Raw genomic sequence first — 63,390 nt, forward strand, 5'->3', positions numbered from 1 at the left:
AAGAAGAAGACCATCCACCTTCACCTCCTCGTCACTCTACTCCTCATCCTTCCGGTCGCTCTGCACATCCTTCCAAAAGCCCAAGAAGGACCATACTTCATGATACTAGAGAGCTTCCACACCTTGAATTCTCTTGAGTTTAAACAAAAGTATGGTAAACCATTATACTCTCATTTTGATCCTTATCGCTTTGCCACTTGCACTGACTATGAGTTTCATAAGCAAGTTCTTTCAAATCGCGCTCTCTATTCTTCTTATGTTGTTGATCTTGATGCTCTGTCTAAAAAGGGAATTGATTTTAAAAATAATTTTTATGATCTGAAATGGACCAATATCTTCAATATTAGAAAGCATGTCTATCCGAATCTTGTGCGTGAGTTTTATGCAAATTTGCTTTTTCATGAAGGGGAACTTCACTCTTTTGTTAAAAATACTCAGTTTATTTTGAAAGTTGTCACCATTGGTGAAGCCCTTGGGTATCAAGACACAGGGGTAACTGTTTATATGTCGGGTAAATGGGATAACCAAGTCGGCATCTCTCACCAAGAAGTCCTGGCCCAAATCTGTGCATAAGAAAAAGCCAAACATTGACTTAAGCATAAGACTCTGTGTGGTAGGGTGTTACAGTCTGAGTCTCATTAAAAAAAGACAAATATGGTGAGCTTTGTAAGAAAAAGCCAATAAGAGGTAAAAGGCAGTGAGTTAAATTGTGAGAAAAAGTCATAAGATGTCTCAGAGATTTTTTGTACATCTTTCTGTTTCATTTCATGATCTTGTGGGGATTCCCTTACAAATTGGGTTAGCACTGTACAATTGAAAGCTAGATTGAGGTCTAGTCAAATTTAGATTGGGTTAGAATCTGAATTTGTCCCAAATTGGATTTGGTAGATCCTAGGGAAGAATTGGTGATTGTAATATTTTTAAAGATAGTGAAATTTCATCACTGTTGCAATGGAGACTGGATGTAGGTTACATTGCACTATGTAGCTGAACCAGGATACATCTGGGTGTCACTTCTGTTTCTGTCACTTAGGAGACAAAATAAAAAAATTCTCTCAACCCGTTACGAGACAAAAGTAAAATATCTCCTATATTTCTTTGAAAAGGCAAAAGTTTTAATCAGCAAAAAAAGAAGCTAAGATTCAACCCCTTTCTCTTAGCCACTGATAACCATCAACCCGTAATAATATTACGGAAATATAAATCTTTAAAAACTTTGTCGTTCCTAATATTATAGATTATGACACAAAAAATTTATAGCATTAAACTACTTTTACAAAACGATCGTATAAAACAAAGTCCTTGTCGGCTAAGAAGACCAGGGTCTCTATAAATAAAATATTAAATAATAATTTTTTTTATTATTATTTTCATATGAAAGAGTTTAATTTTTTACTAATAATTAATTTTAATATTCGTTATAAAAAATTTTAAAAGATTTAACATGTATACTTTTATATTTGATTAGGTGTTAAATTTGTTGCACAAATAGAAATAATTAATTTTTATGCTTGCTATTTAAAAATAATATTTTTTTCTCTGTATATCAAAAAAAGATTTATACTGATAGTTATAAAATTAACTCAAATTTATTTTTTAAAAATATTTGAATCTTAATTCTAACTTTTAATCACAGTATTAGTATTTTCTCTAAATTATATGTAATAAATATTTGGAGGAGAAGAAGTGAAAATATAGATTAGATAGATAAGTAGTAAGAATTTAAAACTAAATAAAAAAATATACAATATAATAATATTTTTTATTTAAATTATATTATGTTGTTAATTTTATTTTTTATAAAACAGAAAGGTAGAGAAAAATAGATAATGAGAGAAAGGAGAGAGAAAGATAAAGAAGAAGAATGAGAGAGGAAGTTGTTAATTTTGGAAGATAAATAATTATAATGAAAAAATATTTGATAATACATTTTGATTTGTCAAATTACTAATATAAATCATAAATTATATATAGAGAGGGAATGATAAAGAGAAATAGAAAAAAATACAGAAGTATGTAAGAGAATGTAACAAGAAAGTTTACTAATTTTGAAAAAAAATATTTGCTCTAAATTTTAATAAGAGAGTGTCATGTAACACCCTTTTAATTATTAAATTAGTTAGTAATATATAAATATAATATATAATATAACTATATTTCAATTTTAATATTTCAAATTTAGTTTGAATTTAATTTGAATGCAATTAGAGAATACCATGACATATTGTATATTTTGATTGTCAAATTTATAATTAGTCATTGATAATGATATATAAGAGAGATGGAGTGACTAAAGGAATGAGAGAGATAGAGAAAAGGAGAGAGAGAGGAGGGAAGAATTCTTTAATTTTGGAAGGAAAGATTTGATTTCAATTAAAATGAGGGAGTGACATGTGACATATTTTGATTGTCAAATTTGTAATTAATTATTGATAATGATGTAACACTGATGAGAGAACTTTTGCGTGGTCTAGAAATTTGCGGATAAATCCTCGTTGAAAGTATAGTTTCTAAACCTTCAAAAGTCCTTTCATACAAACGTTTTGGTTGTCACAAGTAACAAACCCCTTTTAAAATTGATAACCGAGTATTTAAACCTCGGGTCGTCTTCTCAAGGAACTGCGGGGAAGTATGTTCTTATTATTGGTTATAAAGGTTGTAATCGGGGTTTAGAAGGTGAGAGGCAAGTAATTTAAATGACGAGTGAATTAAATGGCAATTAAAAATAAATAATAACTGTAAAACAACTTTTGGCAAGGTAAGAGAAGTTGGAGGTCCAACGTAGTTATCTCTCTCAACTATAATGAAGGTTGAATCTAGACTCCACTTGGTCAACCTTTACTAGGGCAAAGAAAAGTCAATGGACTAATTAATCTGGCCTTTGAATCCTATTTATTTCCTAAGAAAAGGTTGGGATTATTTAAGTTCAGCTCAATTAGCAAGATAACGATTATCAATTATGTTGAGTTTAATAACTGTTGAGTTACTGAATCCTTAACCAGAACCAAAAGGGGAAAAAGTAAAATTGATAGAATAATAAAAATATCCTTGGATGGGAAGCAATGGTAACTTAAATCAAAGAGAACAATCATAAACTGAAAATTCCTCAATTATCATTAATTCAAAGAACAATCTGTGACATAGAATAATTCATAAATCAAATTATAATAATCAATTCAAATGTTAGAATAAATAAAACTAAAAATAAAAGAACATTAAACCTGGGATCCAGAGTTACTCTTAAAACAAGAAGAAATCCTAAATCCTAAAAGAGAGAGAGAGAAGATCTCCCTCTCAACTAAATCTAAATCATTGAAAAGTAAAATATGCGAGCTCCCTTTTGAATGGATGCATTCCCACACTTTATAACCTCTGGTCTATGCTGTCTGTACTTGGATTTGGGCCAAAAAGGGTTTCAGAATTCGCTGGGGGCACATTCTGTAAATTCTGATACGTGGCCCCTGTCACGCGTCCGCGTGGGTCACGCGGTCGCGTCATTTGGAGGCTTTCCTTGCCACGCAGTCGCGTCAGTCATGCGGCCGCGTCACTGCTGATTCGTGCTTGGCACGCGGTCGCGTCATCCATGCGATCGCGTGGATACCAGTTTCCTTAAAGCTCCATTTTGCTTCCTCCTTCCATTTTAGTATGTTTCCTTTTTCATCCTTTAAGTCATTCTGCCTTAGAAAATCTGAAACTACTCAACACACTAATCACGGTATCGAATGGAAATAAAGGTAATTAAATTAATTGATTTTAAAGCTTAGGAAACATGTTTTTTCACAATATGACATAATAAGGAAGGGAAAGTAAAACCATGCAGTTAATGTGAATAAGTAGGTGAAAAGTTGAATAAATCACTCTAATTAAGCACAAAAGAACTCATGAAATATGGGTTTATCAACCTCCCCACACTTAAACACTAGCATGTCCTCATGCTAAATCCAAGGTAAATAATTAAGGCTAAAGTGATGGAATGTTATGAAATGCAACCTATGCTAAATGCATCTACCTAAATGAATGATGCATCATGCAACTCTAAATTATTCACTTATATAATAAGCTTACATGTAGTCAAGTTATTTCACATTCTCAAGGAGATATATATATATATATATATATATATATATATATATATATATATATATATATATATATATATAGCTAACCCTCAAATAATAAAGCATGTTTTTGCAAATGAGATGAGAAAAAAAAACTTGCAAGACAATCAGAGATAAATGTTAATGAGCTTTTGAATCCTCACTGGATTTTGTGTTTTCTCTCTAATCACTCAGTGTTTATTGGGTTAATTACTCTATTCTTCTTTTTATTCTTCTTTTCTATAACTTTGTTTTTCGTCTAACCGATCAACAATTATAGAACATAGTCATACCAAAACTCATGAGGTCTTTAATTAAGGTTGTAATGGGGTCAAGGCAAAGGGTAAGGATATATGTATAAGGCTAAGTGAGCTAATAAGTGAATCCTTAATTAGACTAAGATCTCACCTAACATACATACTTAGTAAAACAATGCTTCTTTACCTATTCTCCCTATTTTCTTGCTTTTGATGTCACATGCTCATGTTTCAATTCTTGTTTTTATCCATGTGCATTGCTTTTTATTTTGCATTGGGGAGTTCTTTTTGTATCCCCTTATTTACATGCTTGAAAACTAACTTTTTTTTTGAATACACATGGTAATTTTTATTAATTTGAATTTTCATGAGCCTGCTTCCCAAAATTTTGAGTTGCTTTATTCTTTTTAATTTTTCTACCTTTTGTCTTTATCAACTATGTTCTCAATAAGTTTCCCACATTTTACTCTATTTATAATTTTCTATCTTAAGCTAACCAAAGATTCACTTGGGATTTTCTTTTGTTTTTCTGCTTAAGGCTAGTAATTTGGCTAAAATAGAATAAGGGGTTTTAAAAAGCTCAAAGGGGGCTAACAAAGGTGATGTAAAAGGTAGGCTAATTTTGGGGTAAGTGAGCTAAGATCAAATGATGGCCTCAATCATTATTTTGAGATGTACCTAAATTCTATAATCAGACATATAGACTAAAACAAAGTGAAGAACATCAGAATAAGAAAGAAGGTTGGAACACACAGAAATAAAAATCATGGTTTGAATGTAACCATACAGTTAAGCTCAAAACTCACAGGCTATGTGTTCTCTAGCTGAAAAATCATTTATCACTTATGTATGTCATGCAGGTTTAGTTAAAAATTCTCATTATTCTCTTAAAAAGTAATTTAGGGTAGCCTTTGAAGTTTTAATGTTTCTCCTTGATGACATGTTGTCAGTTTAACTACATCATGTAATGCTATATATACAAGGTTTTATGGATCTAAATCTATTATGTTCAAGTTTCTAGCTTACTCTTTTTTATATTTGTCAATTTAAACTAAGCTATAACTAAGCTATCTTATGTAAAAAGGGTAAACTATACTAATTGATCCACTAATAAGTTAGAATTACAAACTAAACTAAATAACTAAAATATGAACAAAAAATGCAAAATGCAGAAAATAGAATAAAATACACAAGTAGCAATGTATAAGTACTCAGAAAATAACAATAAAAGAAAAAGAGAAAAATACAGAAAAATATCCAAAATAAAAGAAAAAGTATGTAGTAGTTCACCAAAATAAACGCCAGAGATGGCGACCTCCCCACACTTAAAATGAAGCATCGTCCCCGATGCTTAATCAAGCCGGGTGTGAAGGAGTGTCATCACTGGGAGGGATGGTAGCTGGGGTCTCTGTGGCGGTGGTGGGCTGAGAGTCTGGCTGCTGTAGATGAGGGACTGACTGGAGCGGGATCTCCGGATCTGCAGCCTCAAGCTGATGTGGGGCCTCCTGCTGTGGTGTGGCGTGCTCTGTGCCTGCCTGCTGATAAGTCTCCACCTGGGAATGAGGCTCCTCCTCGTGCTCATCCTCCTCCTCCTCTGATGGCTCTGATGGTGTGTCGGGCTCGGAGGGGATGTCGGCGCCCTGTCTGATCATCAGCTTCAGATGGGAATAGCGTCGCCTGCTGCGGCGCTCCAATCTCTCATACTGGCACCTGTTACGGCGCTCCATCTGATCAAGCTAGCGGAATAGACGGTGCACGAGGCGATAAACCGGCTCAGAGGTGGGTGGAGGTGCAGTGGTGGCAGCAGGGGTAGCTGTGACAGCTGTGGATAAAGAGGGTCCAGCAGACGGAGGGGCTGTCTCATCAGTAGCAGTGACAGGTGGTGGTCTGTAGCCCAAAGCAAGGAAGTTCCTGCTGTGAGGAATGATCTTCCTGCAATCCGCCGCTGGTGGTCTCTCATCGGCATCCTCCCATGGCACGTCAGCTCGACGGCCTAGCTATGTAATCAGATACGGAAAAGGGAGGGTGCCGCGGACGTGGACCCTGGCCATATAGTGCCGAATGAAACGTGGCAGATAAAGGTCCTTACCCTCCAGCACACACCAAAGGAGGGTGATCATGGTAGCCGGGATCTCCGTCTCGTGAGTACTCGGCATCACAAAATTACTCAAGATCTGATGCCATAGCCGAGCCTCATCATTCAAGTACACTCTCTTGATCCTTCTAGGCATAGTGGTGTTCTGACCCATCTCCCAAGGAACAGCAGGGTCGAGAGCTATCCGTGCCTTCACGGCGTCCCAGTCAAACTGCATCTGGCCCATGTCCTCCTCAGCCTGTGCAAAACCATCTGGCTGATCGGACTTGGCTGGGAGCTGGAGAATGGTTTCTATGGCCTCCTTAGTGACCAGAATTTGCTTTCCCCTCAGGTTCACTGCATCTAGGGTAGTAAGGTAGTAGTTGCAATAGAATTCCCGGACCCAAGATGCATTGACCTCTGTCAGTGGTCTCTCCAGAAAGAACCAGCCCCGTTGCTTGATTTGCTCAGTAGTGTATTGCTGGAGGGCTTCTGGAATCTTCAAGGTACGTTCCAGGTATAGATTTCTGGAGTTTGCAAAAGTCGGGTACTTCAGCTCACAGTACCGGTTTGCAAATTTTATAGGATCAGTCGAAGGGAGCAGCTGGTCAGCTTTTTCCTACTGTGTAAAGTTCTTCTCCCGCCATGAGGAATCATGCATTAGAGCAATGACGGACTGGGAGGAATCTCCTCTCTTGCGCTTGCCAGTAGCCTTGCCTTTGCCTTTCCTCTGTGAGGCAGACATCCTGAAAAACAGAAAACCAGGAATGGATAAAAAAAATAGGAAAGTAAATAGGCAATTAAACAAAGGAAACTCAAAGCGGTAAGGGAGAAATAGAATAAGGAAAATGAGCAATTGAAATGTGATTGAATTAATGTTAAATGAAAAGAAAAAAATCAATATGCCATAGTGAGAAAGTTAGAGGAAGTAAAAGTAATCAGAAAAGAGATCAAGAGGGTTAGTATGGTAAAAAGAAATTAGTAAATTAAAATTAGTGAGTTAGGAAAGTAAGTGGCATAGAAAAAATTCCATATAACAAGGATTCACAGGTAAGAATAGAAGTACTCATAATCGAATAAAGAAAACAGGGTGATGCTGATTCGAATAGAAATAAAGAAATCAGAAATTGGAATCAGTGAATCACAAATGCAGGTTATGAACCAGGAAATCAAAGAGGATAAGAAAGTCTGCCATAGCATTCATGTAATGGTTTGGGTAAAGCAGAGTAAAACAGATTTCAGAAATGCCAAACCAAAACATGAATGAAAACAATTTTAAAAAAAATTTGGGCAGCATTCCGGCTAAAATTGGATTGTCCCGGAAAATAAACAGCAATCATATTAGTTCATATGAATTAAAAAAAATCAAGCTGTATGTACATAGATATAAAATAAACATAAAAACTCAATGTAAACAGCAGCAACATACAAGAAAGCAGCATATGAAACATGATTATAGCAGCAACATATTTGCACATAGGATAAAACAGAAGTAAGAACAGTGCAAGTAAACAGACCTAGATCCACTAACCACAGCCTAAGCTACCTAACAACCTAAAAATCCACTACAACATGCAAGTCTAGCTATCCTAATCATGAACATAAACGGAATAAAAAATACAGAAAAGTGACGAACGGATAAAAAGGATTGCGTGTTGCGAAACCTGGTAAGCGGAAGGGGTGGAACAGGGAAGAAGGTGGCTGCGGCGGCGTCCGGCGGGGTGGTGGTGAACGGCGTCGCGGTGGCGGCTGAGGGGGCAGTGGCGGAGGGAGGTATTAGGGTTAGTGAGAGAGGAAGAGGATAGGGGAAGGGAGGGCGGTAGTTGTTGCTGGCTGAAGGGGGTGGGTGGCGGAGAGGGGAGTACGGCTGGATGGCCGGCGGTGGTTGGGCGGTGCTCGCGGAAGTGGCTGTGGTGGAGAGGGGAGGAGAGAGAAAGAAGGAATAAGAGAGAAGGGGAGGGGGTGGTACGGCGGTGGCGTCTGGGCGGCGGCGGCGTCGGGGTGGTGGCGTGGTGGCTGGGGGAGGAAGAACAGAGAGAGAGAAGAGGGTTGGGGGTGAAGGGGGGGCTGCGCGACTGATAGGGTTCGCGGGCTGGGGGGTTATATTTTCGAATCCACGCGGCCGTGTGGGGCACGCGGTCGCGTGGTTGGGGAGAAAATGGGGGGAACGCGATCGCGTGGGTCGCGCGATCGCATGAGAGGGGGGAAAGAGGGGTGACGCGATCGCGTGGGTCGCGCGATCACGTCGCTGGAATTCGTGCTAAACGCACGACTCCAGCGCCGTTTCAGCGCAACTCTTTGTCTCCTTTTGGGTGATATGCAATCCATGCGACGCGATCGCATCACTCACGCGGTCGTGTGGGATTGATATTGGGTAAGTGACGCGATCGCATGGGGCATGCGATCGCGTGGGCTAATTTGTGCGAAACGCACAAGAGCCGCACGATTCCAACCCAACTTTCTGTTCGTTGGATCCTTACGCCGATATATATATATCACGCGGCAGCGTGGGTGACGCGGTCGCATGGGTGGTGTTTTTCGCGATATGACGCGATCGCATGAGGTATGCGGTCGCGTCGTGCAACCTTTTTTTTTTAAACTGAAAAATGCAGGATGCAGTGATTAACATGAATGCTATGCATGATTCCAGGTTAATGTTAAAATAAAATAAAAAAAAAGGTAAATTGAAAACAATAAACAAGAAATAGATTGAGAAAGAAGCGACCATACCATGGTGGGTTGTCTCCCACCTAGCACTTTTAGTTAAAGTCCTTAAGTTGGACATTGGAAGAGTATCCTGTTATGGTGGCTTATGTTTAAATTCGTCCAAAAATTTCCACCAGTGCTTGGAATGCCAATAGCCTCCGGGGTCCCAAACTAGGCATGTAAAGCTTCTGAGCAGCTTCAAACAGATATTCAGCCTCCCGGGATGACGAATGTCAGAATATAATCCATGATCCCAAGCTGTGTTTTTAGATCCGCCTCTGTTTTGATTTGTAAGTTTCCATTCGGGCGGGTTAAAAAGTAGAATCTCACCGTGGTGACCAAACGTTTTCCGTGATCCATGCAATTGAGCATGATACCAATCCGTGTACTTCGAGGTGAAGCATGGAACCTTATTGAACCTGGTGCACTAGCTCTGAGTACGAGCCAATTCCCTCTTACTCTTAAAGCCGTAGAGAGCTCTAAGTTGGCCATCTGTTTCGAGCAAACCATATTCAAGTGAATAAGTAAAATTATAAGTTAAGGATTATACCCACTTGAAGCTTGTATTAGGTGGTAATGGCCTTGGGATAGGTGTTTTTGGTGGTTCTGCAAGTTCCGTTTCCTTGTGCTCTTCTGTGAATTCTTCCACTTCTTTGCAAAGATCTTCAATTGTATCTGTGTCCTGGTCAAAGTCATCGGTGTCTTCCTCATCACTTGAGTCGTAGATTGGAGGTTGAGAGAAATCTACCTCCGCATCATCCTCATATTCACTTGGGGAAGATTCTTCGATCTCAGAGAATTCACTTGTAGACGCAAGTTCATCACTAGGAGAACTAGACTTGTGACTATCATCATCAAGAAAATTTGCTTCTTGGATTATTCTGTCTGGTTCTTCGTAAATGACTTGCCTTGGAGATTGTACGGTATCCTCCTTAGCACCAACTGTAGCATCTTGGACGGAGTTTTCCTCAATTCTGGATTCCCAAGGAAGTTCAGCATCTCCTAGATCTTCAACCAACTCTTCTTCTTGAACAATGACAGCTTCTTCCACTTGTTCTAGTACGAATTCATTCTCTGTCTTGTCCACTGGAGTCTCTGGTATTTCTTTCATGCTACGCTCTTCATCGGGCTGTCCACATGGAGCTATGGTTGATCCTTGTATATTTGAGCGCCTAGTGGCCCATTGAATTAGTGCTTGCTCCAGTTGTTGAATGGTTGTTTGAAATTTAATTACTGTTTCTTTTAGGCGATCCTTTGCTTCGCGGTTTGCCGGACTTGGACATGATACAAAGGAAAGTGGTGATGATTGGAAACGATTGGATTGGTATTGGGGTAAGGAAGGATCATATGATGGCGAATGGTGAAGAGAAGCTTGTGAGTGTGGTGGTTCGAGGTTATGTTGAAAGGATGGTTCATATGCACGGGGTGGGGCTTGTTGGTAGTTACAAGGTTGTCCACCATGTCTTTCAGCTGGGTATGCACGGTAGAATGGTCTTTGTCCAGGATATCTCGGAGGGTGTTGCTACCAAAAGGGTTGATTAGATCCTCTTGGTTCCATCAATCCTTGATTGGTCTGACCTTGATGCACATTCCTGCTGTAACTTCTATTTCCTTTAACAATATTAGAACCAAACTCAAAGCGAGGGGGGTGAGAGTTCATAGTAGCAAATAAAGATAAAAAGGAAAAACAAAAATAAATAAACAAGCAAAAGAAAAATATTTACAATAACCAATAATAAGGCACACGTTAGCAGTTCCCCGGCAACGGCGCCATTTTTGATGAGAGAACTTTTGCGTGGTCTAGAAATTTGCAGATAAATCCTCGTTGCAAGTATAGTTTCTAAACCTTCAAAAGTCCTTTCATACAAACGTTTTGGTTGTCACAAGTAACAAACCCCTTTTAAAATTGATAACCGAGTATTTAAACCTCGGGTCGTCTTCTCAAGGAACTGCGGGGAAGTATGTTCTTATTATTGGTTATAAAGGTTGTAATCGGGGTTTAGAAGGTGAGAGGCAAGTAATTTAAATGACGAGTGAATTAAATGGCAATTAAAAATAAATAATAACTGTAAAACAACTTTTGGCAAGGTAAGAGAAGTTGGAGGTCCAACGTAGTTATCTCTCTCAACTATAATGAAGGTTGAATCTAGACTCCACTTGGTCAACCTTTACTAGGGCAAAGGAAAGTCAATGGACTAATTAATCTGGCCTTTGAATCCTATTTATTTCCTAAGAAAAGGTTGGGATTATTTAAGTTCAGCTCAATTAGCAAGATAACGATTATCAATTATGTTGAGTTTAATACCTGTTGAGTTACTGAATCCTTAACCAGAACCAAAATGGGAAAAAGTAAAATGGATAGAATAATAAAAATATCCTTGGATGGGAAGCAATGGTAACTTAAATCAAAGAGAACAATCATAAACTGAAAATTCCTCAATTATCATTAATTCAAAGAACAATCTGTGACATGGAATAATTCATAAATCAAATTATAATAATCAATTTAAATGTTGGAATAAATAAAACTAAAAATAAAAGAACATTAAACCTGGGATCCAGAGTTACTCTTAAAACAAGAAGAAATCCTAAATCCTAAAAGAGAGAGAGAGAAGATCTCCCTCTCAACTAAATCTAAATCATTGAAAAGTAAAATATGCGAGCTCCCTTTTGAATGGATGCATTCCCACACTTTATAACCTCTGGTCTATGCTGTCTGTACTTGGATTTGGGCCAAAAAGGGCTTCGGAATTCGCTGGGGGCGCATTCTGTAAATTCGGATACGTGGCCCCTGTCACGCGTCCGCGTGGGTCACGCGGTCGCGTCATTTGGAGCCTTTCCTTGCCACGCGGTCGCGTCAATCATGCGACCGCGTCATATGCGTTCTGCTTAAGGCGCGCGGTCGCGTCAGTCATGTGGCCGCGTCGCTGCTGATTCGTGCTTGGCACGCGATCGCGTCATCCATGCGATCGCGTGGATACCAGTTTCCTTAAAGCTCCGTTTTGCTTCCTCCTTCCATTTTAGTATGTTTCCTTTTTCATCCTTTAAGTCATTCTGCCTTAGAAAATCTGAAACTACTCAACACACTAATCACGGCATCGAATGGAAATAAAGGTAATTAAATTAATTGATTTTAAAGCTTAGGAAACATGTTTTTTTCACAATATGACATAATAAGGAAGGGAAAGTAAAACCATGCAATTAATGTAAATAAGTAGGTGAAGAGTTGAATAAATCACTCTAATTAAGCACAAAAGAACTCATGAAATATGGGTTTATCAAACACCCTAACTTTTAGCACCTCATGATCGTACTAAAAGTTTAGGCGTTACTTACCTCTAACCCATTTTATTTTATATTATCTTTATTTAATATTGAGCCTTCACGAATACGAAATGAAATTTTAATCAAGAAAACGAAAGGTCTTTACTTTAAAATTCTCAATCACAAAAATATATCCATAGACTTATTTCAAGATTCTCAAATACAAGTCTTACCCCTCTAAAAATTAAAGACAATAAATGGCGAGAAAAAAGTCTAAGGCTAAACCAACTACAGAAAATACAGATACATATTTTATAATAAAAATTGTGGACACACAAAGCTTGAAACTGCCATTGGTTTCAGCTCAAACACTAATCAGAATTGTAAATTAAGTGGGTTGGAAGTTGGAGCTTCTGCAGTAAAGAAACAGGATATTCTACAGAAACCATCAATCTTCAAAAATTCGTTTCTCACAAACCACTCGTCAATAAACCCTGAATTTTTTTATGAGATGCTCAAAATATCTTAAAGTTTCATAAAAAAATAGTTCCATTCAAAGTTATGACTAGGACTGCTCCCAGAAACTGATTTACTTTATTGTCAATTATGTAGAATTTTCATCTTTGAACTTTTCAAACAACCTTACATACCCTAGCCCACATCTAAATTTATAACCTTTCCAAAATCACATACCTAACCTTTCTTCAGTTATTCTGTGTTGCCTTCATAGCCAACACAGTCCCAAAACTCAAATTTAACAGTTTCCACAAATTCAAGTACTTAATTATAATCAAGCTTTCAATTTTCTGCACTATGTCAAACATAACAATTCATATACTTTGATCATCATTCAAGGACATAATAAATCTATACTCATCATCAACCAAGCATATGGTAATTCTTTAATTCTCATCACAATCAACTAGAAATCAGAATATTTTAGCATCCTCAAATATTTAGAGAACCAAACACATATTCATCAAATTCAGTTATTTTCAGAGTCACAAATCCAACACAAATTCGTCATTCAACTAGTCTAGGCAGCCATAAATTATTTGCAATTACTCATTAAACTTTTGAGCATTCATGAATTAAAAACTTATAATTTTAAAAATGAACCCCCTACCTTCGTATGAAATCAAAACAACGAAAACTCCGGAGAAGCTTTCTGACCGAGCCGCTGAAAAAGAAAATGGCAGAAATTGCCTGTATCTCCTAGAACTCCAATTGGCCAAACTCAAGAGGAAGGGGAGCTATGTCACCGTCATGTTCCACCGAACAAAAGTAACGCCAACGTGTAGAAGACAAGGATGCGAACACTTTTACCAAATTAGATTTTTAATTGGAGTTACAGATCACAAGAAATCGGAGCCGGAAGATCAAAGAGAGTCACAGTTTCCTCCCTCACCTACAGTCAGGCACAGACCCATCAATAAGCATGATGGGGCACTTGCCCCCACCATATTTTTATTTTTTTTAAATAGTTATATATAATATGTCTTTATTTTAAATTTTAAATGACCCGTTACAAATAAATTAATTTCAATTGGTCAAAATTTTAAATTTATTTTTTTATTTTTTTATTATTTTAACTATTATTTAACCTAATCAAATTCAGTTTTTGGGTCATCGCTCTTTTATTTCCTTAAACCCTCTTTTTATTTTTATATTTTCAACCTTCTTTTTTATTGTTTATCCAGTGGTCATCTTCCCTTCATCAAAAAGTAAATTTTAAATTCTTCATGTTTTTTTATATAATTCTCTATGACTCTATGTATTTTCTAATTTTATTGTTTCTCTTTTTGAAATTTTCAATTACAAATTTTAATTCAAACAATTATAGTTTAGGTATTAATCTAATATTTTATTTTCTTCATGACTTTATATATTTTATTCTCAATTTATTCATTCTTAATACTTGTTTTATATCTTTTGTTCTATTATATGTACTTATGTTGCATATAAAATTTTAAAATGAATTGATTAATTTATTAATTTAGAATATATTTTTTATTTTTAGAAATAGTAATGAAAAAATATTTAAATTACAACACATAATTAAATAGATGTATAAAATATTAAATTTAACATTATATCAAAATTAAATTATTAAAAAATATATAACAAATTTAATTATTTTAGAAAGAAAGAAAAAAATTATAAATTATGTTTCTATTATTTTACATAAACATACTCTTTATATACAAATTTAATTTTTCTAGTATTCATATATAATTCTAGTTTCAAATTATAAATACTAGTATATTAATAGTCAGTAATGTGCTAATTGATTCAGTTTTTTAGTATTAAATATGTATAAAATATTAGTTAGAATAACACATTTTTTATAATTTAATTAAAATATTTAAAGTTCAAATTTTAGAAATAAAAAAAATATTTTTATAAATTATATATAATAAATAATATTTTAAAAATAAAAGTGTTTATTAACTTTTTTTAATTTTTATATTTATATATAATTAATAATGTTCAATAAATTTTATTTTAATGTATATATTTTTACCTCACTTTTAAAATTTTTTGGATCCGTCACTATCTACTGTCTCTATTCCTTTCTTTTCTTTCCCTTATGATTCGATGATGTTCAATAAAAAGAATGAAAGATAAGTATGATGATTAAGGTTAAGTGGACGTGTCATGTTTATATAAATATATGTATACATTATTAGCCACGTTAGCTTTCTTTATTCTTTTTGTTTATAATAATAATAATAATAATAATAATAATAATAATAATAATAATAATACTTTTATATTTTTTAAAATATCTCTTTATAATAAAAATTATTTAAAAATTTTAATGAATTTTAAATTTAAAATATTATAAAATTTAATTTAATTATTTTTAAAAAATAATTTTTTTAAATAAAATAAAAAATCATTAATAATTTATTATTCAATTTTTCAAATTCTCGGGATGTTATATCTTATTCACCTTACAAAAATTTTTGTTCTTAAAAATTAATACAAGATGAAAAAGATTCACGCTAGTCTCCCTTCTTAAACATGCCAAAAAAAAAAAAACAGAAAGATTTGACATGTTCAATTTTTAAATATGAGAAAAATAAAAGTGATATTGACACCAAACTATAACAAAGATGGAAGTTTCAAATAGTTCAAGTGAACAATTAGAAATATTATAAACCCCGCTAAAATCGATAAATAATTAGTCAATAATTCGAATTTTAATTAAAAAAATTAAATATGCAAAACTAATATCAAAATAGGATAGAGCTTGCCAAAACAAGAATTTTGATATCAATTTTAAAATTTTGGCTCAAAATCGGACCGAAAGAGCCGAACCGATTGAACCGGGGCCCAAACCGAACCCAAACACTTAAAAGGAATAGTAGCTCTCTTCTCCCTCATTAGCTGCTGCGACGCCATAATAGAAGGGGAGAGGAGGAGAGCTCCCTAACCCTAATCAAATATTCCAACCACCATAACTTCTTCGTTTGAGTTCCGATCATCGTACCGTTCGCGGCCACGCGTCCAGCGCATTGAGCTCTACGTTTCTATCGGATCAATTTCACTGGTAAGCTTCATTTTCGTTTCAGAATCTCTACTCCCATTTCTTGGTGAAATTGAAATCCTATAGTGAAATCTTGCCCAATCTGGTGTTTTAGGTTCGAGATAGCTTCCGGAGCTTGTTGGGCTCGAGCTACTACATTTATGGGTGTGGTAAGGATCACTTAAACCCTAGTTAATTTTTAGTTCTTAATAAAAAATCTGTGTGTGTGTGTGTGTGTGTATTAGGGGGAATTGAGTTATATATATATGCATTGAAATTGAGAAGTGAGTATTTGGAAGCTTATTGGTGATCAAGGCTTGGTTTGTGGCGGGTTTATTTGAGCTTGGAGGGGCTGTGTTTTGCTTGTGAGGCTGCCTTGGGTGGAATAAAGTGACCGGCTAAGGTACGGTTTAGGTTTCGCGCGTTTAACATTTAAGGTGTTGTGAAAACTTAGGCTAGAAGAACCATAGGATATGTTGAATTGATTATGTGCATTAAATGATTAGCCTTGTGAAGTTGTTGGATAAATTTATGGTTGAACTTGTATTGAAATTGAATGAGTAATAAAGGGTTGATTTATGTGTTGGAGGGATAACAAATGTGAAGTGTTGATATATAATAATGAAAGGTTGTTTATATAAGTGATATATATTGATATGTGTTTGTGAATTGTTGAAGTAAAGAGTATGTATTCTTGTGATTGAGCTAGTATTGGGAGTTATGAGCAAGAGTTGTTATTGTTGAACATGTGTGCTTGAGATCATTAGTGAGGGATTGATGAAGATGTTGATATGTGTAATAAAGTGTTGATATATGTTGATATATATTGGGGGTTAAGGATTGTTGAATTGGTTAAAGGCAATTTTGGTAATGGTTGTTAATGAAATGGGATGATATGTTAATGACATGCAAGTTTTGATGGTAAGGAACACGAGATTGATGAAAATGAGGTTTGGAAGCCAATTGATAAAAAGTGAATTTTGGTACTCTTTGGAGGTCAATAACTTGCTCTCTAAAATTTGGATGGAATTGTGGTTTGTTTCAAATGAAAGATGATCTTACAAGCCTTTAAACGATACCAATTTTGTGAAAAATGGAATTTTGTAGAGAAAGTTATGGACAACGGAAGTTTGGCATGTGAATTTGTGTTACAAGGTACCAAAAACAGGGTTGCAGCAGCTTTCTGGGCATTATGGCCGTTTTGAAAAAATGCCCATCCATGCGTACGCGTGGCCAACGCGTACGCGTGGCATGGCACTTTGACGACGCATGCGCGAGAAGCCATGCGTGCGCGTGAAAAGCTAATGCGCATGATCACGCGTACGCATGACTCACGCATACGCCTGACTTGTTGTTCGTTCCACGCGTGCGCGTGGCCCCTGTTTGCTGCAAAATTGGATTTTGGCTGTTTTAAACCAAATTTTTACTTTTAAACCTCCATTTTCTTTCCTTTTAGACTTAGAGTATAGTACTAAGTCCAGTAGCTAGTTGGAGCTAGGAAAATAAGATAACTTGGGAATGAAGTAAGAGATAAAATGATGAGTTATATGAAGGAAATGAGAAAATTAAATAAGGTTTAATGCCATGGCTTGATATAAGATTATTTATTATTTATGAAAATGAAATGGCTTATGAATAATGATATCTGAGATACGAGTTTTTCTGGGTAAAAACCGTGGCTCGCCACCACGTGTTCTAGGTTGAATCTCAATACTCTGCTGACCCTACGTCGTAAGGGTGACCGGGCACGTACAAATTCCCGGGTATGGATAACCCCCATTGAGTGATTATATGATGAATGAATGTGAACTCTATGCATAGACTCTTGGGGATGCGCGACGGGGGACAGTCTAAGGTTTTCGGACTTGTCGGGTTGGCTGGATAACCGACAGATGGGCCCCATCAGCCATAAGACAGGCATGCATCATGTGCATTTGTTTGTTTTGATTGCTATACATTTTCTGAGTTTGCCTAACTGTATGTATACATCCTGCTACCTGCTATACTTGCTACTTGCACTATCTGCCTATTACTTGTGCGTGAATTTGTCTGCTTGCTTGTCTTTGCTGAATTATGGATGACGGAGGAACGGAGGAAGGGTGAAATGGTTTGATGTTAGGTTAGGTTTAAGATTGAGTGAGTTTAAGCAGGTTTAGTATACCTACCCCTATTTATGGCTTTTGTTAGAAATTAAGTTTTACAATTATATGACGGAGTTCTAGGATTGCCTCTGGCATTCCCAGGACCTTATTTATTATACGCGTGGCACCTTTACCATGCTGAGAACAACTGTGTTGCTGTTTATAGATGCAGGTCGAGAGGCTCTTCACTAGGCGTCTGGATTCCTGAAGCGGAGTAGTCCCTGAGATGTTTTGGTTTATCAGTTTATGTATATATGTACTTAGTTACTTAGCTTGCTCTCCAAGAAACTTGTTATTTTGTTCCTCATAGAGGTTACATGAGAGTTAGGACTTTATTTCTGTATTTTGGGTATTTTGGGACGCAGGTATATATATGTAAATATTCTCCAGCCAGCCTTTGCTTCGTAGACTGAGTGATGGTAGCGGAAATTGACCAGTTAAGAAATTAATAAACGAGATGCGTTGCAAGTACAATTCTCAACCTGCTAAGATCCACCTTCTCAATTTAAAAAGGGTTGCCACAAATTTTAGAAATAAAAAATACTGGGAGTATGAGTCCCAGGTCGTCTCCCAACGAGTTGCAGAAAGCGTGCTAATTTATTAATCAGGAGTTTTCCAGAAAAGTTGAGTTTTGATAATGAGTAAAAATAATTGTAAATTGAAGCAATAAAAATAAACTAAGAACAATTACTGATATTCTAAATAAAAAGCCTTGATTGGGGGAATGATTAATTGGAAGTTCTATCCTTGTTGGAATATTCTCAAGTGTAGCGTAAAGAGGTTGTTGTTTTCACTTAGTTAACCCTTACTAAATAAAGGAAAGTCAAGTGATTGAGCTAACTCTTACCCGCAAATCCTAGTCCTCTCCCTTGGAAAGGTCTAGTGTTAGTAGGTATAGGATTAGCCAACAACGTCCAATTTAACTAAGCACTTGAGCATTCCAGCTCAAGTGTCTCCTCTTAATCAATCCCCATGTCAAGTAGAAAATCTACTCCATTGACATGGAATTAATACTCATAAAAATATAAGAAGACATAATTAAATGAAATAAAATAGAGATTTAAAATTAATTAAAAATAAAAGTAACTCTATATATTAATAAATTCAAAATGCAACATACTTAATTGAATAGGGTCAATGATCAACATGAAAAGAGTAAAGGAATAAGGAAACAAACTAAAGTAGTGTCTTCAACGGAGGTAATGACTCTTCAGCATCCAAAATCCAAAGCAAAAGCATAAACTATCAATGTAAAGCTAATCTAGATTTTGATCTAAAACTAAAAGTAATCCTAATATCAATGTATCTGAATGTGTGTGGATGCGTGTTGAGTCTCTGCATGTTCCCTAGCTTTAGTCTGTGTTTCTGGGCCAAAAACTGGGTTAAAACGCAACCCGAAATCGTCTCAAGCATATTTTGCAATTTCTGTAGATCGCGCAGGTCACGCGTACACGTCATCCACGCGATCGTGTTGTTCGGCTATTTTCCTTGCCACGCGTTCGCGTCAGGCACGCGTTCGCGTCATTCGTGTAGACTCCACTCCACGCTTTTGCGTCAGGCACGGGTTCGCGTCGCTGCGATTACTTCATTTTGCACGCTCGCGTGAGCCATGCGCTCGCGTTAGTGTTTGCTGGTCATCTCCTTAGTTTCTTGTGTTCCTTCCATTTTTGCAAGCTTCCTCTCCATTCTCCAAGCCATTCCTACCCTATGAAGCCTGAAACACTTAACATACGGATCACAGCATCGAATGGTATAAAGGAGAATTAAAATGTACAAATTAAAGGTCTCTAGGAAGCAAGTTTTCAACCATAAACAATACTAGGAAGGAATTATAAAATCATGCAATCCATATGAATAAGTAGGTAAAGACTTGATAAAACCACTCAATTAAACACAATATAAATCATAAAATAATGGTTTATCAACCTCCCCACACTTAAACATTAGCATGTTCTCATGCTTAGCTTAAGGAGATAAAATAAATGAGTAGGGAAATGTAAGACTCATGCAATGCAATGCAATCTATATATATGAATGCAACTATATGATTCTTGTCTACTTAGTTAAAAGTAAATAAGTTCTTCAAGACAAACATAAATCGAATTCCACTAATTCAAATTATATAGTAAAAATAGGTAAAATTGTAAGAAGATAGCTCATGAAAGCAGGGAACATAGAAATTAAGCATTGAACCCTCACTGATGGTGTATATGCACTCTAGTCTCTCAAGTGTATAGAGTAATCACTCTATCCTTCTCTAATCATGCTTTCTAAACTTTATTCTTCAACTAACCAATCAACAATATTTAATGTACTAATGCAACATCATGAGATCCTTTCCAAGGTTGTAATGGGGCTAAGGTTAGGGTGAGGGTATATATATGGCTAAGTGAGCTAGAATATGAATCTTTGACTAACCTAAGCTTTCACCTAACATACACATACTCTATATTTAATTCTAATTCATGCCTAACTACCCATAATTTCCCACTTTTACATTACATACTCATGCATCAATTTTCTTTTAATTTTTATCACATATGCATTGACCCTTGAACTTAACTTAACTTAGAGTTGGGGTAATTTTGTCCCCTTATTTATTTATTTATGTAATGAATATTTTTTTTTTTAAAATAAAATAGAAATAACATATCAATGCACATGGATTTTTAATTTTTCTGTTTTACATGAGTAGGTACCCAAATTTCCATTATTTTATGAAGGTAAGAACATAACATATTCCTTTATTAACCCATGTTCCCACAATTTTTTCATGCTTAATTAACACACAATCTCTATCTTAAGCTAACCAAAGATTCAATTTGGGGTGTTTAATTATTTTTCTGCTTAAGGCTAGTGATGTGGCAAAATATAGAACAATTGGGATTTAAAAGGCTCAAAGTGGCTGACAAGGGTGATTTAAAGGGTAGGCTTATTTGGGATAAGTGAGCTAAACAAGTAATGGCCTCAATCATATGCATGCATATAAATACATTAAGTATTGGACATATAGGATGAAACAAAATAAAGATTACAATCATAGAGAAGTGAACACACAAGAATAAAATATTTATGGTTAAATAATGTAACCATGTAATTAGGCTCAAAATCTCACGGGTTGTGTGTTCTTAGCTTTTTAAACTATGTTCCAATTACAACTTCAAACAAATTTAACACAAAAGTTTTGATTTAAATTAGTGAAATTTTTCAAAATTAGGGTCTTAAGAGAAACTTATTATTTTTCAACCAAATAGAACATGCATGCAACTAATTATTACTATGCAATCTATCCTAAAGAAAAACTAACTAAATATTCTATTTTATTGGTATTTTAGGGAAGAGAAATTACCTCCGGAAGTAAGGTACCGACCGACCTCCCCACACTTAAAACTTTGCACCGTCCTCGGTGCCATCTGTCAGGAACAAACGGGGGCTGGTAGCACCATCTCCACCATCGGGACCGTCATGGCTCCCTGTGCTGGTAAATGAAGTGGAGTCCGGGGTGTCTGGCTCTTCGTTAGGTGGGTGGTTACCAACAAGTAGCTCCTTGAGGTATGTAAATTTGCGCTTGTTACGGTGCTCTCTTTGCTTTCCTTTCCGGTCAAGCCGGTCTAGCCTCTCAAGTATCTGATGGTGCAGTTGGTTTGTTGAAGGTGCTTGTGATGTGGAAGAAGAAGGAATATCTTCTGCTGGTTCTGTGCTCCGGTTGATAGTGGCTGCTGGAGGTCTGATATACTTCCCGTTAGGGACGTATTGATCATCTCGTGGAATCATGGCCTTGGTGTCCCCAGCTCTATAGGAGACTCCGACTGTTGAGACTAGATCTGAAACCAAGGCGGGGAAAGGTAGGTTGCTCGCAATCTATACGTGTCCCATAGCATGCCAAATGTGTCTTGGTAAATTGAGGTGCTGGTCTGTAAGGGTACACTAGAGTAAAACAGCCATGTCTGTAGTGAAGGAGGATTCGTGAGTGCTCGAAAAGACGTAATGGAACATAATTTGTGCCCATACTCGAGCCTCCAAGGTGAGTGCGGAAGCCGATATGCCCTTAGGTCGGGAACGATGGTATCCGTAGATCCATATGCTGCCAGGTTGTGCGATAACTCTGAGAACGGCATCCCAGTCAAATTGGTATGTTTGGCACTTGAATGAGGCTTCTTGAAATGCGTCCAATCCTTCTGGAGTAGAGGAAAGATCTAAAGCTTGTTGAATGGCTTCTTCGGTTATAGGGACTTGCTTCTGACGGACATAGACAGACTGCATGGTTGGCATGTGAAAATTGGAGTAGAATTCAACTACACATGAAAGATTAACCTGCCGTGGCTATCTCTGTAGGAATTCCCATTGTCTTTGCTCGATGCGGGGCTCAACAATTTCAGCAATTTTGGTTGGGAGGCTGAGAAGGTGCTCACTGTTATAGTTCCTTGCTACCAGGATGGGGAACATCTGCTCACAGTAGCGGTTAGTAAATCGCGCAGTGTCCTTTGCTGGAAAGGCTTTTTCTTTTTCATCGACCTTAATTATCCTCTTGATTCGTTTTGTTGAGGGTTTCACCGCTGTTGAAGATGGCTCTTTCACTAATGCTCTTTTTGTTCCTCTCCTTGCTGGTGGTTTGGAAGTAGCTTTCTCCTTGCCTTTCTTGGTGGCCATCCTGAAAAAGGAAAGAGAAAGTAACATGTAAAGCTAAGGGTTCGAGCAAGGGAGCAAACATTAAGGATGATAATCAATGCACGGTAAAGAAGGATGTCGTTAACACATGGTCTAGACTACATGTGAAAAGTTCATCAAAGGAAACATAGCAAGTGCATGTAATGGCAATTAAATGCAAGATGTTTATTGGCATGCTGGCAAAGGCATGAGTAGCATAGATCAAGCATTCAATGTCCAAGTTAGATTACCAAGCCTTTTAAACTAATAATCTGTTTGTATTGACAATTATATATAATTAATAAAATATAAAAGGGGTTTTGTGAAAAACAGGCATTAAAGTAGTAGAATAGAATAATTAAAAATAATGTGCAATGCCATACGGGCTTTTTAACAAACACTTAGCATGCAAGGTAAATATGTTATTGAAAGTAGTAAATTGAACATGCAAGCAACCCTTTAAGAAGTAATATAAACTGTCAAACAATTCCACAATAATTCACAAGCAAAATATAAAAGAAAATAATCACCTAATTAAATTTCTAACACCAATTAAATGAATAAAAAGAAAAGAAAAGAAAGAAAAGGAAAATATAGATAATGAAAGTGAAAAGAAAAAGAAAACGTAAATAAAAATAATAAAGGAAAAGTAAAAAGTAAAGAAAGAATGAAAATAACCTTGATAATGGATGTGAAAAAGAAGGGAGGAGAAAGTAAAAAGTGAGAAGGAGTAGAGAAGGAGTAGAGAAGGAAGAAGGGAGAAGAAAGAAATATGAAGGGAAAAAGAAAAATTAGGATTTGGGGAATAAAAGATATGATATTTGGCTGATCTGGATAATCTGTGTACCGCATGTGACGCGGACGCGTGGGTCACGCGGTCGCGTGGTGTGTGATGTTTTTCAAGTGACACGGATGCGTGGGTCACGCGGTCGCGTGACTTGATTTGTGCGAGTGGCGCGAGAGCAGCCTCGCGTTCGCGTGACTTTCTGTTTCAAACTCATTTTGCCAAAATTTAGGGTGACACGTTCGCGTGGGTGACGCGATCGCGTGAATGGACATATTTTGAGGATGACGCGGCCGCGTGGGGCACGCAATCGTGTGATGGGGCTGGTTCTTCCAGCATCATTCCAGCCTAGCTCCATCATAACTTGCTGCCATACATCTCTTTTACGTCGATTTTTAGGGGCACGCATTCGCATGGGTGACGCGGACGCGTGGGAGGCTATTTTTCAAAGTGACGCAGTCGCGTGGGCATGTTTGTGTCTAAGGCACGCCTCCAGCCATGCTTTTGCATGACTTTCTATTCAATTCTCTTTTCTTCAGAACGCACATATGACGCGGACGCGTCAGCGATGCTTACGCGTTGCGTGCGTTTTTTTTATATATGCAATATGCAAATGCAAATGCAGGCTATATGCAACTATATGCAGAGATTATGAGAAGAGTCAGTAACAAAAATTAAATAGAATAAAGTAAAATAAAACTATGACTGAAACAGAACGATCATACCATGGTGGGTTGTCTCCCACCTAGCACTTTGCTTTTACGTCCTTAAGTTGGACGCTCTTTCAGACTCATTCTGCTTCTGTTGGTGGGTCTTCCAAGAGGAAGACCTCTAGTTCCTTGTGATCCTTCATCTTCTCACCATGATAAAGCTTTAGACGATGTCCATTGACCTTTAGAAATTTGGAGCTAGAAGGATGACACAGGTGGAAAACTCCGTATGGCTCTGCCTTTTCTACTCTGTATGGACCTTCCCATCTTGATCTCAGTTTACTTGGCATAAGCCTCAGTCTGGAGTTATAAAGAAGAACTAACTCCCCTAGTCTGAATTCTCTCCTTTTTATATGCTTGTCATGGACAACCTTCATCTTTTCTTTGTATCTCCTGGAGTTGTCATATGCTTCTAGGTGAAGATTCTCCAATTCTGCTAGTTGCAGCTTTCTTTCAGCACCAGATTCTTCATAATTCATGTTGCACTCCCTCACAGCCCAAAAAGCCTTGTGTTCCACCTCTACTGGAAGGTGGCAAGCCTTTCCGTATACTAAGCGGAAGGGGCTCATCCCAATGGGTGTCTTGTACGCTGTTGTATATGCCCAGAGTGCATCTTGTAGCCTGGCACTCCAGTCTTTCCTATGAGGTTTTACTATCTTCTCTAAAATACGTTTAATCTCTCTGTTAGAGACTTCTGCTTGCCCATTGGTCTGGAGATGGTAAGCTGTTGCTACTTTATGAACTATCCCATGCTTCTTTAATAATCCTGTCAGTCTCCTGTTACAAAAGTGAGTGCCTTGTTCGCTCACGATTGCTCGTGGTGATCCAAAGCAACAAATAATATGATTTCTAACAAAGGAAACAACAGTGTTAGCATCGTTAGTACGGGTAGGAATTGCTTCCACCCATTTAGAAACATAATCTACAGCTAATAGTATATAAAAGTAACCATTAGAATTTGGAAATGGACCCATGAAGTCAATGCCCCAAACATAAAAAATTTCACAGAAAAGCATAATCTGTTGAGGCATCTCATCCCTCTTGGATATATTACCAAACCTTTGGCAAGGGGAACAAGATTTACAAAATTCAGCAGCGTCTTTAAAAAGAGTAGGCCACCAGAATCCACAGTCTAGAATTTTTCTAGCTGTTCTTTGAGGGCCAAAATGTCCTCCACTTTCAGATGAGTGGCAGACCTCTAAAATGGACTGGAATTCTGATTGAGGCACACACCGTCTAATTACCTGGTCAGCACCACACCTCCATAAATATGGGTCATCCCATATATAATATTTGGACTCACTTTTCAGCTTGTCTCTTTGATGCTTAGTAAAATTTGGAGGAAAAGTGTGGCTAACTAGATAATTAGCTACAGGTGCATACCAAGGAACTACTTCAGATACTGCATGTAAGCTATCAAATGGGAAATTATCATTTATAGGAGTGGAGTCGTCTTTAATATGCTCAAGGCAACTCAAGTGGTCTGCCACTAAATTCTGGTTACCACTCCTATCCTTAATTTCTAAATCAAATTCTTGCAGCAGTAGTATCCAACGTATTAGCCTTGGTTTGGACTCCTTTTTAGCTAATAAATATTTTAGAGCTGAATGGTCTGAGTACACTACTACCTTAGTACCAAGTAAATAGGCTCAGAATTTATCCAGAGCAAAAACAATAGCTAGAAGCTCTTTTTCAGTAGTAGTATAATTAGATTGAGCAGCATCTAAAGTCTTAGATGCATAAGCAATTACAAAAGGGTCCTTACCTTTGCGCTGAGCCAACGCTGCTCCTACTGCATGGTTGGAAGCATCACACATAATTTCAAATGGCTGGCTCCAGTCTGGTCCTCTCACAATTGGAGCTTGAGTCAGGGCGATCTTCAGCTTGTCAAACGCTTGCATACTGTAAGACCCAAAACCTTTGAAAAAGGGCTATCATTAGCTAATTTTCAATTCAGTGTTTCTGTAGCTTTAATTTCATAAATTTCTCTATTAAAGAAATTTAAAGCAAGTTTTGATTTATTGAATTTGAAATAAATTGAGATTATTATCCAATTTTACAATTATTGGATTATTTTCTATATTTAAATTATAAAGTTGGTAGTTGTGAAATAATAAGGATTTCTATATGATTTGAATTAAATAATTAATATTTTAAATATTAATACTGCTATTTTAGAAAATAGATATTATTTCTAATTTTTAGATTTGGACATTTTATTGAAAATAATTTGTAAAATTGATGAGTAAATAGTATTTTTCCATATACAATTAGTGTTGGATTTACATTGGGTTTCAATTACTATATTATTCCCAATTTTATGGGAAATTATCGTAATGCCCTTAACCCTAAATTTGATACACCATCCCCAAAAACCCTTCTCTTCATGCTGCGCAGCCAACAGTCTCTCCTTCATCTTCTTTGCTGCGCAGCTTGTGATGAACACACACACTCGCACTTCTCTTCCGAAAGAAAAGATGAGGGGGAATTAAAACACAACATCCATGACGCACGATGTCCGAAGGAGAAGAAGAGGAGAGGAGGGAGGAGGCCGCGCCGGCGCATCGGGCTTCATCACTGCCGTCGCGTCGTTGTCGCCGGCCCTGCGAGTTGCCAATCTGCGCCGCTGCCGCCGTTCCACGACGAGAGGATGTTCGCAGAGAGTAGCGCCGGAGAGAGGGAGGGGCCGAGCGTGGGGATTTCGCCTTTCTTCTCGTCGCCGACTAGCTCGCCGCCGCCGTCGTGATGCTTGCACCGTCGTCCTCCTCACCGCGGAGTCTGAGTCCTCATCATTCACGGAGGGCCGAAGAGAGAAGCTCGAATAGGAGAGAGAGATCGGCGGAAGGGGGTTCCTGTTCTGCAGCCGTGCCTCCGCCGTCGCAGGTCCTCCGCTGCCCTTCCACCATCGCTGAAGTCCTCCATCGCCGTGGCTTGCTGTTTGAAGCTGCTGCCTTGCCACTACTAGAGGTCTGCCCCGATCCGGTTTGAAGGAGAGGACGCCATTGAGTGGGGGGAAACGCTTCTGTCGCTCTCCTCGGTCACTGGTGGTGGATCCGCGTCGCCGTCACCCCTGGGTTGCCGTTCTTACCACCGCTGTTAAAACAACCGCCAAAGCTTTTGCCCGTTTCCGTCACCGGAGAGCCTCGCTGCTGTCGCTGGAGAACTCTTCTGGCAAGGGTTTTAATTGAGGTTTCTTCCTTTTTGGATTTCGAGAAGGTTTTAATGCTGCGCGTTTTTTATAGTTGATCCACCGGAGCTTCTGGCCACCGCCGGAGCTGTTGTCGGGCGGGTTCGAAATCGTAGTTGCCTCATTGTGTTATTTCGGTAAGAAATTATGTTTCGAACAATCTCGCATTAGTATTATGTTGTGTTTGGTTAATGAATATGAGTCTTGGTAACGTGGGATCAAGTCCTGATTATTATATGTTATGATTAGTGTTGCTTTGGTTATTGCAAAAGTGGCTGGGAGCTGAGGTTTTGGTTGCCGTTAGTTCGGGTTTAGGCAGAAAGGACTCTGTGAGACATTTGGGTTATGGAATTGCGTTTTGAGGTCGGGGCACTTTCCGAAAACTATATTTTTATATATTGGATTTATTACATATGGGTACTGATGTGAGACATGGTATACTTGGTGATTGTATTCAGTCTTATGTATTGTTTGATTATCTCAAATGATTATGAATGTTGTTTGGCTGGATTGTTGTGCGGTTTTGTGAAACAGAATGTTTTCAAGTTGATTCTTTTAAAAATTTGAGATCGAGTGTAATCCGTTGAGAATTGACTTAAGTTAATTTTCTTGAGAATGTGAAAAATAGATTACACTTTTAGATTCAGCCTGGTTTACTTTAATTGACTTGATTTTGATAAATGATTTATTGTTGAACCGTTTCTTTAAAGCCTTGGAAATGAGTTTTATCGGCTGATAATGAAATTGATTTTGAAACAGTTTCCTTGAGATATAAAAATGATATGATTGTTGGATTTAAATTGCTTTTAAATTGATTTCTGGATTTTGGACGGTTGAAAAGGATTGTGGAACGGTTTTATTGGGACCCGAACCGGATGGCAAAGTTCAAGTTTTAGGGGTGGTGCTGCGAAATTCCGGTGGAATCCGGGATTTCTTTGAAATGTTGTCTAGAAAAATTATGAGTTAAGACTCCTACTATTTTATTTAAATTGTCAAGAAAGGGATGATTCATGCTTTTGAAATGAATTATTCAAGAGGAAATTGTGATTTAGACTTGTTTCTTAATAAAAGCATTGTATCTCTTTTGGGAGAAAGTTGTTTAGATGAAACTTATGCTTTTAAAGCTATTTTAAATGTGGCAAGGGCTATGGCTTTGAATTTGATTTGAGGGTTTCAATTAGAGGAGTTTCAGTGAATTTGAAAGAACCTGAACATTTATTGACAAGTTTCATTTTAAAGTGTTTTGGGAAAAGTTTTAAGTACTCATTGAATTCTGAATTTTTGCAAGACTAAAATAATTTTTGAGTAGTTTGAAATGCTTTAGAATTTCTCATGGGGTTGAAGCTGGTTTTTTTTTAAGTAAAGGAAACGGCTTTGAAAGGAGTAATTGATTATATGACTCGGTTTGGATTAGATCCTATTTTGTTACTCAAATCAGAAAGCCAAGGTTTTAATGATTTTAAGTGAATTTGAGGAAATGAGTTATGTTAATCTCCCCTAAAGACTTGAGACTCTGCCGAGGAACTTTCGTTATAAAATTCCGTTGTTGGATGGATGATTTTGAATATTTCCAAATAAACATTTAATCTCCATGGTTTTGGAAGTTTTGGAAAGAGGATGCCGAGAGTGGCGTTGTTTTAAAAAGGACTTTACTTTGAGTAAAAGTGGCTTGTGAGCCTGAGATGATTTGAGAAATGAGAATTTTAAAGCCAAGGCTGGAAAGGATTAAATTTTGAATCCTTTTTTATTTCAAAGTAAAGTGAATTGAGAAAAAGTGATTTATGGCTTAAATGCCAATTTTATGAATTTGTTGATGTTGAATGGTGGAAGTGCTATTTTGTTATAAGCTGGAATGGCTGTGTATGATATTGAATTATGGCTGATTGTCGAATGAGTTATGAGTTGTATGGCTGACTATGAATTATGAATTTAAGCCGGATGGCTGAGATGGATGTTGATCCATGGCTGAGATTGAATGCATATGTACTGAGATATTGATAATTGTGATTTTGCACTTCCACTATTTGAGACACGAGTTCCCTGGAAGAAAGCAGTGGCTAGCCACCACGTGCTCCAGGTGGAGACTCGAGACTCTGTTGACCCTATGTCGTAAGGGTGGCCAGGCACTGTGAAAGCCCCGGATGAGCTCGCCCCCGTGAATATACACCAGTGAGGGTGTTGGATATGGATCATGATTATGATCATGATAATGATCGAGAATAACTCGAGTTGGAGATGCACGACAGAGGGACAGTCCAATGGTTAGCTACCAGGACTTGTCGGGTTGACTCTATAACCGACAGATGATATCATCATCCACTAGGACATGCATGCATCATATGCATCTATGTGACATTGTTTGGGTGTGCATATTGTATTTGGTTTGCCTTTGTGACTACTTGTGATTGACTGCTAATTGTTCTACTTGCAATAACTGTTTGTTTGTGCTTGAATCTTCCTATTTGTGTTTGCGACTGAGACTCTGTTGGACTATGGTGATTGTTTGTTGGTTGGAGTGTTTGGGCCTATGGCCGTGGTTGAAATGAGATGGACCGATGGTTGATTTCGGTTTTGTGTTTCTGGTTTGGAAAAGTATGAAAGGTTATTTTGGTTCAGCATAGATAAACCTTTTTGAAAGGCTTTTGGGTTTTTGAGAACTGAACGGTTCCTCTTTCAGAAAAGATTTCAGACTTTACTTTTATTGTAAACCGTTGTTTTCGAAAAGAGGCATAAGACGGTTATTAATCACTGGTACGGTTTACCTTCACGTATCCTATTACAGTAATTTCCAAAAACCCTCTACTGAGAACCCTTTCGAGGATGATGTTCTCATCCCCTTACAATTTTTTCCCTTTCAGGATATGGATGCAGAAGTCACAAAGAGCTTATCTAATTATTGTCGTGATGTTTGTATTGCTTTAGTTATTGTTTATTGTTCCCTCGCCTTTATCTTGATATATTCTATAAGAGGGATAGGGATTGTATTGGCTAATGCTTGTCTTTATGAGTTTTTGTAAGTTGTATGGTATCTATGGATGTACTTTATCGAACAAAAGTGTTTTTGGATCGGTATTGCAGTTTAAAGTTTTAAATAGGCTCATATTTTAGTATTAAATAGTATAAAAGTCATCGTAATGTCCGAGCTATCAGAGTCGCGCAGCCGGAAGTGTGAGCTTTGGTAGTTAGGGTGTTACATTATGGTATCAGAGCAGTCCTTTCTATAGAGCCTGAGGAATGGACCGACTATGCTTCAGTTGCATACTCTGAGTGTTTGTCATGTATTAGGTCTTGTCGAATGACGAGAATTAGAGCTTTATGCACATGACGGTCTATTGATTAACGCTGTTAGTCTTGCATTGCATAATTCTTGGTATTAAGTTTGGCTGGCTTAATACTGTGAATTATGTGTATGAAAGCACTGATGGGTTATCATAGATGATATACGAGTTTTGAGTAAAGCGAATCGCGGGTTTTGGGAACGTTGGAAACTATTTCTCGAGGCTATTCAGTTGTCTGTCTTGAATTCTGTTCGAGTCGACCTGTTCTTTCATGTCCTAACTTGAAGTTCTTGTTTGCTAATCCTTTTGAAAAGTAGTTTGATTTTTCAACTCTATTCCTCTATTCATATGTATTCTTGTTTGATCTTAATTGCATATGCTTATTTGAAATCCTTGTTGTATCTATCTTTCTCTATTTGAGTTCTTTTTTGATTGTTGTATTCTGTGATATAGCTTTGAACTTGTCTTAGAGCGCTGTGTATTTTTAACTCCTGATTCCGAGTCCATTCCTAGAGAAATTGTTGATTCAGTGTTTCTCTTACTTAACAGTGACACAGCCAATTTTGAGATTTTATAAATTTCTGTTAACAAGATATATACTTATCTATATGTGAAACTTTGAGGATTTCTTATACAGTTTAACAACTATTTATTTCTAATACCTCGACTGTACTTTTACTGATTTACGGGACTGCACTTACTTTAAAAGTAAATTGACTTTCTAGTGATTCTACTATAGCTCCAATGCACATCTTCATTTAATTATGTATTTGGGTATTTTTCAAAATTCCGGAAAGGGAGGATTTGTCGCTTTTATTCCGGTTGAGTTTTGTTTGATAAGCTTCACTTAACTTATTTTTAATTGAGTTTGATTTAGCATACTACATGGTTTATGCCATTGATGTTCTTTTGAAAATGTTGGACTCATAGCTTTCTTCTTATGAACAGACTCGCTCCTTCTTAAGTTGTTCACCTCTATGAATGTCATATGTGATTCTGTTTTTAACTATACATCTACCTTTTGTGAGCACTACAATCAATCTCAGTTTTCTTTTTTTGTGAATCTCATTCCAATATGAGTCAGTTTAATTTGTTTCAGATTAGTGCATCGTTTATCCTCTCATTGTCTTTACAAGAGTTTTTAGTCAAAGATTTATCCTTGGGAAATTACTAATGAGTGGGTTGTCTTTTCCTATGACTTTTGTATTCTTTTCAATCAATTGAAAGCTTGTTTGATGTCTCATGCCTAGTGGATATTGTTCGAACTCCCTTGATTTGAGATCCTTCCTTGTATGGCTTGACTCCTTTCTAAGTACATCCTAATTTTCTTGAATATCCTTCTGAGATGGTGATTTCAAGTATACTTTTGGAGTCTTGTTTCGGACTTTTTGAAGTTTTGAATTCTCTTTGAAGAAGTTCTAAACTAAATTTATTTTTCTGTTGTCCGATTGTAATTGAAACCATTGTTCAATTTTGACAAAGTTGATTTAAAGTTGGCATGCGCCATTTTAAATGAAGTTTTGGGAAGCTTCCATATTTATCGGAAACCTGTCTGTTCGTAATGCACCACTTATTTCCTTTATCAATTTATAAGCAAATGTTACCTCGAATTTTCTTTTTTAAATAGAGTTTAACTTTCCCTTTCGTCCTTGCTAAAACTTTTATACACGCTTGTTTGAATATGAAATTTTGAGAATTTTGAACAAGCATTTGATTACTTCCAAATTTTTATGAACTTCTTTTGGTTAGGTTGTGCACCTAACTATCCTTCTAAAATATTTGAGGAAATATTTTAGCTCTTAGCCAAACTTGTGTGCATTTTGTTTTTAAAACTCTACATGATCTACTTCAACATGAAATTGTATTGAAGTAAAGCCACGTTTATGTTTTTGCTACTCTCTTGAATGTTTGTTGCTCAACTTTTCTTCTAGACTGCAAAGTGATTTTTTCGCAAGTTTTCGACTTTTTCATGAACAATGTATTCGAAAGTATTTGTAATCGTGCTCTTGAGTTCTGTGAGCTTTGTCTTGGGTTTGATATTCTTTTCTGTAAACCTCCTATTTCTTCGACTCAACTTGAATTTGTTTCGAACTAAGGCGTTGGTTCTCTTCTTATTGGTCTTATTGAATTTCTTGGATCCAAGGGTTATCTTTAGAGTTGTCAATCGATTTATTTCTAGCAAACTTCTTTGCTTGGACATCCTTGTTTATCTGGAATTGGATACATTCCCTCAAATCTATGAGTATTACTGATGACAAGTCATCTTAGCCTAGTTTCACTAGCCTTTTTCTTTTGTTTTCAATTGAATTATGCACTTTCTTGAGCCAAAAGAAAGCCAATTGGGTAGATTTTCATGTTTCCTTTGATTTAATCAACCATGTATGAATTCATGCTATTTCATGAGGTTTTATGCTATAATTGTCATATATTATGAAAGAATGAATATCTCATGATTTTGAGCATAGCTTTGATGTGTTTGGTTGATTAATGATAGGTGAAGAAAGCTTGGAGAAAGGTTGATGCAAGAAGGAATGGCTAGGAGGAATGACTTGAGTCTTGGATTAATTATGAACCAGGAAGCAAAAGCTGGAGAAAAAGTTAGCCCCTAACTTTTTGGCTAACTTTTGGGCAGAAGCTGGAGCAAAAGTTAGCCCCTAACTTTTTGGCTAACTTTTGGGGAAAAGCTGGACCAAAAGTTAGCCCCTAATTTTTTGGCTAACTTTTGGCATGAAAAACACTCCCTGGATGCACCAAAAGTTTGTGCCAACATTAGCCCCTAACTTTTTGGCTAACGTTGGCGCCTGAAAAACTCCCTGGGCTAGCAAAAGTTTGCGCCAACGTTAGCCCCTAACTTTCTGGCTAACGTTGGCGCCATGAATAACTAAGGGGAGGCCAACGTTGGAGCAAAAGTTAGACCCCTAACTTTTGCCCCAACGTTGGTATCAGCAAAACAAGGGTGCTGATGTGAAAAGTTGGAGCAAAAGTTAGACCCTAACTTTTACTCCAACTTTTACTCAAGCTTTCATGATTCCAACCCGGTTCAATTCGGTTCTTCTCCAAACTCCAAGAGCAATTAACCAAGGCCTCTCTCAACCCAATTCCATCATGAGCAAAGGCCCAATTGAAGGCTTGAAGACCATTTGAAGAAAGTGTATAAATAGCATAGGATTTAAGTTTTTAGGGAGCTTCCCTTAGAGTTTTCAGAATAGCTTTCTTTTCGGTTTTGCTTGGAGCTCACTTTTATTTTTCTTAGCATTGTTGTTTTAATTCAAGAGAATTTGGGAGGAGAATTGATCTCTCTTCTTTCTTGTTCTTGCCCAGCACTCTTTACTTTTCTTGTCTTGGATTTTGGGTGGAGAGTTGAAGAAATTCTGTTTCAATCTCACCTTGGGATCTTGTTTAATTTTCTGTTTAATTGAATTTCAGTTTCGGTTACTTGCTTCTTCATCTACTTTCTTTGCAATCTACATTTCCTTTGCAATTGTTCTTGTTGGATCTAGGAAGGCATTGAGATCTAGACTTGGTTTTCTAGTCTCTTGGGTCCTGAGATCCGGATTTCCCATTTCCCATTCCCTGTTTACTGTTTTCATGCTTATTTACATTTCTGCTTTAAGATCCGGTTTGATTCAAGACATCCTTTACTTCTCTGTTTGTTGCAATTTACTTTTCCTTGTTTAATTCCTGCAAATCCAACTCCCAATTCCCTTTACAATTCAAGCCATTTACATTTCTTGCACTTTAAGATTCTGCAATTTACATTTCTTGCGTTCTAAGTTTCTGCCATTTAATTTTTTGCTCTTTAAGATTCAGCACTTTAAATTCCAGTTCTCTTTAATTTCATGCAATTCACCCATTTTCTTTACTTTTTATGCAATTTAAATTCTGCAAATCACAAATCTCTCAACCAAATCTTGATTCGCTTGACTAAATCAACCACTAAACTAAAATTGCTCAATCCTTCAATCCCTGTGGGATCGACCTCACTCCCGTGAGTTATTATTACTTGATGCGACCTGGTGCACTTGCCGGTTAAGTTTGGGTGTTTTGGAGAAATTCGTTTCTCCGCGAAAATATCCCATCAATTACCCTTGATAATTGTTTCTCCTTTCTAAATCTTATATCCTTCTGAGTAGACTCGAGAATTTTTTTGATATCACGTGCGACTTGGAGACGTAGTAACGCGATGCATTAGTTCTTTAAGACGTGATATGTGTATACGGAAGTTGAAGCGGTAGGTGTGCAACGTTATGAGTTGTGGGTGTTTTGTCCCTTGCAAACGAGCTTGCGGGTGTTAGGCTTATGCTTGGCTAAAAGGTTGTAAAGTGCTTGATGGAGTTGGAAAGTTGAAACTTTGAGGTTGATATGAGATTAGTGTGCGGATGTTAAGCACGTTGTTTTAACCCCAACATGTTTTATGGCCTTCGATGCCTTGCTTTACTCCCACATGTTTGAACCATGTCATCTTTTGCATTGAGCCTATCTTGTAACGTTTGCCTTGCAATCACACTCTTACCTTTGTATCCTTATGTATACGACAACCCAAGTATTTGAAAACCGTATATATATATGTTGAGATATTTTTGCTTCTTCCTTAAATGTGTTCAAGGGTGAACTGTTATGAAATTTCCTTCGTTTTGTATCAATTTTCGAGGGCAAAAATTTTTATAAGGTGGGTAGAATGTAAGACCCAAAACCTTTGAAAAAGGGCTATCATTAGCTAATTATTTCTAATTCAGTGTTTCTGTAGCTTTAATTTCAGAAATTTCTCTATTAAATAAATTTAAAGCAAGTTTTGATTTATTGAATTTGAAATAAATTGAGATTTTTATCCAATTTTACAATTATTGGATTATTTTCTGTATTTAAATTATAAAGTTAGTAGTTGTGAAATAATAAGGATTTCTATATGATTTGAATTAAATAATTAATATTTTAAATATTAATACTGCTATTTTGAAAAATAGATATTATTTCTAATTTTTAGATTTGGGCATTTTATTGAAAATAATTTGTAAAATTGATGAGAAAATAGTATTTTTTCATATACAATTAGTGTTGGATTTACATTGGGTTTCAATTACTATATTATTCCCAATTTTATGTGAAATTACCATAATGCCCTTAACCCTAATTTTGATACACCATCCCCAAAAACCCTTCTCTTCATGCTGTGCAGCCAACAGTCTCTCCTTCATCCTCTTTGCTGCACAACCCTGTGATGAACACACACATGCACTGCTCTTCTGAAAGAAAATATGAGGGGGAATTAGAAACACAACATCCACAATGCACGATGTCCGAAGGAGAAGAAGTGGAGAGGAGGGAGGAGGCCACGCCGGCGCGTCGGGCTTCATCACCGCCGTCACGTCGTTGTCGCCAGCACTGCAAGTTGCTAATCCGCACTGCTGCCACCATTCCGCGACGAGAGGATGTTCGCAGAGAGTAGCGTCGTAGAGAGGGAGAGGCCGAGCGTGGGGCTTTCGCCTTTCTCCTCGTCGCCGACTAGCTCGCCACCGCCGTCGTGATGCTTGTGCCGTCGTCCTCCTCACTGCGGAGTCTGAGTCCTCGTCATCCACGGAGGGCCGAAGAGAGAAGCTCGAATAGGAGAGAGAGATCGGCGGAAGGGGGTTCCTGTTCTGCAGCCGTGCCTCCGCCGCCGCAGGTCCTCCACTGCCCTTCCACCATCGCTGAAGTCCTCCATCGCCATGGCTTGCTGTTCAAAGCTGCTGCCTCGCCACTACTAGAGGTCTGCCCCGATCCGATTTGAAGGAGAGGACGCCATTGAGTGGGGGGAAATGCTTCTGTTGCTCTCCTCAGTCACTGGTGGTAGAGCCGCGTCGCCGTTACCCCTGGGTTGCCATTCTTACCACCGCTGCTAAAACCACCGCCGAAGCTTTTGCCCGTTTCCGTCACCGAAGAACCTCGCTGCCGTCGCCAGAGAACTCTTCTGGTAAGGGTTTTAATTGAGGTTTCTGCCTTTTTGGATTTCGAGAAAGTCTTAATGCTGCGCGGTTTTTATAGTTGATCCACCGGAGCTTCTGGCCGCTGCCGGAGCTGTTGTCGGGCCGGTTCGAAATCACAGTTGCCTCATTGTGTTATTTCGGTAAGAAATTATGTTTCAAACAATCTCGCGTTAGTATTCTGTTGTGTTTGGTTAATAAATATGAGTCTTGGTAACGTGGGATCGAGTCCTGATTATTATATGTTACGATTAGTGTTGCTTTGGTTATTGCGAAAGTGGCTGGGAGCTGAGGTTTTGGTTGTCGTCAGTTCGGGTTGAGGCGGAAAGGACTCTGTGAGACATTTGGGTTATGGAATTGCGTTTTGAGGTAGGGGCGCTTTCCGAAAACTATATTTTTATATATTGGATTTATTACATATGGGTACTGATGTGAGACATGGTATACTTGGTGATTGTATTCAGTCTTATGTATTGTTTGATTTTCTCGAATGATTATAAATGTTGTTTGGCTAGATTGTTGTACGGTTTTGTGAAACGGAATGTTTTCAAGTTGATTCTTTTAAAGATTTGAGATCGAGAGTAATCCGTTGAGAATTGACTTAAGTTAATTTTCTTGAGAATGTGAAAAATATATTACACTTTTGGATTGAGCCTGGTTTACTTTAATTGACTTGATTTTGATAAATGATTTGTTGCTGAACCGTTTCTTTAAAGCCTTGGAAATGAGTTTTATCGGCTGATAATGAAATTGATTTTGAAACGGTTTCCTTGAGATATGAAAATGATATGACTGTTGGTTTTAGTTTGCTTTAAAACTGATTTTTGGATTTTGGACGGTTGAAAAGGATTGTGGAACGGTTTTATTGGCACCCGAACCGGGTGGCAAAGTTCAAGTTTTAGGGGAGGTGCTGCCGAAATTCTGGTGGAATCCGGGATTTCTTCGAAATGTTGTCTGGAAAAATTATGAGTTAAAGACTCCTACTATTTTAGTTGAATTATCAAGAAAGGGATGATTCATGCTTTTGAAATGAATTATTCAAGAGGAAATTGTGATTTAGACTTGTTTCTTAAGAAAAGCATTGTATCTCTTTTAGGAGAAAGTTGTTTAGATGAAACTTATGTTTTTAAGGCTATTTTAAATGTGGCAAGGGCTTTGCCTTTGAATTTGATTTGAAGGTTTCAATTAGAGGAGTTTCAGTGAATTTGAAAGAACCTGAACATTTATTGACAAGTTTCATTTTAAAGTGTTTTGGGAAAAGTTTTAAGTACTCCTTGAATTCTGAATTTTTGCAAGACTAAAACAATTTTTGAGCAGTTTGAAACGCTTTAGAATTTCTCATGGGGTTGAAGCTGGTTTTTGTTTAAGTAAAGGAAACGGTTTTGAAAGGAGTAATTGATTATATGACTCGATTTGGCTTAGATCCTATTTTGTTACTCAAATCAGGAAGCCAAAGTTTTAATGATTTTAAGTGAATTTGAGGAAATGAGTTATGTTAATCTCCCCTAAAGACTTGAGACTCTGCCGAGGAACTTTCGTTATAAAATCCCATTGTTGGATGGATGATTTTGAATATTTCCAAATAAACCTTTAATCTCCATGGTTTTGGAAGTTTTGGAAAGAGGATGCCGAGAGTGGCGTTGTTTTAAAAAGGACTTTACTTTGAGTAAAAGTGGCTTGTGAGCTTGGGATGATTTGAGAAATGAGAATTTTAAAGCCAAGGCTGGAAAGGATTAAATTTTGAATCCTTTTTTATTTCAAAGTAAAGTGAATTGAGAAAAAGTGATTTATGGCTTAAATGCCGATTTTATTAATTTGTTGATGTTGAATGGTGGAAGTGCTATTTTGTTATAAGCCAGAATGGTTGTGTATGATATTGAATTATGGTTGATTGTCGAATGAGTTATGAGCCGTATGGCTGACTATGAATAATGAATTTAAGCCGGATGGCTGAGATGGATGTTGATCCATGGCTGAGATTGAATGCATATATGCTGAGATATTGATAATTGTGATTTTGCACTTCCACTATCTGAGACACGAGTTCCCTGGAAGAAAGTAGTGGCTAGCCACCACGTGCTCCAGATGGAGACTCGAGACTCTGTTGACCCTATTTCGTAAGGGTGGCCGGGCACTGTAAAAGCCCCGGATGAGCTCGCCCCCGTGAATATACACCAGTGAGGGTGTTGGATATGGATCATGATTATGATCATGATAATGATCGAGAATAACTCGAGTTGGGGATGCACGACAGAGGGACAGTCCAATGGTTAGCTACCAGGACTTGTCGGGTTGGCTCTATAACCGACAGATGATATCACCAGCCACTAGGATAGGCATGCATCATATGCATCTATCTGACATTGTTTGGGTGTGCATATTGTATTTGGTTTGCCTTTGTGACTACTTGTGATTAATTGCTAATTGTTCTACTTGCAATAACTGTTTGTTTGTGCTTGAATCTTCCTATTTTTGTTTGCGACTCTGTTGGACTGTGGTGATTGGTTGTTGGTTAGAGTATTTGGGCCTAGGGCCATGGTTGAAATGTGTTGGACCGATGGTTGGTTTCGGTTTTGTGTTTCTGGTTTGGAAAAGATGAGAGGCTATTTCGGTTCAGCATAGATAAACCTTTTTGAAAGGCTTTTGGGTTTTTGAGAATTGAATGGTTCCTCTTTCAGAAAAGATTTCAGACTTTACTTTTATTGTAAACCGTTGTTTTTGAAAAGAGGCATAAGACGATTATTAATCACTGGTACGGTTTACCTTCACGTATCTTATTACAGTAATTCCCAAAAGCCCTCTACTGAGAACCCTTTCGAGGATGATGTTCTCACCCCCCTACAATTTTTCTCCTTTCAGGATATGGACGCAGAAGTCACGAAGAGTGATGTTTGTATTGCTTTAGTTATTGTTTATTGTTCCCTCGCCTTTATCTTGATATATTCTATAAGAGGGATAGGGATTGTATTGGCTAATGCTTGTAATACTATATATATATATATGTGTGTGTGTGTGTGTGTGTGTGTGTGTGTGTGTGTGTGTGTGTGTGTGTGTGTGTACTCTTTATGAGTTTTTGTAAGTTGTATGGTATCTATGATTGTACGTTATCGAACGAAAGTGTTTTTGGATCGGTATTGCGGTTTAAAGTTTTAAACAGGCTCATATTTTAATATTAAATAGTATAAAAGTCGTCGTAATGTTCGAGCTATCAGAGTCGCGCAGCCGGAAGCGTGAGCTTTGGTAGTTAGGGTGTTACACATACAATCCTCACTGAACTCAAACTCTATATCTTTCTGCAGCAATTTGGATAAAGGCAATGCTACTTTACTTAAGTCGTTAATGAATCTCCTGTAAAAACCTGCATGGCCAAGGAACGAACGGACTTCCCTCAGGGAGGAGGGGTAAGGTAAACTAGAAATAACATCCACCTTTGCTGGATCTACAGAAATGCCAGTATTAGATACAACATGTCCTAGTACAATTCCTTGTTTTATCAAAAAGTGACATTTCTAAAAATTTAATACAATGTTAGTACTAACACACATGTCTAATACTCTAGATAAACTATCTAAGCAAAGGCTAAATGAATAAAAACCTCCATACAGTTCTCAATGAGATCAGAGAAAAGACTCATCATGCATCTTTGGAAAGTAGCTGGTGCATTGCATAAGTCAAAGGGCATTCTCTTATAACCATCTAAAAAAACAATAATGGGATTACCTAACAGGCGATCAAGCATTTGATTAATGAATGGCAACGGGGAAGTGATCCTTGCGAGTGGCTTGGTTGAGACGCCTATAGTCAATGCAAACTCTCCATGAGTTCTGTACTCTAGTTGTCAGGAGCTCTCTGTGCTCGTTCTTTATTGTTGTGACTCCAGACTTCTTGGGAACCACTTGTACTGGACTGACCCATTCACTGTCTGAGATGGAGTAAATGATATCTGCTTCAAGTAGTCTAGTTATTTCTTTCTTGACAACTTCTAAGGTGGTGGGATTCAATCTTCTTTGAGGCTGATGGACAGGCTTTGCTCCATCTTCTAAGAATATTCTGTGCTCACAAACTTGAGGGCTGATGCCTACTATATCCGCCAAGCTCCATCCAATTGCTTTCTTATGTTTTCTCAGCACACTGAGCAGTTGCTCTTCTTGTTGAGAGGTGAGTTCCCTTGCAATGATAACTGGAAACTTCTGCTTATCCTCAAGGTAAGCATACTTTAGGTATGGAGGGAGGGGCTTTAATTCTAATTTCTGCTCATAGCTAGGCTCTGGATCATCCGGGGTTGGTGATAATGGCAAAGGGTTTTCATTGTTTTCAGAAAGTGTCCCCACACTTGGACCTTGCTCCATGTACTTCTCTTCCATTTCTTCTTGGTGAACCTCAGCTATAATTTCATCAATGATGTCGCATTGGAAGATAGAATGATCTTCCAGAGGATGCTTCATAGCTTTATTTAAACTGAAACTCACTGCTCTGCCATCTATCTCAAAGGAGTAAGTTCTTGAGAATGCATCCAGCTTGAACTTTGAAGTCTTTAGGAATGGTCTTCCAATCAGGATTGATGATGGTCTTCTTGAGTCATTAGGGGGCATTTCCAGGATATAGAAGTCAATGGGAAATGTGAGCCCCTTAATGCTCACTAATACGTCTTCAGCAATTCCAATTACTGTAATAATGCTTTTATCTGCTAACACAAAATGAGCTGCCGAGCTTTTTAAGGGAGGGAGCCTCAAAGTATCATATATAGACAATGGCATTATACTAACACATGCTCCTAAATCACACATGCAGTTAGAAAATATCACACCTCAAATGGTACAGTTAACCATACATGGACTTGGATCACTACATTTTTCATGTATACCTCCCATTAAAGCAGATATAGAACTACTTAAAGGAATAATTTCTAATTCATTAATTTTATCTTTATGTATGCATAAATCTTTTAGAAACTTTGCATATTTAGGTACCTGCTGAATAATATAAAAAAGGAGAACAATTACCTCAACCTTTTTGAATATTTCTACCATTTTGGGGTCAAGTTCCATCTGCTTTCTGGGCTTCCTTGCAAGTTGTGGGAATGGGATAGGAAGGGCGTTACTTGCAGCTTCTGCATCCTTTGATGTTTCATTCTGCGGTTGAGCTGCTTCTTCTTCAACTATGTTTTGTACGTCCTCTTCCTCTTCAGCATCTTCCACTTCCACTACATCTTCAGCTGGGACGTGTTATGGTGAGCTTGGCTCCTCCTGGTTCCTCCCCTGCAATGTGGTTCCAGACCTCAAAGTGATGGCATTGATGCCACCTTTGGGATTAGGTAGGGGTTGAGAAGGAATTCCACTGGAGCTTGAAGGTTGATTGGTGGAATTAGGTGATGAATCTAACCGGGGGACGAGAGCTTGTAAAGTAGCAGTCAGACCATTTAAAGTAGAGTTCAGCTGCGTCTGCATGTCTTATTGTCCTTGTCCAAGAGAACGGAGCATCTCGTCATTTGATGAGGAATTGGAATAGGTGATATGAGGAATCTGTTGTTGGTTGTGCTGGAATCCTTGAGATTGTCTTAGGTGAGGTGCTCTGCAAGGCTGGTTCTGATTCTGCTGTCTGTTGTTGTTATTGTTATTCCACCTCTGGTTTCCATTATTATCTCTGCCTCCTCTGTTATAGTTGTCCCTCCAACTAGGGTTTGAATTATCTCTCCAACCATGATTGGAGTTGTCTTGCCATCCATGGTTATAGGTTCCACCTTGGTTGTAATTGCCGCCTTGTTGATTTTATCCTTGATTTGGGCGGTCATAGAAGTTATGAGTAGCTGCCACAGTGTTATCTTCCTGTTGGAGCTGCGGACATTCATCAGTATAATGACTATAATCAGCATAGATCCCGCATACTCTTTGGGGAACTAACTGTTCGCTCTGTTGTGGTGGGTGAGGCTGAGCTTGTTGTGCTTGTTGTTGATTCAACTGCATTTGCTTCAGTAGGTTGGTCATTTCACATATACTCTGTGTAAGAGCAGTAGTCTCAATGCTAGAAGAAACCTCTGCAACAGCTTTTGAGTGGCTGTACCTCTGCCTGTGATTCCTAGTGGACTCAGCTAAGTCGCTGATCAGTTGCCATGCTTCATCTGCGGTTCTGTACCTTTTCAGGGAACCATTATTAGCACCATCCAGTGTGGTCTTATCCTGAGGGTTCATGCCTTGAGTGAAGTAGCTGATCAACACTAGTATGTCAATCATGTGATGGAGGCATGCGTCTAGAAGGTTCTTAAAACGCTCCCAGTATTCATAGAGAGTCTCCGAGTCTCCTTGAACAATGCAGGAGATCTCTTTCCTCAGTCTATCTGTAACTTCAGCTGGGAAGTATTTTTCCAAAAATTCTCTCCTGAGCGTATCCCAGTTGGTAACAGTCGCTTTAGGGTGGGAGTAATAGCACTCCCTTGCCTTTCCCTCAAGAGAAAATGGGAAGGCAGTTAACAGGATAGAAGTTTCATCTGTACCATTACGCCTAACAGTAGAACAGGCTGTCTGGAAATTCCTAAGGTGCTTAATAGGCTCTTGAGCAGGTAAGCCATGAAACTTGGGCATCAAGTTGATTAGTGCAGTCTTCAATTCAAAATCTGTAGCCAGATTTGGATGATGCACTTGATAAGGTTGCAGTGTAAAATCTGGGGCTCCAGCTTCCTGGAGAGTAATTCTCCTAGGTTCTGCCATGTTACCTGCACGTGAATCAACTGGATCAGTAGTAAAGGAGCTTGTCTCGCTCTCAGATGGCGGTTCAGATTCACCCTCAGATGAGACTGGTGAATCGATAACAATCACTTCACCACCCTCAGAGGCTAACCGATGTCGAGCTCGCCTAATACGTGAAAGAGTTCTTTCAATTTCAGGATCAAAAGCGGCTAAGCTCGGATCAGGCAGTGAACGCGTCATTCAATGAAAAAGACATATAGCTCATGGTAACAGAAATAAAAATAAAATATGCAAATAAAATAAAATATGTACACTAATTAATAATCTAGCACGCTATTGCAACTCCCCGGAAACGGCGCCAAAAATTGATAGTGGTGGAAATTGACCAGTTAAGAAATTAATAAACGAGATGCGTTGCAAGTACAGTTCTCAACCAGCTAAGATCCGCCTTCTCAATTTAAAAAGGGTTGTCACAAATTTTAGAAATAAAAAATACTGGGAGTATGAGTCCCAGGTCGTCTCCCAACGAGTTGCAGGAAAGCATGCTAATTTATTAATCAGGAGTTTTCCAGAAAAGTTGAGTTTTGATAATGAGTAAAAATAATTATAAATTGAAGCAATAAAAATAAACTAAGAACAATTACTGATATTCTAAATAAAAAGCCTTGACTAGGGGAATGATTAATTAGAAGTTCTATCCTTGTTGGAATCTTCTCAAGTGTAGTATAAAGATGTTGTTGTTTTCGCTTAGTTAACCCTTACTAAATAAAGGAAAGTCAAGTGATTGAGCTAACTCTTACCCGCAAATCCTAGTCCTCTCCCTTGGGAAGGTCTAGCGTTAGTAGGTACAGGATTAGCCAACAACATCCAATTTAACTAAGCACTTGAGCATTCCAGCTCAAGTGTCTCCTCTTAATCAACCCCCATGTCAAGCAGAAAATCTACTCTATTGACATGGAATTAATACTCATAAAAATATAAGAAGACATAATTAAATGAAATAAAATAGAGATTTAAAATTAATTAAAAATAAAAGTAACTCTATATATTAATAAATTCAAAATGCAACATACTTAATTGAATAGGGTCAATGATCAACATGAAAAGAGTAAAGGAATAAGGAAACAAACTAAAGTAGTGTCTTCAACGGAGGTAATGACTCTTCAGCATCCAAAATCCAAAGCAAAAGCATAAACTATCAATGTAAAGCTAATCTAGATTTTGATCTAAAACTAAAAGTAATCCTAATATCAATGTATCTGAATGTGTGTGGATGCGTGTTGAGTCTCTGCATGTTCCCTAGATTTAGTCTGTGCTTTTGGGCCGAAAACTGGGTTAAAACGCGGCCCAAAATCGTCTCCAATGTATTTTGCAATTTCTGCAGATCGCGCAGGTCACGCGTATGCGTCGTCCACGCGATCGCGTCGTTCGGCTATTTTCCTTGCCACGCGTTCGCGTCAGGCACGCGTTCGCGTCATTCGTGCAGACTCCACTCCACGCGTTTGCGTCAGGCACGCATTCGTGTCGCTGCGATTTCTTCATTTCACGCGCTCGCGTGAGCCATGCGTTCGCGTCAGTGTTCGCTGGTTATCTCCTTAGTTTCTTGTGTTCCTTCCATTTTTGCAAGCTTCCTCTCCATTCTCCAAGCCATTCCTGCCCTATGAAGCCTGAAACACTTAACATACGGATCATGGCATCGAATGGTATAAAGGAGAATTAAAATATACAAATTAAAGGTCTCTAGGAAGCAAGTTTTCAACCATAAACAATACTAGGAAGGAATTATAAAATCATGCAATCCATATGAATAAGTAGGTAAAGACTTGATAAAACCACTCAATTAAACACAATATAAATCATAAAATAATGGTTTATCACTGAGTCAAGAGCTAGTTTCACTGTATTCTTGGCTCTCTTTTCGTTCTTTTGCTTATTTATATCTATAATCTTTAGGTTTCTTAGCACGCAAGTAGTTCTGTTTCTTGAGCGTTGCGCTTTTTATTTTGCGATATTGTGTTACCCATTTTTCAAGGCAGGAGTTAAGTATTATTATTATTATTATTATTATTATTATTATTATTATTATTATTATTATTATTATTATTATTATTATTATTATTATTATTATTATTATTATTATTATTATTATTATTATTATTATTATTATTATTATTATTATTATTATTATTATTATTATTATTATTATTATTATTATTATTATTATTATTATTATTATTATTATTATTATTATTATTATTATTATTATTATTATTATTATTATTATTATTATTATTATTATTATTATTATTATTATTATTATTATTATTATTATTATTATTATTATTATTATTATTATTATTATTATTATTATTATTATTATTATTATTATTATTATTATTATTATTATTATTATTATTATTATTATTATTATTATTATTATTATTATTATTATTATTATTATTATTATTATTATTATTATTATTATTATTATTATTATTATTATTATTATTATTATTATTATTATTATTATTATTATTATTATTATTATTATTATTATTATTATTATTATTATTATTATTATTATTATTATTATTATTATTATTATTATTATTATTATTATTATTATTATTATTATTATTATTATTATTATTATTATTATTATTATTATTATTATTATTATTATTATTATTATTATTATTATTATTATTATTATTATTATTATTATTATTATTATTATTATTATTATTATTATTATTATTATTATTATTATTATTATTATTATTATTATTATTATTATTATTATTATTATTATTATTATTATTATTATTATTATTATTATTATTATTATTATTATTATTATTATTATTATTATTATTATTATTATTATTATTATTATTATTATTATTATTTATTATTATTATTATTATTATTATTATTATTTTATTTTATTATTTTATTATTATTATTTTTTTTTTTTTTTTTTTTTTATTATTATTATTATTATTATTATTATTATTATTTTATTATTATTATTATTATTATTATTATTTTTTATTATTATTATTATTATTATTATTATTATTATATTACTACTACTACTACTACTACTACTACTACTACTATTTCTATTTTTAGAGGTCGTAATACCTTACTATCTCAGTCTTATGACTTAAGCATAAGATTAAGTATGGTAGGGTGTTACATTATGGTATCAGAGCAGTTCGTTCCTATAGAGCCTGAGGGACGGACTGACTATGCTTCTGGGCATACTCTGGGTGTCTATACATGCTATTTAGGGTATCTAACTGATATATGTGGCATGAATGCTCATGAGCATGCATCTGGGACTTTGAAATACTAGACTGGGGATATTGAGACTGATCACCTTGATATCACTTGTTTGGTATCAACAGGAACCAAATGGCGTCTCGTGGGCGCCGTCGTGAGTACAATCAAGGTCGAGGACGGAGAGTTAATGAGGTATCCATACCGGTAGATAGTTTGATTGAGATCGTGACCGCAATGACGAGTGTTGTTGCTACTATTGGTGCTGTTGCTGCTGCGACCATCCGAGTAATGGATGGGGTGGAATCACAAGCTGGAATTGGCAACAATGGTGGTAATGAATATGAAGGTGGACATAATGTTCCGAGTACGGGGGTACCAGTGGGTTATTTGGAGTAAGTTAACACGGGTCAGGCAATGGGAGAAAGCTCAAGGAGGACTGAGGTAGCAGGGAGTAATCGCCAAGAACCCTTCACAAAGAGAAAGGGAAAGATTACACCTAGGAATCTGAATTTCAAAAAGAATTGTTTTGTCGCTTCACACTCTCAGCGCCGGAACAATGACCGAAGGAATGACAACCGTCTGGATCCGAACTTAGAATGGCAAACCAGTACCCAACCAGATGACTTAAGATGCCCAAGATGTAAGAAGTACCATCCAAATAGACCATGCAGGGCCGGATTAGGTGTATGTTACAAGTACGGAAAGCTGGGGCATATAGCTCGAGACTGTCCACATAGGAAGCGCCAGAATACAGCTGAATCCGATTCTCAGACCTGAGATAACCATGAACTAGCAGTTGAGTTTTTAGCTACCTTACATATCATTAATATATAATATCCGATTGTGAAGCATGACAAGTTTTGATGATCATAGAGTCTGAGCCGATGGTTAGTCGAAGACTATTAGTTGTTGAGATAGGGCGATACTTAGCTAACTTAGATGTGTGGCTAGGTTCTTGAAGGATAAGAATCAGAATGACGAAATGGAAGCAGGGTGGATTATACTTAAGGAATTGGACCTGTCGAGAGCTATGCAGAGTTACCCTTTGAAATCCAGTGACGTTAAAGACTTCGAGGAAGAGGAATAGAGCGGATTTAACCTTTAGTTGCTAATTGATTAAGGGACAAGTAAAGGTGAGACCAAATTTCTATACGAGAGATTTTTCGAGACCATTTTTGAAGATGTACCAGAACTTCCACCTTAGAGAGAACGTGAGTCTACGATAGACTTAGTGCCAACAGCCGGATCAGTGTTGATTGCACCACGAGTGAAGACATCATTATAATCAGTAAAACTCAAGACTGAGTTGAAGGGAGTACTGGAAGAGAGAATCGTCCAACTAAGTGTTTCTTTGCGAGAGTGCACTAACTAATCTTCACGGCTTAATCTAGCCTTTCTCTTGTGGCTTACATTGAAAACTCTATCTTGAGTCTTTCCTGTAAAAGCCCAACTCGTCGTTCTTCTGATTCTATTCCTTACTCGTATAAGGCTTGTCTCTTTTGGAATAAGCCTGAACTCGTCCTAATATAATCACGTAACCCTTGAATTCTGGAGACCTGCGGTGCGTGGAGTTGCTCTCTTGTGGAAATCGCATTCCTTTAAAGTCAACTATAATCTATTCAATTCGACTTGCCCTATTCTTTCTATTCAAGCTTTGATTCGAACTTCTTCTCTAAGATGCAACTAGGTTTCTTTTCATGTGCATTCCATTAGTTTTGTACGACTCCGGCCAACCATATGCAAGATTCTCTTTTAAATTCTTGTGAACACTATTTGTGTTACTCGTACGTCCCTTTGAACATAACATTTCTTTGAAAAATCAACTTGTATTAGATTCTGCATCGCGCATAACTCTTAGATGCAATTATTAGGGTGTATGTCAATCTTTTAGAGCAAGACTTTTGAACATGAAAGTAAACCAGCGACAACACGAGGGAATTCAAAACCTTAATCCCCACTGATCATATCGCTCGTGACTAAATAGATGAGATAAAGTGCACCGTGTGGACGAAATACCAGGATACGATGGAAGCCTCTGAGCCATAGAAAGAAGATTGATCTTTATGCCAATGCTTATAACTCTTAAGCCTAATGAACCATTTAGGGAATGACTATGATGTATTATTGGAAGACCTGAGATACGTGCTGACGCAATATCATAAGATTGTAGTAGACGCCCTAAGCAAGAAGTTTCTAAGGGACTCTTGGACGCTAATTTCAAAAGAGGAAATTCTAGATAAGTTAAAGTTCTGAGTTGGAGATGAGAGTGTAGAATGGGAATGTCGGACTAAATCCATTGTCAATTTACAACATGGTATCAATGAGATACGGGATGTGTAACGAGACAATAAGGAGCCGCTAAAGATGTCGAAATCTGGTAAACCAAAAAGGGAATCAAGAAGGGATTTATATGCCCAATGCCGAAATAGAGATCGTAGGGTCGAGGACTTAGGGAGCGCAATAATAGTGATAAGGAGCTACGAAGAGTATTGAAACCTATTGAATCAAGAAGATACCGAGAAGGAGTTATGTGTCTAAATTAGAAGTTGACACGAGAAATTATTGTCCAAAACTTACGATAAAGAATTTTCGAAGTTACCGTGAAACTGCCAAGACGTACCGTGAATCAAAGAAGATGTTTTTGGGTAAATAAAAATAAAGAATAAAGTGGCAGTGCATGCGATGGCATGTTAAAGCATGAGAAAGTAAAGGGAGACCACCAGAAGCCATTCAGAATGCTTGATGAGCGGATAATTTATACGCTTTTTGGCATTGTTTTTACATAGTTTTTAGAATGATTTAGTTAGTTTTTAATATATTTTTATTAGTTTTTAAATAAAATCACATTTCAGGACTTTACTATGAGTTTGTGTGTTTTTCTGTGATTTCAGGTAATTTCTGGTTGAAATTGAGGGACTTGAGCAAAAATCTGATTCAGAGGCTGAAGAAGGACTGCAGATGCTGTTGGATTCTGACCTCCCTGCACTCGAAGTGAATATTTTGGAGCAACAGAAACCCAATTGGCGCACTCTCAATTGCGTTGGAAAGTAGACATCCAGGGTTTTCCAGCAATGTATAATAGTCCATACTTTGCCCAAAATTAGACGATGCAAACTGGCGTTTAACGCCAGCTTTCTGCCCTATTCTGGCGTTAAACGCCAGAAACAAGTTGCAAAGCAGAGTTAAACGCCAGAAACAAGTTACAAACTGGCATTTAACTCCAAGGAAGACCTCTACATGTGAAAGCTTCAATGCTCAGCCCAGGCACACACCAAGTGGGCCCGAAAGTGGATTTCTGCATCATTTACTTATCTCTGTAAACCCTAGTAACTAGTTTAGTATAAATAGGACTTTTTACTATTATATTTACATCTTTGGATCTTTGATCAGTTTTATGCTATCTTAGACTTTCATTGGGGCTGGCCATTTGGCCATGCCTGGACCATTATCACTTATGTATTTTCAACGGTAGAGTTTCTACACACCATAGATTAAGGTGTGGAGCTCTGCTATTCCTCATGAATTAATGCAAAGTACTATTGTTTTTCTATTCAACTCAAGCCTATTTCTTCTCTAAGATATTCATTCGCACACAAGAACATGATGAATGTGATGATTATATGACACTCATCACCATTCTCACTTATGAACGCGTGATTGACAACCACTTCCGTTCTACATGAAAACAAGCTAGAGTGTGTATCTCTTGGACTCCTGGTCCACGATGCATGGTTGCCTCTCCTGACAACAGAGCCTTCCATTCCGTGAGATCAGAGTCTTCGTGGTATAAGCTAGAATCACTTGGCAGCATTTTTGAGATCCGGAAAGTCTAAACCTTGTCTGTGGTATTCCGAGTAGGATCTGGGATGGGATGACTATGACAAGCTTCAAACTCGCGACTGTAGGGCGTAGTGACAGACGCAAAAGGATAGTAAATCCTATTCCTACACGATCGAGAACCAACAACTGATTAGCCACGCAGGAAACCGTAGAGGACCATTTTCACTAAGAGGACGGGATGTAGCCATTGACAACAGTGATGCCCAACATACAGCTTGCCATGGAAAGGAGTAAGAAGGATTGAATGAAGACAATAGGAAAGCAGAAAATCAGAAGGAACAAAAGTATCTCCACACGCTTGTCTGAAATTCTCACCAATGAATTACATAAGTATGTCTATCCTATCTTATATTTTATTTATATTTTAACTATCAATTCACTATAACCATTTGAATCTGCCTGACTGAGATTTACAAGGTGACCATAGCTTACTTCAAGCCGACAATCTCCGTGGGATTGACCCTTACTCACGTAAGGTTTATTACTTGGATGACCCAGTGCACTTGCTGGTCAGTTGTGCGAAGTTGTGAAAAAGAACTAAGATTATGAATGTGCGTATTAAGTTTTTGGCGCCGTTACCAAGGAATGAACAATCACGATTTCGTGCACCAAGTTTTTGGCGCCGTTACCAGGGATTGTTCGAGTTTGGACAACTGACGGTTCATCTTGTTACTCAGATTAGGTAATTTTATTTTAATTTTAAGTTTTTGTTTTTATTCTTTTTATTTTCGAAAAATTTTCAAAATATATATATAAATTATTCTATGTTCTTCAGAATTTTTAAGAATGAATTCTAGAGTTTCATGAGATGTGTTGAATCCTGGCTGGCTGTAAAGCCATGTCTAATCCTTTGGACCGAGGTTTCAACTATCATTAGAGAAGAGCTTCTTTGTCTTTCTCAGCAATTTAGCTTTTGTATGTAATGATCTGCTAAAGCTTGGTTGGCCATTGGCCATGTCTAGTGTTTTGGACCGGAGCTTTCACTGAAAGCTTGGCTGGCTAGTGAGCCATGTCTAATTCCTGGACTGGAGCTTTAGACTAGCATTGCATGATTCCTGGAATTCTCATTAAAAGTTTTGAAATCCTTATTTTTCTTTTTCCAATTAATTTTTGAAAAATCCAAAAAAAAATTTAATAAATCATAAGACCAAAAATATTTTATGTTTCTTGTTTGAGTCAAGTGTCAATTTTTAAGTTTGGTGTCAATTACATGTGTTTTAATTTCCCTTTAATTTTTGAAAATTCATCAAATGTTCTTCATTGATATTCAAATTGTTCTTGATAATTTGCTTTGTTTGATCTTCGCATTTTTATGTTTTGTGTCTTTTCTTGTTTCTCATATGCATTTTCAATTTGTTAGTGTCTAAAGTTTGAAAATTTCTAAGTTTGGTGTCTTGCATGTTTTTCTTTTCTTAAAAATTTTCAAAAATAAGTCTTGATGTTCATCTTGATCTTCAAAGTGTTCTTGATGTTCATCTTGACATTCAAAGTGTTCTTGTATGCATTAGTTGTTTTGATTCATAATTTCTATGTTTTGTGTCAATTTCGTGTTTTTCTCTTTCATCATTAAAAATTTAAAAATCAAAAAAATATCTTTCCCTTTTTCTTCTCATAAATTTTGAAATCTTGGTTTGATTTAGTCAAAAAGTTTTAAAATTTAGTTGTTTCTTGCTAATCAAGTCAAAATTTCAATTTAAAAATTCTACCCTTTTCAAATCTTTTTCAAAAATCAAACCTTTTTCATTTTTTACTTTATTTTCGAAAATTTTTAAAATTAATTTTCAAAATCTTTTTCTTATTTTTACTTCATATTTTCGAATTTATTACTAACATTTAATATTTTGATTCAAAAATTTCAAGTTGTTACTTGCCCATTAAGAAAGGTTCAATCTTTAAAATTTTAAAATAATATCTTTTTGTTTCTTGTTAGTCAAGTAATCAACTTTAATTTTCAAAATCAAATCTTTTTAAATTTCCTTTTCAAATCTTTTTCAAAATATCTTTCAATCATATCTTTTTCAATTTTAATTTCAAAATCTTTTTCTAACTTCCTATCTATTCAAATTTGATTTTCAAATCTTTTTCAATTAACTACTTGACTTTTTATTTGATTTTAAAAGTTTTCTATTTCAATCATATCTTTTTCAAAACCACCTAACTAATTTTCTCTCTCTAATTTTTGAAAATCCCCTATTCCTTTTTCAAAAATTCCTTTTAATTAACTAATTATTTTAAATTTTAATTTTAGTTTTATTCCTTTTCATATTTTCGAATTCTAACTAATAATTAAAATAAAAATAAAAATATTTTTCCTTTTATTTTAATTTAAATTGGAATTTCTTTCTTCTCCTTCTTCTATCCTTCTCTTCTTCTACTCACATAAAGGAATCTCTATACTGTGACATAGAGGAATCCATATTTTCTTTTCTGTTCTCTTCTTTTTCATATGAGCAGGAACAAGGTCAAGAACATTCTTGTTGAAGCTGATCCTGAACCTGAAAGGACTCTGAAGAGGAAGCTAAGGGAAGCTAAAGCACAACTCTGGAGAAAATCTGACAGAAATCTTCGAAAAAGAAGGAGATATGGCCAAACCTAATAACAATGTTGGAGATGCAAGGAAGATGCCTGGTGAATTTACTGCACCAAATTCCAACTTACATGGAAGAAGCATCTCACTTCCTGCGATTGGAACAAACAACTTTGAGCTTAAGCCCCAATTAGTTTCTCTAATGCAGCAGAATTGCAAGTTCCATGGACTTCCAATGGAAAATCCTCATCAGTTTTTAGCTGAATTCTTGCAAATCTATGACACTGTCAAGACCAATGGAGTTGATCCCGAGGTCTACAGGCTTATGCTTTTTCCTTTTGCTGTAAGAGACAGAGCTAGAACATAGTTAGATTCACAACCTAAGGATAGCCTGAACTCTTGGGATAAGCTGGTCAGTGCTTTCCTGGCCAAATTCTTTTCACCTCAAAAGATGAGCAAGCTTAGAGTGGAAATCCAAACCTTCAGACAAAAGGAAGGAGAATCCCTCTATGAAGCTTGGGAAAGATACAAGCAACTGATCAAAAAGTGTCCTACTGACATGCTTTCAGAATGGAGCATCATAAGTATATTCTATGATGGTCTGTCTGAATTATCAAAGATGTCATTGGACCATTCTATAGGTGGCTCCATTCACCTAAAGAAAATGCCTGCAGAAGCTCAGGAACTCATTGACATGGTTGCAAATAACCAGTTCATGTACACTTCTGAAAGGAATCCTGTGAGTAATGGGACGCCTCAGAGGAAGGGAGTTCTTGAAATTGATACTCTTAATGCCATATTGGCTCAGAACAAAATATTGACTTAGCAAGTCATATGATTTCTCAGAGTCTGAATGGATTACAAGCTACATCCAACAGTACTAAAGAAGCATCTTCTGAAGAAGAAGCTTATGATCCTGAAAACCCTGCAATAGCAGAGGTGAATTACATGGGAGAACCCTATGAAAACACCTATAATCCTTCATGGAGAAATCATCCAAATTTCTCATGGAAGGACCAACAGAAGCCTCAACAAGGCTTTAATAATGGTGGAAGAAACAGGTTTAGCAATAGCAAGCCTTTTCCATCATCCTCTCCGCAACAGACAGAGAATTCTTAGCAGAATTCATCTAGCTTAGCAAATATAGTCTCTGATCTATCTAAGGCCACCCTAAGTTTCATGAATGAAACAAGGTCCTCCATTAGAAATTTGGAGGCACAAGTGGGCCAGCTGAGTAAAAGAGTCACTGAAACTCCTCCCAGTACTCTCCCAAGCAATACAAAAGAAAATCCCAAGAGAGAGTGCAAGGCCATAACCATAACTAACATGGCCGAACCTGGAGAGAGTGAGGAGGACGTGAGTCCCAGTGAGAAAAGCCTCATGGGACGTCCTCTAGACAGAAAGGAGTTTTCCTTTGAGGAACCAAAGGAATCTGAGGCTCATACAGAGACCATAGAGATTCCATTGAACTTCCTTCTGCCATTCATGAGCTCTGATGAATATTCTTCCTCTGAAGAGGATGAAGACATCACTGAAGAGCAAGTTGCTAAGTATCTAGGAGCAATCATGAAGCTGAATGCCAAGATATTTGGTAATGAGAATTGGGAGGATGAACCCCCTTGTTCACCAATGAACTGAGTGCATTAATGAGGTAGACATTACCTCAGAAGAAACCAGATCCCAGAAAATTCTTCATACCTTGTACCATAGGCACCATGACCTTTGAGAAGGCTCTGTGTGACCTAGGGTCAGGCATAAACTTAATGTCATTCTCTGTAATGGAGAAACTAGGAATCTTTGAGGTACATGCTGCCAAATTCTCATTAGAGATGGCAGACAAATCCATGAAATAGGCTTATGGACTAGTAGAGGACATGTTAGTAAAGGTTGAAGGCCTTCACATCCCTGCTGATTTCATAATCCTAGATACTGGGAAGGATGAGGATGAATCCATCATCCTTGGAAGACCCTTCCTAGTCACAGCAAAAGCTGTAATTGATGTGGACAGAGGAGAGTTGGTCCTTCAACTGAATAAGGACTACCTTGTATTTAAGACTCAAGGTTCTCCTTCTGTAACTATGGAGAGGAAGCATGAAAAGCTTCTCTCAATGCAGAGTCAACCAAAGCCCTCACAGTCAAACTCTAAGTTTGGTGTTGGGAGGCCACAACCAAACTCTAAGTTTGGTGTTGAACCCCCACATTCAAATTCTAAGTTTGGTGTTGGGAGGTCCCAACAATGCTCTGAACATCTGTGAGGCTCCATGAGAGCTCACTGTCAAGCTATTGACATTAAAGAAGCGCTTGTTGGGAGGCAACCCAATGTTATTTAATTATATCTATTTATTTTCCATTACTATTTTATGTTTTCTTTAGGTTGATGATCATGTGAAGTCACAAAAACTACTGAAAAATCAAAAACAGAATGAAAAACAGCATTAAAAATAGCTCACCCTGGAGGAAGAGCTTACTGGCGTTTAAACGCCATTAAAAAGCATCAAACTGGCGTTTAACGCAAGAAAGAAGCATCAAGCTGGCGTTAAACGCCAGAAACAAGCACCAGACTGGCATTAAACGCCAGAACAGAGCATGGAGTTGGCGTTTAACGCCAGAAACAAGCAACAAGCTGGCGTTTAACGCCAGACATGCATTCTAAGGGCGTTTTGCACGCCTAAATGGAGCAGGGATGCTAAGTCCTTGACCCCTCTGGATCTGTGGACCCCACAGGATCCCCACCTATCCCACCTCTTCTTCTCTCCTCTTCACACCTTTTCATAACTCTCTTCCCCAAATACCCTTCACCAATCACCTCCATACCTCTTCCCTAAATACCCTTAACCACTTACATCCATCCACTCTTCCCCATAAACCCCACCTACCTCCAAATTTCAAATTCTTTTCCCTCCCAAACCCAACCCTAATGGCCGAAACCTACCCTTCCCCCCACCCCTATATAAACCCCTCAACATTACTCCATTTTCACACATTACAACCACCACTTCTTCCCCTTGGCCGAATACACCTTCTCCCTCCATCTCCTCCATTTTCTTCTTCTACTACTTCCTTTCTTATTTTGCTCAGGGACGAGCAAACCTTTTAAGTTTGGTGTGATAAAAGCATTGCTTTTTGTTTTTCCATAACCATTAATGGCACCTAAGCCCAGAGAAACCTCAAGAAAGAGGAAAGGAAATGCAATTGATTCCACCTCTGAGTCATGGGAGATAGAGAGATTCATCTCAAAGGTCCATCAAGACCACTTCTATGAAGATGTGGCCAAGAAAAAGGTGATCCCTGAAGTCCCTTTTAAGCTCAAAAAGAGCGAATATCCGGAGATCCGACAAGAGATTAGAAGAAGAGGATGGGAAGTTCTCTCTAATCCTATTCAACAAGTCGGGATCTTAATGGTTCAAGAGTTCTATGCAAACGCATGGATCACTAGGAACCATGATCAAAGTAGGAACCCGAATCCAAAGAATGGGCTTACAATGGTTCGGGGAAAATACTTAGATTTCAGTCCAAAAAATGTAAGGTTGGCGTTCAACTTGCCAATGATGCAAGAAAATGCACGCCCCTACACTAGAAGGGTCAACTTTGATCAAAGGTTGGACCAAGTTCTCATGGACATATGTGTGGAAGGAACTCAATGGAAAGATAACTCAAGAGGCAAACCGGTTCAATTGAGAAAACCGGACCTTAAGCCTATAGCTAGAGGATGGTTGGAGTTTATTCAACGCTCAATTATTCCTACTAGCAACCGGTCTGAAGTTACTGTAGACCAGGCCATCATGATCCATAGTATCATGATTGGGGAGGAAGTGGAAGTTCATGAGATTATACCTCAAGAATTCTACAAGGTGGATGACAAGTCCTCCACTTTGGCAAGGTTAGCCTTTCCTCACCTCATTTGTCACCTCTGCAATTCAGCTGGAATTGACATAGAGGGAGACATCCTCATTGATGAGGACAAGCCCATCACCAAGAAAAGGATGGAGCAAACAAGAGATCATGGACCTCAACAAGAGCATGAGAAAATTCCTCACCATGAAATCCCTGAGATGCCTCAAGGGATGCACTTCCCTCCACAAAACTATTGGGAGCAAATCAACACTTTCCTAGGAGAATTAAGTTCCAACATGGGACAACTAAGGATGGAGCACCAAGAGCATTCCATCATCCTCCATGAGATTAGAGAAGATCAAAGAGCTATGAGGGAGGAGCAACAAAGACAAGGAAGAGATATAGAGGAGCTCAAGAACACCATTGGTTCTTCAAGAGGAAGAAGACGCCACCCTCACTAAGGTGGACCCGTTCCTTAATCTCCTTGTTCTTATTTTTCTGTTTTTCGTTTACTATGCTTTATGTTTATTTATGTTTGTGTCTTTATTACATGATCATTAGTGTTTAAGTGTCTATGTCTTAAAGCTATGAATGTCCTATGAATCCATCACCTCTCTTAAATGAAAACTGTTCTAAAAACAAAAGAACAAGAAGTACATGGTTTCGAATTCATCCTTGAAATTAGTTTAATTATTTTGATGTGGTAACAATACTTTTTGTTTTCTGAATGAATGCTTGAACAGTGCATATGTCTTTTGAAATTGTTATTTATGAATGTTAAAATTGTTGGCTCTTGAAAGAATGATGAAAAAGGATAAATGTTATTTGATATCTGAAAAATCATAAAAATGATTCTTGAAGCAAGAAAAAGCAGTGAAGAACAAAGCTTGCAGAAAAAAATTGGCGAAAAAAATTTATAAAGAAAAAGAAAAAGCAAGCAGAAAAAGTCAATAGCCCTTAAAACCAAAAGACAAGGGTAATAAAAAGGATCCAAGGCTTTGAGCATCAGTGGATAGGAGGGCCCAAAGGAATAAAATCCTGGCCTAAGCGGCTAAACCAAGCTGTCCCTAACCATATGCTTGTGGCGTGAAGGTGTCAAGTGAAAACTTGAGACTGAGCGGTTAAAGTCAAGGTCCAAAGAAAAAAAAAGAGTGTGTTTAAGAACCCTGGACACCTCTAACTGGGGACTCTAGCAAAGCTGAGTCACAATCTGAAAAGGTTCACCCAGTTATGTGTCTCTGGCATTTATGTATCCGGTGGTAATACTGGAAAACAAAGTGTTTAGGGCCACGGCCAAGACTCAGAAAGTAGCTGTGTTCAAGAATCAACATACTGAACTAAGAGAATCAATAACACTATCTGAATTCTGAGTTCCTATAGATGCCAATCATTCTGAACTTCAAAGGATAAAGTGAGATGCCAAAACTGTTCAAAGGCAAAAAGCTATTAGTCCCACTCATCTAATTGGAGCTAAGTTTCATTGATAGTTTGGAATTTATAGTATATTTTTTTCTTTTTATCCTATTTGATTTTCAGTTGCTTGGGGACAAGCAACAATTTAAGTTTGGTGTTGTGATGAGCGGATAATTTATACGCTTTTTGGCATTGTTTTTACATAGTTTAGTATGATTTAGTTAGTTTTTAATATATTTTTATTATTTTTTAAATAAAAATCACATTTCTGGACTTTACTATGAGTTTGTATGTTTTTCTGTGATTTCAGGTGATTTCTGGCTGAAATTGAGGGACTTGAGCAAAAATCTGATTCAGAGGCTGAAGAAGGACTATAGATGTTGTTGGATTCTGACCTCCCTGCACTCGAAGTGAATTTTTTGGAGCTACAGAAACCCAATTGGTGCGCTCTCAATTGCGTTGGAAAGTAGACATCTAAGGCTTTCCAGAAATATATAATAGTCTATATTTTGCCTAAGATTAGACGACGCAAACTGGCGTTTAACGCCAGAATTAAACGCCAGAAACAAGTTGCAAAGCAGAGTTAAACGCCAGAAACAAGTTACAAACTGGCGTTTAACTCCAAGGAAGACCTCTACACATGAAAGCTTCAATGCTCAGCCCAAGCACACACCAAGTGGGCTTGGAAGTGGATTTCTACATCATTTATTTATCTCTGTAAACCCTAGTAACTAGTTTAGTATAAATAAGACTTTTTACTATTGTATTTACATATTTTGATAATGTTTTGATGATTGAACTCTCTTTGGGAGGCTGGCCATTCAGCCATGCCTGGACCATTATCACTTATGTATTTTCAACGGTAGAGTTTCTACACACCATAGATTAAGGTGTGGAGCTCTGCTGTTCCTCATGAATTGATGCAAAGTACTATTGTTTTTCTATTCAACTCAAGCCTATTTCTTCTCTAAGATATTCATTCGCACACAAGAACATGATGAATGTGATGATTATATGACACTCATCACCATTCTCACTTATGAACGCGTGATTGACAACCACTTCCGTTCTACATGAAAACAAGCTAGAGTGTGTATCTTTTGGACTCCTGGTCCACGACGCATGGTTGCCTCTCCTGACAACAGAGCCTTCCATTCCGTGAGATCAGAGTCTTCGTGGTATAAGCTAGAATCAATTGGCAGCATTCTTGAGATCCGGAAAGTCTAAACCTTGTCTGTGGTATTCCGAGTAGGATCTGGGATGGGATGACTGTGACGAGCTTTAAACTCGCGACTGTAGGGCGTAGTGACACACGCAAAAGGATAGTAAATCCTATTCCTACACGATCGAGAACCAACAGCTGATTAGCCATGCAGGAAACCGTAGAGGATCATTTTCATTGAGAGGTCGGGATGTAGCCATTGACAACGGTGATGCCCAACATACAGCTTGCCATGGAAAGGAGTAAGAAGGATTGAATGAAGGCAATAGGAAAGCAAAGAATCAGAAGGAACAAAAGCATCTCCACACGCTTATCTGAAATTCTCACCAATGAATTACATAAGTATCTCTATCCTATCTTATATTTTATTTATGTTTTAACTATCAATTCACTATAACCATTTGAATCCGTCTGAATGAGATTTACAAGGTGACCATAGCTTGCTTCAAGCTGACAATATCCGTGGGATCGACCCTTACTCACGTAAGGTTTATTACTTGGACGACCCAGTGCACTTGCTGGTTAGTTGTGCGAAGTTGTGAAAAAGAACTAAGATTATGAACTGCATATTAAGTTTTTGGCGCTGTTACCAAGGAATGAACAATCACGATTCCGTGCACCAATGTTGCAACCAGTGAAGGTTCTTCATCGAAAGTAAAGGAGAGTAATTATCGGTTTCGTATTAGATTGTCGAGGACTAAAATAGAAGATGGAGCTTCACAGAGCATTAAATACTACCGTATTGATAAAAACTAGAGCATTGAATACTTAGTTCTTGAATTTAATAGCCGAGACAACGGAGACGAGCTACGCCAATTCGAGTTAACAATCTCACTATGAAAAGCCGACAAAAGAATTACACAAACCAAGGAAGTCCTGAACTCGAGAAGGTTACTTTAACAAGCTGAAATCAATGAATGAGTCAAGATAAAGGGATTGAGACCAAAGTGTTTTAGGACCTAGATTAATGGCAAGGACGGACTTTTCAGATTCTGAAGAGAATTAGTCCAGGGGCATATCAGGTAATTCTACCCCTATATATTCCTAACGGGTACCATGTAACACATCTCAGTTAGGAGTACACTTCTAATGTCAATCATGTGTAGAACTTGAACCAGTGCAACTGAGGAACGATCTCACGCTTCGAGTAACCTCGGTTAGGATATATAATAACATGTCATTGGCAAGCAGCTAGGCAGAGTAAAAGTTACAGTAGTAGAGGATGCAAAAAGTGGAACTGGAAGTGGGAAACGTATTTAAGAACTCAAATCGGACAAGTGGAAGAACTACCCATACCTCCTTTCAGATAATTGAATCTGAATTTTGAGGGCAAAATTCCTAATTAGGTGGGTAGGATGTAAACCCCGCTAAAATCGATAAATAATTAGTCAATAATTTGAATTTTAATTAGGAAAATTAAATATGCAAAACTAATATCAAAATAGGATAGAGCTCACCAAAACGAGAATTTTGATATCAAATTCGAAAATTTGGCTCAAAATCGGACCGAAAGGGACGAACCGGTTGAACTGGAGCCCAAACCGGACCCAAACACATAAAAGAAACAGCAGCTCTCTTCTCCCTCATTAGCTGCTGTGACGCCATAATAGAAGGGGAGAGGAGGAGAGCTCCCTAACCCTAATCAAATATTCCAACCACCATAACTTCTTCGTTTGAGCTCCAATCGCCGCACCGTTTGCGGCCACACGTCCAGCGCATCGAGCTCTACGTTTCTATCAGATCAATTTTACTGGTAAACTTCATTTTCATTTCAGAATATCTACTCCTCGTTCTTTGGTGAAATTGAAACCCTATAGTGAAATCTTGCCTAATCTGGTATTCTAGGTTCGAGATAGCTTCCGGATCTTGTTGGGCTCGAGCTACTACGTGTATGGGTGTGGTAAGGATCACTTAAAGCCTAGTTAACTTTTAGTTCTTGATGAAAAATCTGAATGTGGATATATATGTGTATTAGGGGGGAATTGAGTTATATATATATGCATTGGAATTGAGAAGTGAGTATTTGGAAGCTTATTGGTGATCAAGGCTTGGTTTGTGGTGGGTTTATTTGAGCTTGGAGGGGCTGTGTTTTGCTTGTGAGGCTGCCTTGGGTGGAATAAAGTGAGCGGCTAAGGTATGGTTTAGGTTTCCCGCGTTTAACATTTAAGGTGTTGTGAAAACTTAGGCTAGAAGAACCATAGGATAAGTTGAATTTATTATGTGCATTAAATGATTAGCCTTGTGAAGTTGTTAGATAAATTTATGGTTGAACTTGTATTGGAATTGAATGAGTAATAAAGGGTTGATTTATGTGTTGGAGGGATAACAAATGTGAAGTGTTGATATATAATAATGAAAGGTTGTTTATATAAGCAATATATATTGATATGTGTTTGTGAGTTGTTGAAGTAAAGAGTATGTATTCTTGTGATTGAGCTAGTATTGGGAGTTATAAGCAAGAGTTGTTATTGTTGAACATGTGTGCTTGAGATCATTAGTGAGGGATTGATGAAGATGTTGATATGTGTAATAAAGTGTTGATATATGTTGATATATATTGGGGGTTAAGGATTGTTGAATTGGTTAAAGACAATTTTGGTAATGGTTGTTAATGAAATAGGATGATATGTTAATGACATGCAAGTTTTGATGGTAAGGAACATGAGATTGATGAAACTGAGGTTTGGAAGCCAATTGATAAAAAGTGCATTTTGGTAAACTTTGGAGGTCCATAACTTGCTCTCCAAATTTTGGATGGAATTGTAGTTTATTTCAAATGAAAGATGATCTTACAAGCCTTTAAACGATACCAATTTTGTGAAAAATGGAATTTTGTAGAGAAATTTATGGACAACGGAAGTTTGGCATGTGAATCTGTGTTACAAGGTACAAAAAACAGGGTTGCAGCAGCTTTCTGGGCATTCTGCCCGTTTTGGAAAAACACCCATTCACGCGTACGCGTAGCATGGCACTTTGACGACGCATGCGCGAGTAGCCATGCGTGCACGTGAAAAGCTAATGCGCATGATCATGCGTACGCATGACTCACATGAACGCGTGACTTGTTGTTCGTTCCACGCGTGCCTGTGGCCCACGCGTACGCGTGGCCCCTGTTTGCTGCAAAACTAGATTTTGGCTGTTTTGAACCAAATTTTTACTTCTAAACCTCCATTTTCTTTCCTTTTAGACTTAGAGTATAGTACTAAGTCCAGTAGCTAGTTGGAGCTAGGAAGATAAGATAACTTAGGAATGAAGTAAGAGATAAAATGATGAGTTATATGAAGGAGATGAGAAAATTAAATAAGGTTTAATGCCATGGCTTGATATAAGATTATATGTTGTTTATGAAAATGAAATGGCTTATGAATAATGATATCTGGGATACGAGTTTCCCTGGTTAAAAACTGTGGCTTGCCACCACGTGTTCCAGGTTGAATCTCGATACTCTGTTGACCCTAGGTCGTAAGGGTGACCGGGCATGTATAAATTTTTGGGTATGGATAACTCCCATTGAATGATTATATGATGAATGAATGTGAACTCTATGCATAGACTCTTGGGGATGCGCGACGGGAGACAGTCTAAGGTTTTCGGACTTGTCGGGTTGGCTGGATAACCGACAGATGGGCCCCATCAACCATAGGACAAGCATGCATCATGTGCATTTGTTTGTTTTGATTGCTATGCATTTTTTGAGTTTGTCTAACTGTATGTATACATCCTACTACCTGCTATACTTGCTACTTGCACTATCTGCCTATTACTTGTGCATGAATTTGTTTGGTTGCTTGTCTTTGCTGAATTATGGATACGGAGGAACGGAGGAAGGGTGAAATGGTTTGATGTTAGGTTAGGTTTAAGATTGAGTGAGTTTAAGCAGGTTTAGTATACCTACCCCTATTTATGGCTTCTGTTAGAAATTGAGTTTTACAATTGTATGACAGAG

The 63,390-nt window shown here is 37.3% G+C and overlaps 2 non-coding genes across 2 annotated transcripts; one reads left to right on the top strand and one right to left on the bottom strand.

The window, feature by feature from the left end:
* Positions 1-42,865: 42,865 nt before the first annotated feature.
* LOC112761958 (small nucleolar RNA R71) lies at positions 42,866-42,969 on the top strand. Its single transcript, XR_003182324.1, has one exon. It is a non-coding gene; the product is annotated as a small nucleolar RNA R71 (small nucleolar RNA).
* Positions 42,970-53,432: 10,463 nt separating this feature from the next.
* LOC112761528 (small nucleolar RNA R71) lies at positions 53,433-53,540 on the bottom strand. The gene has a single exon (XR_003181919.1). It is a non-coding gene; the product is annotated as a small nucleolar RNA R71 (small nucleolar RNA).
* Positions 53,541-63,390: the final 9,850 nt, after the last annotated feature.

The sequence above is a fragment of the Arachis hypogaea genome, chromosome 16, assembly GCF_003086295.3.
Source record: "Arachis hypogaea cultivar Tifrunner chromosome 16, arahy.Tifrunner.gnm2.J5K5, whole genome shotgun sequence".
NCBI lineage: Eukaryota > Viridiplantae > Streptophyta > Magnoliopsida > Fabales > Fabaceae > Arachis > Arachis hypogaea.